This window comes from Hippopotamus amphibius, chromosome 13 (genome assembly GCF_030028045.1).
Source record: "Hippopotamus amphibius kiboko isolate mHipAmp2 chromosome 13, mHipAmp2.hap2, whole genome shotgun sequence".
Taxonomy (NCBI): domain Eukaryota; kingdom Metazoa; phylum Chordata; class Mammalia; order Artiodactyla; family Hippopotamidae; genus Hippopotamus; species Hippopotamus amphibius.
This window is the reverse complement of record NC_080198.1, coordinates 76,321,250-76,393,338: the sequence shown is the minus strand read 5'-3', so window position 1 is coordinate 76,393,338 and position 72,089 is coordinate 76,321,250.

Sequence of the window (72,089 nt, the reverse complement as noted above, 5' to 3'; positions counted from 1 at the left end):
GAAACATCATCTGCAAAAAAGGGCAGAGGTGGATGTACCCCAACGTTACAGAAGCTTCCGGATCATTCCTTTATAGGGCCCCTTCTGAATCTCTGAGTGGGTTTCTAGCAACATGGCCACATCGCTGCAATTATTTAACTGCTGACTGTTTAAGACAACGGACTCTTTACACCCAAAATTTCCTCCTCAGACGTCAGCAATATCATTGGAGTGGCTGAAGGCATTTTGGGGATTCAGCGAAGAGGACGTTCAGTTAGGAATACATTTAGTTTGGTTTAAGGGAGATATCTTTATCTGGTTCAAAGTCAATTCTTTTCATTGTGAAGTTTTTGCTCGCTGCCCTGGTGTGGGAGAGACTTATATGAATATTCCTACCACACATTCTTCAGAATCACCTAATTCCAGGATGAAAAGGGTCAGACATTGTGTTGCGAAATGATATGCCTTACATTACTTGTTACTGGAAGTGTGTGGATAGTTCAGGAGGAAAAAGCTCTTTCTGACTTGGGGAATCTGGAAAACTGTGATAAGACTTAGTTTAAAAGGAAACTATAATATATTTAAAAATTACTGGACAGCAAAACATTCTGGAAGGTATAGAAGGAGAATGCTCCTTTACTAGTCTTTGCTGAAAAAGGAAGTAACTATTTGATTCTGAAGATAAACCAAACAGAAAATGATGTACAGTATGAGTTTAAGGCCTTCACCTGATACTCTACCGTTCCCTGCCTTCCGTCCAAAAAACATTTTTTTTAAATAGAACCTCACGATGGAAGGGGACACAGTATCTAATGTTGCTAGACTCCTGAGGCACAAATGTACTGCATCCCAAGCCTCAGCATGCTAGCACACACAGACTAACATGTTGCTACCCACCCTGTGTAAGAATGATTTGCAAGAATATTCCAATGGTGGGATTCCAGTTGGAGGTAAGTCTATTTTTTCCCTGTAGATGGGAAACTGCAGTACCGTAATTGACGGTATGTAGGGAATGAAATTCTAGCCCACACCAAAGAACACTTCTATATGAACACAGATTAAGACTGGAAGAATGAAAGGTACAATAATAGGAAATACAAATGCAATGAAGGGCTTATATGATTCTCTCCTCTTGGTCATTCCCATGTTCTCAAGAACAAACTCCTATATAACTCTAGCACAGTGCTTGAAAGCCTTTTTGAGGGTTTGGAGAGTCATTGGATATGCTGGATATCTTCTGTTTGTTCCTTCAGGTCCTACTCTGTTCCTAGAAGACTGACCTATAAAGACTACATAAACAAGCTCCTCTGGAGCCAAGAATATACACTGGAGAACAGACAGTCTCTTCAATAAGTGGTGCTGGGAAAACCGGACAGTTACATGTAAAAGAATGAAATTAGAACATTCTCTAACACCACATACAAAAAATAAACTCAAAATGGACCAAAGACCTAAATGTCAGACCGGATACTATAAAACTCCTAGAGAAAAACACAGGCAGGACACTCGGACATAAATTGCAGTAATATCTTTTTGGATCTGTCTCCTAGAGTAATGGAGATAACAATAATAAACAAATGGGACCTAATTAAACTTAAAAGCTTTTGCACAGCAAAGAAAACCATAAACAAAACAAAAAGACAACCCACAGAATGAGAGAAAATATTTGCAAACAATGAGACCAACAAGAAATTAATTTCCAAAATACACAAACAGCTCATACAGCTCAATATCAAAAAAACAAACAACCCAATCAAAAAATGGGCAGAAGGCCTAAATAGAAATTTCTCCAAAGAAGACATACAGATGGCCAACAGGCACATGAAAAGATGCTCAGCATCTTTGCTAATTATTAGAGAAATGCAAATGAAAACTACAATGAGGTACCACTTCACTCCGGTCAGAATGGCCATCATCAAAAAGTCTACAAACAATAAATGCTGGAGAGAATGTGGAGAAAAAGGAACCCTCCTACACTGTTCATGGGAATGTAAATTGGTACAGTCACTATGGAGAACAGTATGGAAGTTCCTTAAAAAACTAAAAACAGAGCTACCATATGATCCTGCAATCCCACTCCTGAGCATATATCTGGAGAAAACTATAACCCAAAAAGATACATGCACCCCAATGTTCATTGCAGCACTATTTACAATAGCCAAGACATGGAAACTACCTACATGTCCATCGACAGATGAATGGATAAAGAAGATGTGGTACATATATACAATGGAATATTAGCCATAAAATAGAATGAAATAATACCATTTGAAGCAACATGGATGGACCTAGAGATGATCATACTAAGTGAAGTAAGTCAGACAAAGATGAATATATGCTATTACTTATATGTGGAATCTAAAAAAATGGTACAAAGGAATTTATTGACAAAACAGAAATAGACCCACAGACATGGAAAGCAAACTGATGGTTACCAAAGTGGAAAGGGGGGAGGGTGGGATAAATTAGGAATCTGGGATTAACATATACACACTGCTATATATAAAATAGATAACCAACAAGGACCTACTGTGTAGCACAGGGAACTATACTCAGTATTTTGTAATAACCTATAAGGGAAAAGAATCTGAAAAAAGCATATATATGTGTGTGTGTTTGTATACACATATATATATATAAAACTGAATCACTTTGCTGTACACCCGAAACTAACACAACATTGTCAATTAACTATATTTCAATTAAGAAAATAATATGAATATAAGAATGTATTGTGTTGGCCAAAAAGTTCATTTGGTTTTAAGTAAAACTAAAAGACATTTTTCATTTTCACAAAGCACTTTATTGAACAACATATTCACTAACCGAATGAATGTTTTGACCAACCCAATATTAACAAACAATAAATATATGACATGTGATTATAAAAGTATAATAATATAAATTTGTATATTTATAAATTTGTAAATTTTCTCAAATTTTTAAATTTTAGTAGGATTAAAAAAAACAAGCTCCTTTGCCCTCTGGGTATTGGTTGTCTTGGTTTATAGAGAGCATCAGCAAGAGATGGCAGGCCAGGAGGAAATGAGCTCAGAATCTTTAATAACCTGATATGCTAAACTAAACATGCTGTCAAGGGTTTTTGTGCTATTTCTCCAGTTGAAGATTTGACGAGTGCAGTCTAATTCCCCTCTCCCCTTTAATCAGAGCTGGCCTAAGTAACTTGCTTGAACAATCGCATGTAGTGGAAGTAACATTTTGAGACTTCTAAGGCTAGGACATCACAAGAAGCCTTGCAGCCCCTACTACCTAGGTCTCCTGGAGCCCTCACTCTTGGAGCTCTGAGCTGTCTTGTCAGAAGTCGACTACCCTGAGACTTCCCTGCTGGAGGAAGCCATAGGGAGAGATCATGGAGAGAGAGCGAAGCTGGCCATCCCCTAGCTGTTCCAGCCTTCCAAGGCAGATACGTGAGTGAAGACAACATCTTGGAGGACGTTGCAATCCCAGCAGATATATCATAGAGAAGAATGAAGGAACTCAGCCAACAACCGTACTGAGGCCCCAGATATATGACCCTTGTTGAGCTGTCTCAAACATCTCCAGCTGTTCAAACCACCCCAGCTGAGACTCCAGGCTTTTGTGAAGCAAAAATAATCCATTTCTGCTGTGCCCTGCCAGAGTTAGTGACCCACAATATTGTGAGTACAATACATGATTATTGTTTCACAGCAATAAATAACCAAACACCTGGTAACCTCCCAACTGGGTCAGCCCTGGTTGGCTGTGTCCCTCTGCCAAAATCTCTTCAAGACAGCCCTCTCCAGAGAACTACTCTTGCCTTACCGCCTATGGGAGGTAATGGCTCCCTGCCATTTCTAACTGTACTATCTTTTGTTATTGACTTTTAGAAATCTTGTCCACCTTTCAAAAATGTCCCTTAATTAAATTCTCCTGAATTACCCAGTTTGAGAATGTCATGTGTTTCCTGTCAGGATCTTGGCTTATATACCAGACCTGATGTACATATCTCAAGATTTATTAAAGAACAGAGGAGAAAGCTAACAGTCTATGTTAAGGACGTCCAAAATTATGCTTTAGAAAGCCAGAGACAAATTAGCACAAGCATATGTGTGTATATTCATATCAGGTAATTAGCATGTTACCCTTAACAAAATACTTTAGAATATTTTAGAAGAGACCAGGTTTTTCAGGCCATCCTTTATTTAGGTTTTCTGGATTCAGTGAGTCTTCCCATTGTTGCTTTGTGGGGAAATTGGTCATTTTCTGGCATACTGTCTTATTTTATATTCTTTTATTTATATTATATATATTATATATCTTTAATATATAATTATAGATATAATTATATCTATATATAGATACTATCAATATAATCTATAGATTAGATATATATATTAGATATATCTAATTAGATAGATATTATATAGTCTATATAGACTACGTATCTATATAATATTATATTGATAGAATCTATATATGTATGTAATCTATATATAGATATAATTATAACTATAACATATTTATATTATATAGTATATATGTTTTATATTATTTTATATTCTATAAAATATACACTTTCTATATTCCAGGCACTCTGGAACAATATACAAATAATAATTTGTTTAATCCTAATAACCTTATCAACCATGTGCTATTATTATCGCCATTTTACAGATGCAGACACTGGGGTATGTAGAGGTTATATAATTGGTTCAAGGGCTTACTGCTAGTAAGTGGCAGAGCTCATACTTGAAGGCACACAGTTCAGCTAGAGGGTGTGCACTCTTTACCACTGTGTTATGTTGTGAAGTCTTGTCAGGAAAGGCTTAGAGAACAGGAGAAATGAGCCACCCTGGTCTGCTGTGTCATTAGGGTCAGTGAGCGCTGGCGCTGCCTATTCTCACAGGTGTCAGAGATGATGGACAGTGAAAAAGAGGAAGAGGTTGGGAGCTCCTCAGAGGACAGACGCTGGAGAGGACAAGCGTAGTAGTTATCTGTTGCTGTGTAACAGGGTGCTTCGAAGTGCAGTGGCTTAAAGCAACAATAATAAGTGTTTCTGTCTCATGGTTTCTGTGGGTCAGGAATTCAGATGGGGTACAGCAGGGTCTCTAATCCACTACACCTGGAGTCCCAGGTGGAAGACGTGGAGGCCGGGGTGGGAACCACGTGAAGGCTCGTTCACTCCTATGCGGGCCTAGTGGGTCTGTAGCCTGGAATACCCTTCACAGCTCCCTATCCTCCTTCTGATTCCAGGGGTGCTTAGAGGAAATGCTACCCACAAAATGAAATGTGGTTTCACCTGTAGGAGTTCCTATTTTGGAGAACCTGGCTTGCGTCCTTATTTACTTGTTTCAGTCAGGATCTCTGAAGAAAATAGAGGGTAAACTCCAACTGATTCAAAGGATTATTTTTAAAACTGTGGGAGTGTTTAAAGAAACCAAAAATAAGGATTATGTAGAACTTCAGAACTAGCAACAGCAGAGAACCATTACCTGTTCCCGGTCTGAAGGAAAGGGAGAAGTGACCAGAACTCTGAGGGTGGCTATTTGTAGAGGGTGTCTGACAAGAGCTGTGGCATTTAGGGAGGGATGCAGGTAACCAAAGACGACCCAGTGGATTAACAGGAACCAAATAAGAGATATGCATAATTTTTTTTCCCTCTGGGTTTGTGGAATAGGCCATAGTAGATACACATGTTTGTGTTCGGTTAGAAAAAATTTTTAAAGATGTCTACCTTTCTCTTTATGTATTTTTGGGAATTTGAAACTATACCAATTTATATATTCTTTACTCTTGCCCGTCACTAAAACAAACAAATAATCTTGCAATACTATAAGATTAAAGGATTTGTATTTATACGCTTCATTTCCTTTGAAGGTTAACTTCTTTAATTGGGACACTCCAGCAACAGGCCTTTTCCAGAAGTTGCTTAACCTTTATGGAGGGCCTACTCTATGTCAAACATTGCTCCATGATTTTACACAGTTCATCGCATTTAAATCTTCCCACAATTCAGTGAGGTAGTTTTTCTTTCTTTTTTATAAATGAGGAGATAGCTTTATAAGGCTCAGGAATTTTTCCTAGCTGGTTATAAGAGATGAGTCTCTAACCACATTATTGGGTTTATAAGCATCAATTATGATCACATTTGAATCAAATGGCAAGTGAAGCAAGAATATTAGTCAGATGCTTGAATATAGCTAGTCTAGGAACATAGTCAAGATTTAATATAAATGGAAAATGTAATATAACAAGGGTTTGCATAGCTCCTATTTTGTTCTAATTAATCCCTCACTCCAAACAAATCGTTTTATCAGATAGCCCAGCATATTCGCCTTAAACTCTATCTCCTCCACCAAATTCATGAACTACATATGTGCCAATAATATATGAAAGATGTGTAAAAAGTACCTTGCGTAAGGATAGTGCTTGTTAAAGTCTGGCTGAAGAACACATTAGAAAAAAACATAATCTGAAATGAACAGTAACAAACGCGGCAGGCAAATAAAATATCTGATACTATTTCCAAAGTTATAGCCTGACTTAAAAAACAGCAGCCACAGAGTGGCCAAGCTGGTATATAATTCTTTTTTGCAAAGAGGCTGAAAACACACCATGAATTTGAAAGACAGGATTGCAAAAATCTCCTGACTGAAAAACTCTAAAGCTGCAGAATAAAAATTCTGTATATATGGAAGAGTATTGCTCCCTCAATTTTTTTATTTGCTTTTGATTTTTGGAGGGCTATATTTCATACATGATCACCAACCACTACTTGAAACAGACATTTCTGCTGCCTACAAGCATTCATTTCTCTCTTCCTTCCGATAATACCTAAACTGTACTCAAGTATCTGCCCCTTCGCCATACCTTTCATGGGCCTCAGGAGAACCTGACCTCAGTCACTCCAGGTCAGCTTTATTGGGTGGTTCTGGTGCATCTAAAGCTAACCCCATCTCTAGAGCAAGTCATGGATGCAGGAGATGCCATGTGACCCAGCTAATGTGAAAGGGGTTTTCAAGGGGCATCTGAGAAAGACATCATCACAATGAGAGAGATTCTCAGAGCAACCTTCTCTCTAGACATTGTCATGATTCTTCTGCAACTCTTTTGCTATTACCCTGAAAATGAAGCTTCTATTTAGAGTAGGAAAAAGAACTCTGGCAGGTGACAGGATTGTCACCTCTAACACCTCTCTGCCTTCTCTTTTTCTAGCTAAGTAAGCCAATAAATATGTGATTATTTAAGCTAGCTTGAGCTGGGTTTCCTGTCACTTGCTGCTGAAAGTATTCGAATCTATGCACTATCAACATTTTATTCTGGTGCTGAGTCAATAAAACAAGTAAAAAAGATAGTCCTTGCTCATGGTATCAAAATGTTAAGACTCATGCTAACTCAGAAGTCTGTACTTAGAGGCCTGCAAAATCAAATAAACACTTTCTAGAGACTACGTTAGTTTAAAACTTGCCAATTCAAATATACCCACTCATCTGAAGTCACCAAGTTTCAGTTCCCTAACATTGTACATTGCGTGTTTTGTGAAATTACAAGTTTCCTATGATAGCAAGAAGCTCAAGTAATAATTTACCTGGCAAAGAAAAGTGAAGAGTGAAGATAGGTATATAACTTGTGTATGAATTGCTGTAGAACCTTTGCATATTTTTAACACCACATGACATGATTAAAATTTTAAAAATTAACTTATTTTAAAATCCAACAAATTAAGAAAAGGCCATGAGTTACTTTTCAGGTACAGTTAAAGAGAATCGCTACAATCAGAGCCATCAGAATTTGTTTCAAGTTGTAATGGTACCTTAAAAAGAATATTTGACCTTTGAGTAGGTGACAGCGATATATGTAATTTTTAGCAAACATTCTGAATTGAAATGATCACAGAACTATTGATATGGGATTTCAAAGTGAGACTATCTCAAGCAATTAACCTAAAATAATGTGTCCATTTTGTTTAAAGGTATAGCAGAGAAGTCTAGTTGGCACTTATGAAATACCATTTCACTTACACTCAAATTTAAAACTACACTCGTGACTTGAATAATGCTCTTGAGTATAAAATAGGACTCAGATTTACTTTTAAAATTTAAATGATTTTATTTGTTAAGTGACTATTTATGGCCTACAATCAAATTATTAACTTTTTTAAAAAAGCATTTACTTTTTATGTAAAAAAGATTATTTATTAAGTTTTCTTGCTTTCCTTCCCAACTAGCATTTATGGTACATTTATTTGGTGTAAAGGGATAAAAACAATCCAGCTTTTATGTGAGCTAGAGAACTGACTTTTGGAATCCCAAAGAGATTTCTTCTTTGTATTCGACATATACTTTGTATTTATGTATTTTGGGAAAAGCAATAATTCTATTCTTTTTTTTTTTTTAGGTAGCGAGATATCTGTTCTGTTGGTCAGAATTTGTTCATGTGTAATCACACTCTTGTCCCCAACTGATCTTATAGTAACTATTTTCCAACCTTTTCTTGGACTGATGGTTTATTATGTTAAACATTTATTACTTCACGTAAAATAGGTATAATCTTTAAATCAAATTAACAAATATTTATTGAATATAACTATATGCAAAATGTTATATTTAAATATTATTATTTCCTCTGTTGGACATAAAAATTCATGTTGTTTAAGTCACATTATCACCCGATAAGGTGCAGACAGTATCCCAACTGCTTTATTTACAGAAAATAATCACTAGCTGTAAAGAAACGCTAGTTGCAAAACAAGTTAGTGAAAACATGAATAGTGATCATTATAATCATAGCCAACATTCATTGTGTTGAATTTAGAAAATAAATGTTTCCTAGTGCCTTCTGAAATCTCTATCACCTTGTCTGCTCAAGACTTTCCCCACTGTCTAATAAAAATATGACTCTATTCAGATAAATGTATCCCTTATATTATCTGTTCTACAAAAGCTAATTGACTTAGAGCTTGTAATACTTTTTTCTTTTGCTTTAGGATCCAACAGGCAATGTTCTATTGCCTATAAGGGAAGGTAACTCATGTTTTGAAGAATAATTCGACTATTCACAGGATCCAGAAAGCTCCTCAATGTTTCTTCAAAGTTTATTCATCCATTTGTGTATTCATTAAAAAGGGTTTTTCTGAATGCCTCCTATGTAAAATAAATTCTAATTATTTACAAGTGTTTTGTGAAAATACACTGTTACTGGGAAGACAGCTATTAGGGCATTTATTTTCTGTTTATTTTACAAGGAAATGTACCCCTCAGAGTTTGATTTGCACATGTATTCCTAAAGTAAATATTGCTATTGATGGCTTCCTGTTTAATGTCAGGCTAGTTAAGTGACCCTAGAAATCTTCCAGTTGTGTTAAAGTTTTCTTTACATGGATTCCAATGTACTTGCTGTCATATTACAAGTGAGTCAAAAATTATCTGCACTCCGGTTATATTAAAACTTCTGTTGCCCGCACTGTCTTATCAACGCTTTCCATTCAAGGCTACTGTCTCCCCAGTCACTGCTGTGCAGGTGTGAATGTGTTACATCCGTTCATTGGTAACTGAGGTGCGAGCAAAAATGGATGCCCCACTTGTGATCTGCACGAAAGAAGAGCAGCATGCAGTGATTCATTTTTTGTGCTCTGAGGGTGCACCCAGTGCCGTCATTTATCAAAGACTTTGTGCACTGTATGGAGAAGGTGTTTTGTCGCAAACAAGTGTATATGAATGGATAGAGAAGTTCAAGGAAGGTTGCACAAGTGTTAGCCGTCAAGAGGGAGCCGGACGCCTGTCCATGACCATGGCTGATGACAACATTGAGTGTACATGTGAAATGACTCTGTCGAATAGATGAGTGACAGTGGATTGTGTGGCAAATCGTTTGCAAATCAGCCACGGCTCTGCCTATGAAATAATCCATGACAGACTTAGGTTTCGAAAAGTTTGTGCTGAAGCCTAAACTTTGGATTAAACGCAGAGGACTACTATCCAAGGGCTTTGTGATCTGGTGTGACAATGCACATCTGCACACTTCTGCCCACACTGTTGACACTCTGCAAAAACTTCGCTTTGAGGTGTTAAAGCATCCTCCCTGTAGTTCTGATCTTGCTCCATCGGACTTTCACCTGTTTGGTCCCCTGAAAGCAGCCCTACGAGGACAAAGATTCACTTCTGATGAAGAAGTGAAGGAGGCAGCGCATTTGTGGCTCGCAGCTCAGCCTAAAACATTTTTTAATGAGGGAATACGAAAGCTCATTGACAGATGGACAAAGTGTATTGAAAAGAAGGGAGATTATGTTGAAAAATGATGTATTTGTCTTTTCTAAAAGTTAATGAAAATAAATTCTAAGGCCAGAGTGCAGATAATTTTTGACTCACTCTCATATTTGATATGTAAAACCCAGCTGCCTTCTATATTCAAACTTCTATAGCATTTTATTCTTACACTTACTAAGAGACAAATTACTTTATGAAAATAATAGTATCATTTTTAAGGAAAAATACTATGTCCCATTTGGGCCAACATTTAACATGTCACAATTTTTAGACAGAAATTAAATTAACTATCCTGGCTTCCTGGTTCTTGGGAAGTTATGTACTACCATTTTTATCTTATCTGCAAAATTAAATTCTACCAAATCTAATGAGTTTCCTACATCTGGACCCACATCCTCTGCTGTTCCTGCAGTAGCATTCTCCTACCAACTCCCTCCGCCTACCCCCAATTTGTGTTCTGGGTCCTGTTCCTCCTTAACTTCTCTGAGGCTGGGCTGATCCCATTTCTCTTCTGCATCATCCTTTCTTTCTGCACTGAATTATCCCCATCAGTTAAAAGCATGTGGAATATCTCCCATCTCATTACAAAGAATCCCTCTCTCGACTCCTCATCCCACACTAGCTCTGCCCATTTCTCTACTCCCTTTTATGCTAGAACTCCATACTTGTTTCTATTTTCTTCACCTCCTCATTCTCTGCCTGGATCTTTTATTTGAACCGACATATCTGACTCCTCCACAGCACTGTCTCTTACACCCACTGCAGTTAGGTTTTCTCCCATTTTGGCTTCATAGAAGAGCACTTGTTAAAGTCACTCATGACCTTTACCTTGCCATATCCAATATAAAATCCTCAGTCCTCATCTAACTTGACTTATAGGCAGCATTTGGAGCAATGACTACCCTTTCTCCCTTTTCTTCACTTGGTCTCCAAGACATCACTCCCACCTCCCTTTACCCCCATCTCACTGGCTGCTTGTCTCTCTTAGTTGCTGGATCTACCTCCTCTTCCTGATTAGAACTTAGTCTTCAGCCTTCTTCTCTACTCAGCAATCTCATCTCTGTGCTTAAAATTACCAAAATTATATGCTCAGCCAATGTAGAGGACTGATTTTTATTTTTCATTGTGATCTACTAACAATTAGGTAAGAAGCATCCTTCTTTCTTGATTCCATATTCAACCCTTCATCTTACTTGCTCTCCTTGGGAGCAAATATGAAGTTCACTTGTCCACTCATTTGACAAATAGTTATTGAGCAATATGTGCTGGGCTCTAAGCTCCCTTATTCAAAATCTAGGCTTCTAATGGTTTCTGGCCTTTGCCCTCTTTCCTTATTTCTATCAGTTCCTCTTGCTCAATCTTATCCTTTCCCATCAGTCCAGGAATGTTCTAATGACCCCTCAAATATGTATCTCCAACCCAGACATTCTCCCCCTTGCTGAAAATGCAAAATTCTACCAACTAGATTTCTAATTTGGAACAAACGCTTCAAATTCAACATTACAATCTAAATATAATTTTGTTAGAAATAGAAACAACATAAACAAATGTCTCCCTGCCTAAGGCAGAGATGAGTCATTCTCAATTCCTCCTCTTCCCTAAGTATGTCTGTACCTGGTTAATTTATTTCTATTTCTGCTAATACTGCTTCGTCATTTAGTTGCCTTAACCATTTACTCTCTAAGAATCTCTCGGCGACTAGTCTTGTCGTCTTCCGATGCTTGACCCCCATTGCTGCCAGCATGATCTGCTTAAAATGAAATCTGAATAATTCACTTTCTTGAGTATTATCTTTGATGGCTCTCCATCTCCTATGGAATAAAGCTCATTGTCTCATTCCTTGTTAAAAACAAAACCTTGTGAGCCTCATCAGCTCTTCTTCTGCAAAAACTCTGCAAGTTCTGGCCCAACAGAATGACTTGCAGACCCATGAAACCAACGTGCTCTTTGTATCTGCATGTGTTTCCACACCCTGTGTATCTGTGGAAGATGCACTCTTCCATAAAGACTCAGATCAATGTATACTAACTTTGAAGCTCCTTAAGCACTGATGCCGCCCAGAGATAGACCGTCTCTCCTCTGTGTTATATTACCTTGTATAGATCTCTCATTTTTTCCCATGTATTTCATGTAGTGTAATTATTTATCTGCATGTCGTCTATTCCACTGTACAGGGAAGTCTCTGTAGGCAGAGACCTTGTATAATTAATCCTATCATTGCTGTCCATTATTTTTATTTCATCTGTTCTAAAGAAGAAGGAACAGCTGATGCACATTGTCCTTTTAATGAATATTTTTAAATTGCAGAAGTTTACTTTAGATAAAACATTTTTTTTTCTAAAATACAATAACTATTTCCCTAATATTAGCTACTCACGTATATAGTTTTTAAATTGACATATAATTCACCTATCATAAAACTCACCCTTCTAAAGTATACAATTCACTGGGTTTAACTATATTCTCAAAGTTGTACAACCATCACCACTACGTGATTCCAAAACATTTCTAATCCTAGAACACATTCATTACCAAAGAAACTCTGACCCCATTCCCTGTCACTCCCCAACCCCATCCCCTCTCCAGACCAACTAATCTATTTTCCACCTCTACAGGTGCCTACTCTGACCATTCAATATAAGTGGAATTATATAAAATATGGCCTTTTCTGTCTGGGTTCTTTCAATTAGCATAATGTTTTCAAGGTTCATCCAGGTTGTAGCATGAATCATTCCTTTTTATTAGTGAATAATATTCCACTGTATGGATATACCATGTCTTGTTTACCCCTTCTTTGATAGATGGACTTTTGGATTTTTCTACTTTTAGCTATCATGAATAATGCTTCTGTGAATATTATTGTATGTTTTGTGTGGACCTATGTTTTGTGTGGACGTATGTTTTCAATTCTCTTCTGTTTAACTTTTTAAGGCACTGACAAATTGTCTTCCAAAGTGATTGCACAATTTTACATTCCCATGATCTATGCATGAGGGTTCCAATTTCCCTACATCCTCATTAATATGTATTGTTGTCCATCTTTTTTTATTACAGCCCTCTTGGTGGGTACGAAGTGGCAGCTCATTGTGGTTATAAGGGTTTGATATCATCCTCCTGCAAAAGAGTTACAAAGAGTTCCATTCTATCTAAAATCAATAAACATATATTTTGTTTTATACTACTCTGAAACAAATGTGAGGTAAGATTCTCAGAAGACAGCTATTCTTTTTCCTTATCTAAACATCTTTAACATTTCATAGCACTTAGCATATTTTAAATTATTTATTATTCCTAAAATTTGTCCAAGACTCTCTCCTGTTTCCTAAACTTGGGGGCAACATAAGGCCTCAAAATACAAAGCTCTTAATTCAGATTTGACATATATTAACTTTGAGAGAAAAGTCTTTCTATCTCTCATTTTCCTATTTATCCTATATGTAAGCATTATATGACAGTGTAGGGATAAGGATTGAGATAACACATTTAATTTGTTGTCCTTTGTGACTCTAGAATTTTTTCCTTATTAGTCCTTAATCAGTCTTTCCTGGTAATTTACTAGCTATTACCTTGTTTTTGTCTGTAATGAACCCACCTGTCTTAGTATTACTTGAAAACTTTCATAAACATACTATAAATTCCTTTCTGTTGCCTAACATGGTATTCAATATAGACAGTGGGTTTTAGAAATTGGATGATTTATTTGAACATGTGGTAGGGTGAAGTGACATTTGTTAGAGTGGCTGTTTGTACCTTTATACACACATTCCCTTGGTTGAGTCTTTCAAATGAGGTGACTGTGATTGTGGCCAGGACTCTAATATCTAGCTGAGGAGAGGATTATTTTAGTTTACACAAAAAAATGGTGACAATGATTTGCCCAGATGGATTTTCCAAGCTGATAAGATAGGGCCAAATGCTGCAAGCCATTTTCTACAGTGTTAGGGCTTTTGAGAGACTTCTGTTGACATGTCCAAATATATTCTGTTGGGGTGATTGCTCTCTTTTTCCCATGCTTATATAAATATTCATCCAATGATCCTGTGTTCATACAATCTAAGAATTTCTCAGTTTTGTTTGTAGGCTTTTAGTTCAATCATTGACTAAATGTTTCATTCATTCACAATTTATTCACCCAGGATTCATAGTGGTGTGCCTATGATTTTTATTATTATTATTATTATTATTATTATTAAAACATTATGTCCTCAAAGACCTCCCTGACCTTTCCTTCAAGCTATCATACGTTTATTCAGTTGTACAGAGGCTAATCCACACATTCTATACAACCTTACCTTAGATATCCTAGCTTAAATATTACAACTTTACCCTCATGTGAGTGCATGTTGGAACATTCAGCTTAGTGTCCCTTCATCCTTGCAAATGTGCACAACTAAATGTTAATCACCATATAACCCATCTTACCAATTACACACAATTATTTCGTTTTGTCCTAGAAATCTATACTAATAAGCATTCATGTTTCTGTGTCAATATACAGTGAGTTTTAAAAAGAAAGTAAAGCAAATTATGTACATATTTTGTGTCTTGCAATTTCTTTGTTATACTGACTCTTCCTAAGAGGGTTAATATTCTTAGTTGATTCTCAAGTTCAGATTGATATTGGCAAGAATCCAACTTCCCCAGTTCAAGTATATCTTTCTCACCAGTCAACCTTCTTGCTTTTGCTGTTTACATCTTTAACAAAATTACATTTAATTTGAGCTAGTGGGAGCTTTGATAATTAACCATATAAAATTGTTCTCTCTCCCTCCTCCCCCAAGGATATCATACTTATCTAACCAAAAATTTGAGGCATATTCTATTTCCTCAAATATATGAAAAGGAAGAATAGACAAGGCTATGTATTCTAGCAACTGGAATTAAAAGATATGATCATCAGCAGATATTCCATTTATCATGCAGTTTATATCATGAGGGGATCTGTCACTGCTGTAATTAGCATGTATACCTGTGTAATCTGGGACCTACGGTTACCTCTGTAAATGAAAGGTTGTATCCAGAGTTCTCTTTGGTACTGCATCATTTGTTTCAATTTGAATGTGCAATGAATCACATGGTCACAGTCCATAAACTTGAGTAGAATGTAGCACTGGGCTTGGATGACATGGTTTTATGGTTACAGATGTTCTCTGATCTTTCAAATTTGCTTTGTACTAAATGATCCACCAAATACCATCTTTTTAGAAAATTTTTCTCTCAGTACCAGCTGCATTCACTTTCTCTAAGGAATATTGACCCCTAAATAATAAATTCAGTGAGTTCCCCAAGTCCTATTCTACGTCCTACATCATCATATTACTTTCAACAACTTTACAAGTCAGGAATTTGACGTTCCTCGGTCTCATTTTGTTGGCTTCATTGGTCAAATTCTTATTGTTAGAAATGATTTTAGAATCCTAATTTTAGTACCAATACTCTGTAAGACTAAGACTTGATCTTGCAGAATGGATGCCGGCTCTGATCTTAGTCAACTTAGAGAGCCATATAAAGCCTCAGTTTTCCTATATATAAAATGGGTAAGAGCCAGATCAAGATGGCAGAATACAAGGACACAGAGGTCACCTCCCTCCACAAATACATCAAAAATACATCTACATGTGGAAGCGTTCTCACAGAATACCTGCTGAATGCTGGCGCAAGATATCATACAAGCAAAATTGCAAGAAAGATCACCACATAACCAGGTAGGATGAAAGAAAGGGGGGGAAAAAAGGAATCAGGACAGGACCTACACCCCTAGGAGGGAGCTGTGAAAGAGGAAAGATTCCCTCACTCTGAGAAGCCCCTTCACCAGCTGTGAGATCAGCTGGGACAGAAAGGGAGCTTCAGAAGCTCAGAGGAGAGTGCAACAGCTGGGTTGTAGCAGGCAGAACAGCGAGAAACCTGCACAGAAGGTCCTGACCATCTTGCTGCAGTCCCCAGCCTGAGGACTCATGTTGGCTGGTGGGTGCAAGGCCTAGGTGCTGAAACTCGGGCTTCAAAGGACAGACCTGGGGAGAGGACTGGAGCTGGCTGCATGGAGACAGCCTGAAGGGGCTGGAGTGTGGTCCAAGCCACAAGTGGGGATGTGAGCAAGAAGGGGCCTGGCTCTGCCATTAAAGCCCCATTGTTAAGGTGTGCGCTCAAAGGGAGGGGCAGGGACCGCCACAGCAGCCTCGTTCTTGGGGTGCAACAGTGGGCGCAGCTCCACCTCTACAAGTTCTGGGAGCACCCAAGTACCAGCAGGTTGCCCACACACAGAGGCAAGGCTGAAATCCTAGCCAATTCTCAGGGGCTGCATGACTTCATAAGCAGGGCTGAAATCCGAGTGTCTCAGCAGCTGTGCGATCTGTGGATTTATGTACCACAGGCGGCTTTGTAAACTCAGTGCCTGTGGACATCTAAGTGGATTACTGCAGGCAAGCATGCAGGGGCAGGGCTGGGATCTGGATAGACTTAGTAGCTCCCAAGGCAGGTCTAAGTGTGTCACTATGGCAGTCTTTGTGCCGGACCTCAGTGGTTCTGTTCCAGAAGATCTGTGCTAGTTGCTTTGTGAGCACAGTGCCTGGGGGACTGAATTCCCACAGTTGATGCAGGGCTGAGGGCAGTGCCATTTACAGTGTACTTTATGAGCCTGCACAATGGGTAACAGGTGGCACCACAGAGCACACTTTCTGGTGGACAGCTCCTGCAGAGGAATACTCAGTGAGGCCTGTCCCAGTAGGAGTGTTCCAGTCCTGCTTATCCCACTCTGCGGTTCAGAAATAGATCTGGGAGTGTCTACTCCAACAACCAGGGAGCAGACCTGCCCTTAACAGGGCTGTGACAGCCACAGAGAAAAGATGAGGCTCTGCACAATATCCAGTGCAGGCTCTGGTCACCACAACAGCAATCCTACCCCCTATCAAGGGGATAATGGCCAACACACACTGAGGAAAGACAAGGCAATACTCCTACATAAAAATAGCCCTTCAAGACCACAGTAGTAACTGTTTCTCCTAAACTCATAGATTCGGAGTAACATAAGTAAAATGAAGATGCAGAGGAACCACTCCCAATTAAAAGAAAGAGAGAATTCCCCTGAAAGAACAAACAATGAAACAAACATCTCTAGTCTACCAGGTCCCAAGTTCAAAAAGGACATAATGAAAATATTGAAGGAATTGAGAAAGGATATTGATAGAAATGCAGATTACTGTAAAAAGGAACTTAAGCCAATTAAAATAAGAAAGCTCATTTGCTCAGACAAACTCATTTACTGAGCTAAAAGTAATCAGGAGAAAACTGGATGATGCAGAAGAGCGAATAAGTGATCTGAAAGCGAGAATAATGGAAATCATCTAATCAGAACAGCAGACAGAAAGACAAGTGAAAAAAATGATAGCAATATACAAGACCTATGGGATAATACAAAGCACCACAATCTATACATAACAGGGATCCCAGAAGGAAAGATAGAGAAAAGGGGATCAAAAAATGTATTTTAAGAAATTATGGCTGAAAACTTCCCAAACCTAAAGGAGTAAACAGATAACCAAGTATAAGAAGCACAGAGGGTCCCAAACAAGATGAACCCAAACAGACCTTCACCAAAGACATACTATAATTTAGGTGGCAAAAATTAAACATAAGGAGGCTTCTAAAGGCAGCAAGAGAAATATAATTACAAGGGAACCCCCATAAGGCTATAAGCTGATTTCTCTACAGAAATGTTGAAGGCCAGAAGGGAGTGGCAAGATACATTCAAAGTCCTGAAAGGAAAAAACTTGCAACCTAGGATGCTCTAGCAGCAAGATTATCATTTAGAATATAAGGAGAGATAAAAAAATTTTCTAAGACAAGCAAAACCTAAAAGAACACAGCAATACTAAACTTATCCTAAAGGAAACAGGGAAAGGTCCTCTCTTAACAGAAAAGAAGTAAGAATCTATAGGAAAGAGAAAATCACAATTGGAAAGTAAATCACTTAAATAAGCCAGTACACAGATTAAAAAAAATCAAAAATTTTTTGTGAAACTGATGACAACCACAATGAACAGCAAAAGGATGAACATAAAAGATGTAAAAGAGGACGTCAAAATCATAAAATATAGGGGAGGAGAGTAAGAAAATGTAGATTTTTTTCCTCTAGAATGCATTTTAGCCTATAGGACTACAAGTCTAAGGCAAGCAGAGATAGGAAGGGGTTAACATACTTGAAAAACAGGGTAACCACAAAACAAAAACATGCAATAAATTCACAAAAACCAAAAAGAAGAGAACATAAGTATAATAGAAATGAAAATCATCAAACCACAAAAGGAAAAACAAAAAGAAAAAGAAAGGGACAAAGAAGAAATATAAAATCAATGGGAAAACAAGGCTTAAAATGGCAATAAATACGTATTTATCAATAATTACCTTAAATGGCAACGGACTAAATGGTCCAATCAAAAGGCACAGAGTGGCAGATTGGATAAGAAAATAAGAGCCTACAATATACTGCCTATAAGAGACCCACTTTAGGGCAAAGGACACAAATAGATCAAAAGTGATGGATGGAAAAGATATTTCATGCAAATGGGAATGACAAGAAAGTGGGGGTAGCAATACTCATATTAGACAAAATAGACTTTAAAAACAAAGAAGACTTTAAAATCAAGAAAGATAAAGAAGGACACTATATAATGATAAAAGGATCAATACAAGAAGAAGATATGATACTTGTTAACATATATGCACCTAATATAGGAGCACCTAAATACAGAAAACAAATATTAACAGACGTAAAGGGAGAAATTGACAAGAATGCAATAATAGTAGACTTTACCACCTCACATCAATGGACAGATCTCCTAGACAGAAAATCAATAAGGCAATAGAGATCCTAAATGATATAGTGGAACAGTTAGACTTCATTGATATTTTCAGAACATTACATCTAAAAACACCCCACAAAAAAACAGAATACACATTTTTTCAAGAGTGCAAGATATTGTCTCTAGGACTGACCACACAGTAGGACACACAAAAAACTTCAACAAATTTAAGGAGATAGAATTTATTTAAAGCATCTATTCTGACCACAATGGCATGAAACTAGAAATCAAACACAGAGAGAGAAATGAGGGAAAAAAGCTATTACATGGAGACTACACAACATGCTACAAAAAACAAACAAACCAACCAACCAATGGATCAACATTGAGATCAAAGAGGAAATTAAAAAATACCTTGAGACAAATGACAATTAAAACACAACCATACAAAATCTATGTGATGCAGCAAAAGAAGTTCTTAGAGGGAAGTTCATAGCAATACAGGCCTTCCTCAAAAAACAAGAAAAATCTCAAATAAACAACCTAAACCTCCCACTTAAAAGAATTAGAAAAAGAAGAACAAACAAAACCTAAAGTCAGCAGAAGAAGGAGATAATAAAGATCAGAGAGAAAATAAATGAAACAGAGACTTAAAAAAATTAGAACAAATCAATAACACCAAGAGCTGGTTCTTTGAAAAGGTAAACAAAATCAGCAAACCTCTGGTCAGGCTCACCAAGAAGAAAAGACAGAGCACCCAAAGAAACATAACAAGAAATGAAAGAGGAGAACTAACAACTGATACCACAGAAATACAAAAAACTGTAAGACAATACTATGAACAGTGATATGCCCACAAATTGGACAACCTAGAAGAAACAGGCAAGTTTCTAGAAACATACAGCCCACCAAAACTGAATCAAGAAGAAATTGAAAATTTAAACAGACCAATGACTAGAAGTGAAATAGAATGTGAAAAAAAAAACTAAAAACAAAAAAAACAAAAAACAAATAAACAAAAAACTCCCTGCAAACAAAAGTCTAGGCTTTACTGGAGAATTCTCCCAAACATATGAAGAAGAACCCATACTGATCCTTCTCAAACTCTTTCAAAAGATTGAAGAGGAGGGAACATTCCCCAAGTCATGCTAGAAAGCCACCATCACCCTGATACTAAAAGCAGACAAAGACAATACCAAAAAAGAAAACTACAAGCCAAATCTTTGATAAATATAGATGCAAAAGTTCTCAACAAAATATTAGCAATCAGAATCCAACAACACATAAAAAAGATCATACACCACAATCAAGTTGGATTCATCCCAGGGTCACAATGATAGTTCAACTTAGACAAATCAATCAATGTGATACAGCACATCAACAAAAGAAAAGACAAAAACCACACGATCATTTCAATAGATGTGGACAAAGCATTTGATAAAATTCAACATCCATTCATGACAAAAATTCTTACCAAAGTGGGTGTAAAGGGAAAATATCTCAACATAAGAAAAGCTATTTATGCCAAACCCACAGCTAACATAATACTCAATGGTGTAAGGCTGAAAGCCTTCCCACTAAAATCTGGAACAAGATAAGACTGCCCACTCTCACCAGTTGTATTCAATGTAGTATTGGCAATCCTAGCCATAGCAATCAGACAAGAAAAAGAAATAAAATATATCCAAATTGGAAGAAAAGAAGTAAAAGTGTCATTATACACAGATGACATGATACTACATATAGAAAACCCTCAGGATTCCACACAAAAACTACTAAAACTGATTTAAAAAATTCAGCAAGGTAGCAGGAAACAAGAGTAAGATATAGAAATTGGTTGCATTTTTTTACACTAATAATGAAATATTAAAAAGGGAAAGTAAAAAATCAATCCGTTTTAAAATTGCAACCAAAAGAAAAAAAAAATACTTAGGAATAAACCTAACCAAGGAGGTGAAAGGCCTATATGCTGAGAACTATAAAACACTGAGAAAGGAAACTGAAGCTGATTCAAAGAAATGCAAATTGGTGCAGCCACTATGGAGAACAGTATAGAAGTTCCTTAGAAAACTAATGCTCTTGGATTGGAAGAATTAATATTGTTGAAATGGTCACACCACCCAAAGAAATCTAAAGATTTAATGTGATCCCTATCAAATTACCTGTGACATTTTTCACAGAACTAGAAGAAAAAATCTTACAATTTATATGGAACATAAAAGACCCAGAATTGCCAAAGCAATCCTGAGGAAAAAGAATAAAGCTGGAGGAAAAAGAATAAAGCTGGAGGAAAAAGAATAAAGCTGGAGGGCTTCCCTAGTGGTTAAGAATCCACCTGCCAATGCAGGGGACATGGGTTCGAGCCCTGATCTGGGAAGATCCCACGGGCCATGGAGCAAGTAAGCCCATGTGCCACAACTACTGAGCCTATGAGCTGCAACTACTGAAGCCCACGAGTCTAGAGCCCATGCTCCGCAACAAGAGAAGCCTCCACAATAAGAAGCCTGTGCACTGAAATGAAGAGTAGCCCCCACTCTCTGCAACTACATAAAGCAACATGTGCAGCAATGAAGACCCAACGCAGCCAATAAATAAATTAAAACAAACAAACAAAAAAACAAAGCTGGAGGAATAACCCTCCCAGACTTCAGACAATACCAAAAGCCTACAGTAATCAAAATAGCATGGTATTGGCACAGAAACAGACATATGGACTAATGGGTCAGAAATAAACCCACACACCTAAGGTCAATTAATCTTCAATGAAGCAGGCAAGAATATACAATGGAGAAAAGACAGTCTCCTTGGCAAGTGGTATTGGGAAAGCTGGAAAGCTACATGTAAATCAATGACATTAGAACACACCCTCACACCATACACAAAAATAAACTCAAAATGGCTTAGAGACAAATATAAGACACGACACCATAAAATTCCTAGAAGAAATCATAGGCAAAACATTCTCTGACACAAATCGTGCCAATGTTTCCTTAGGTCAGTCTTCCAAGGCAACAGAAAGAAAAGCAAAAATAAACAAATGGGACCTAATCAAACTTATAAGCTTTTGCACAGCAAAGGACACCACAGACAAAACAAAAATACAACCTACAGACTGGGAGGAAATATTGGCAAATGATGCGGCTGACAAAGGCTTAATTTCCAAAATATACAAACAGCCCATACAACTCAATATTGGAAAAACAAATAACCCAACCAAAAAAATGGGCAGAAGACCTAAAGAGACATTTATCCAAAGAAGACATACAGATGGCCAATCAGCACATGAAAAGATGCTCGATATCGCTAATGATTAGAGAAATACAAATCAAAACCACAATGAGGTATCATCTCACTCTGGTCAGAATGGCTATCATCAAAATGTCTACAAATAATAAATGCTAGAGAGGGTGGGGAGAAAAGGGAAAACTCCTACACTGTTGGTGGAAATGTAAATTGGTGCAGCCACTATGGAGAACAGTTCCTTAAAAAACTAAAAAATAGAGCTACCCTCTGATCAGGCAATCTCAGTCGTGGGTATACATCTGGAAAAAATGAAAACACTAATTCAAAAAGATACATGCACCCCAATGTTCATAGAAGCACTATTTACAATAGTCCAAACATGAAAGCAACCTAGGTGTCCATTAACAGATGGATGGATAAAGAAGATGTGGTATATATACACAATGGAATATTATCCCATAGATAACAGAATGAAAATATGAAAATAATGAAATAATGCCATTTGCAGCAACATGGATGGACCTAGAGATTATCATACTAAGTGAATTAAGCCAGACAGAGAACTACAAATACCGTATGATATCACTTATGTGTGGAATCTAAAATATGATACAAATGAACTTATCTACAAAACTGAAACAGAGTCACAGACATAGAAAACAAGCTAATGGTTAGCAAAGGGAAAAGGGGATGGGAGAGGGATAAAGTAGGAGTTTGGGATTAGCAGAGACAAACTATACAAAACAGATGAACAAGATCCTACTGTAAAGTACAGGAAGCTATATTCAATATCCTGTAATTAACCGTAATGGAAAAGAATATGAAAAAGAATATGTATATATATGTATAACTGAATCACTTAGCTATACACCAGAAATTAACACAACATTGTAAATCAACTATACTTCAATTTTTTAAAAATGGATAATAATAAAATAAGAGAGACTTCTTGCCTGAGCAGGATTGATACTGAAAAGAAAAACCCACTTAAAATGAATACACTTCAAATATCATTTTACATTATTTATAGCAAATTGTATGAAGCTTGCAAATTCATCTTTAAAAATGAAAGCTAAACTATATGAAAATAAATTCATCTTAATTCATAGCTAACATTGCAAAAAAGTTATTTCTTTGCATAAATAAAGAATCAGTTATTAAGTTTTGGTATTCTTTTTTGGGATAAAATCATATCATGATAGACAATCTTTACTTTGTATTTGGCTTTTTAGCAGGATCACAATCTTTTGATAAATTCTTCTTTTATGAAGAACATAACCTGTTAACAGTTTGCTGATTTTCTCTTTTTCAGTTGTTAACTATTCTAAATTCTGCCAGGTCCGCATTTATGTCTTTGCCTGTGATCTAAATAGTGTTCCAACATGGTTTTTTTTTTTGTTTTGTTTTTTTATCAACTTCACCTTTTCCAACATCTACAATTATACTTTGTTGTTGGTTTTCACTGTGGTGCTGGATGTTTGATACAATTAACAAGAAAGTGAAGGACAAAAACTCTGGCTCTTGAACTGAACTGCCGGCATTAAGTAGAAGTGATTCTTGTTTGAGCGGGAATTCATTCTATAAGTGGTCAACTTATTAGTGAATGTTTTGTGTTATTGTGACTTTTACTTTCCTCTTACTTACTGGGACTCAGTAAATGAATACTGATATAAAATCTCCCTAACTCATTTATATTATAGAGAAAACTAAATGTGAGACTATATCCAAAATATGTGCACAGTGCCTGGCATACATGAACCAAACCATACATATTAGTGATTGTTACTAGTCTCATTATTTTATCAGCATTCTTTAACAAAGGTAGTTAAACCATACACAGTAAGTCTTTGGGGTACCCACTAACGAAATGGACTTAACCATCTAGCAATTTTCATAAACTTTTAGGTTCATAGACCACTACAGTGATCTGGGCCACCCATTTCACTTCAATTCACCAGAGTTTACGTCCACAAATCAACTAACAAAAAATACTTTTTTGGAAACTCTTTGGCCCAATCCATTCATGCTGTTTTTCTCTTCAAAGGGAGGATGTAGGAAGTATAGATAAAGAATTGAGGACTCTAAGTCAGAGATTGAAAAGGAGAATAGTTTTTGGCTGAATCAGTCTCTGAATGACAGACCAGGACAGTATGTTAGCTGCAATTTCTTTTGGAGACTTTGCCTCTTTCCTTTCCTCCATTTTATTTTCCTTCAGTTTGCCTGCAGTCCTCTTTAAGCTAAGACAGAAATCAAAAGTAAACGTAAGATCCAATCATTACAATTTTTTTTGAGACTGTGGAGAAAAGAGCCAAAAAATGGTGATAAATGGAAAGATAAACAGCCCTGGCTGAGAGCACGCAGTGCCCAGTGCCTGGGGCTTGCAGTCAGTATGACCTTGCCAGCAAGTAAACTGACCTTATACAGGATGGTTACCACTGCTTCAGCTTGACCCCACCCCCCACCCCGCCCTTTCTACCCTTGCTTCCATTCCTAGCTTTATTTTTTAAGTGTGGGTTATCAGATCAGTAGAGACTTTAATCTGCTGTCTGGCCCAGTGCTTCTCAAAATTAAAGTGCTTAAGAATCCCCTGGGGATTTTGCTAAAATGCAGGTTCTGACTCAGTAGGTCTGGGGGAGGGCCTGATAATCTGCATTTCTAGCAAGCTCCCACGCGATGTTTACGCTGCGGATCCAGGGCCAAGGCCTACACGTTGAGGAGCAAGACTTTAGTTTATTCCCAGGAATGTTGGGTAGGATGAAACGAAAGCTCTTAGTGATGATTAAAGAGTTTCCCCTTTATCAAGGAAGGGAGGGAATATGGGGATATGTGTATAAAAACAGATGATTGAACCTGGTGTACCCCCGAAAAAAATAAAATAAAATAAAAAGTAAAAAAACAAAACAAAACATTGCTATATATAAGGAAAGAAATTAAATTGGTCTTTCCAGCACTACTTGGGTTTACAAAGGCATGCTAATTACTCTATTTCTGGCCTTTCAAGGATATTTTCAAAATAATGATATTCTACCTGAGTATTAACATTAAGCTTACTAATTTTGCTTTGACCAAATTGTGAAAGTAGTCTCAGGTTTTCGAAGTTACTTCGTGACCTCTTGCTTTTTTACCCTCAATGGAGCCTCTATGTTTACTCTAATTAGAGTGTAGCTAACTGATGATGATAGTGTAAACAGACAGAAATGCAATATTAATCTCCGACTATGTGACACATGCTGTCGTAAGTGCTGGAGACACAATGATGAGTAAAACGTATATGGTATCTGCCTCCTCCCTTTAACCCAGGGAGAAGGGTATGACTTTGTGCAGATGAGAACACACAGTGAGTTAGATAACTGCAGCAGCTGGTAAGTGGCAGGACTGAAAATGTAAACCCAGTTATTTTTGTCTGCAAAACCCTTGCTAAAGCTCATGAACTCATTTTGAATAGCACGTTGCCTATCCCCTCACCACCATAAATAACTAGGGGCTTTGTATTCTTTAGCGTCCAAAAGAGGTCACTTTATTTCTCTTTCTTATCTTTTCAGAATAAAGTTTCTGACTCTATAGTGACAGCTGCCAATATACTTTATAAATAAGGATCCCATCTCCAAGCACAAGTAATCCAAACATATGCAATATTTTAAGACTGCTTTACAATTAAATTGTTTTTTTCACTTTAGGGGGATTCCCTATCATTCTATCTCTTGTCCTGGATGACTGATTAGAACAGGCATTTTTTTCAGAAAGGAAACTCCTACCACACACAGAAATCAATTCAAAGTGATGTTGAGATTTAAAGGTGAAACGTAAGACAATAAAGTTTACAGAGATAACCCAGAAGAATAACTTCATGAACTTGGGGTAGGAAAAGACTTCTTAAGCAGCATACAGAAAATACTAATCAAAAAGGAAAATACTGATAAATCATACTATATTAAAACTTACCTTGATAAAATATAATAGTAAGGAAGGCAAGCCGCAAAGCAGAGGATATTTGCAATACATAAATCGACAGAGTTAGAATAAAAAAAAAAAAATTCCAACAGATCAGTAAGAAAAAAGATAGAAAACACATTAGAAAATGCTGCAAAAGACTTACATGCGTAGACACTTGACAAAAGAATATCCAAATTGCCAGTAACATATGAAAATGTTCTCAACCTCACTTGTCATCAGGGAAATGCAAATTAAAACCATGCTAAGACATCACCCCACAACCTCCAGAATGTCTAAAATGAACAAGATTGACAATACCAATCTCAGGCAATGGTTTGGAGCAACCGGAACCTCATACACCGTTAGTGCCAATGTAAATTAATACATCAACTTCAGAAAAACTTTTCATAATAAATATTAAAACTGAACAAATGCACAGCTAATGACTCAGCAATCCCACTCGTAAGTACATATACAGCAGATACGTGAACTACAGAAAGTCAGGTACATGAATATGCATATTCTTAAGCATTCAGAATAGCCACAACGGGAACAATTCAAATATCTATAAATATAGAATGGATAAGAAAACTGCGCTTTATTCATTCAATGACATACTATATAGCAATGAACATGAACAACTGCTACATGTAACAATACGGGTGAAATCTCATAAACGAGGTGTGCAGCAAAAGAAGTCAGATAACAAAGAAGTACACGTTGTATGATTCTGTTTATATGAAGGTCAAAACCAGGCAAAACTGATCTATAGTGTTAGGAGTCAGGAGAGCTACTTTTGCAGGGCAGGGAAGGACTTTCAGAGTCCTGGAAATATATTGTTTCTTGATCTGGGTGGTGGTTATCCAGGTGTGTTCATTTTATGAAAATTCACTGAGATGTTTACTTATGTATATGTAGGCTAATGCATGCACTTTCCTATACGTATGTTATTTTTTCAATAAAATATAATATATGAAGGAGTAAAATTATGTAAATCTCTGTTTTTAATGTCATCTGTTACTAGTTTTTTTCCCCCTCTATAGCAAAGAAACACTTTCTTGATTTCATTCCTTTGCCTTGCAAAACTGAAATCTGTCTTTTAAACAAATTTTTATAAGCTTCGTAAAATATATTTCCATTACTGCTTTTTTGTCCCCAGGTTTTGTCTTTTCAACATCAAATCCATTCTGTGGTGGGTGTTTTTCCTTTTTCTTTTCTTTTTTTTTTTTTTGAGTTCTGACCCAATGCTGTTTTTTGTCACTTTTCCATTTGCCTTTTATGTTTCAGTAGAGTTCTGGTAATAATCCCATTTGACCTTAAGACAAATGCATTATCAAACATTAAACAAAGATCGGTTGCCATGGGCCTGAGGTGTGACCTCATTCCATCTAACATTTAAGGAAGTAACAGTCCTCTAAGAATGATGGGACAATTGCTTCCTGAGGATGTGAGGCTTATGACTGAATAGATGCTCTTTGGAAAAAACATAGATGATGGGAGTATAAAGGGAGTTTATCCTGTCAGAAGTGAAAAACCACCCTGTCATCATAGTTTTCCACTGCCACCAGCCAGTGTAACTCATGCCAGCACATGGTGAGGATGACTTGGAAAATACTTGAGTTCTGGGGTCATCAGATAGGGACTCAAACTCTAGATCTTACTAACAGTGTGTTCCTGCGCATGTGTTCAATCTCTCTGAACTTCAGTTGACTTCTCTATAAAAATGGGGATATAAATAACTATATCACAAAACTGTTGCAGGGGTTTCAATTACATAGACATATAAATGTCTCTAACATAATACTTAGCACATCTAGATGTTCAAAAGATGAAACTCTTTTCTATCCTTTTCCTTTTTAGGCAAAAATAGTCGCTGCAGTAGTTTGCAATCATATTTGAGTTTCTGATTCACAGCAATTTGGCTTTGGAGATGATAGGCCTTCGAGTATTTATTTCATGAATGCGTGCTGGATCCATATATCTTTTCATACAGTATTTTTTTTTAACCTTTTGAATTTCCTAGATGCAATCTTTACATGGGATAAGAAAATAACAGTGATTGTAAAATTCCTTTAATAAAAGAAGATATTTTAATACTTGATCTACTATCTTAAAGGAATAGAGGAAAACAGTGTAGATAAGAATTTATTTTGTATTTTTAATTCCTATTTTAAAGTCTCACAAATTTGTAGACCTGAACATAAGTGTGGTGTTTTTTTTAGGGAAATGCACATTTGGCTACTTTTCCCTCCCAGTTTTACTGAGAAATAATCGACAAAAACTGCTGTATAAGTTTAAGGCATACAGCATAATGGTTTGATTTACATACACTGTGAAATGGTTATCACAACAGGTTCGGCTAACATCCATCTTCCTATACAGATAAAACAAGTAAAGAAAGAAAAAAGGGGAAAATTTTCTCCTTGTGATGCAAACTCTTAGGATTTACTCTCATAACGACTTTCCTATACATGTGTACCTTGGAGATGTTGCAGGTTTGGTTCCAGACCACTGCAATAAAGCGAATATCACAATAAGGTGAGTCACTTGAATTTTTTGGTTTCCCAGTGCATATAAAAGTATATTTACACTATAATGTAGTCTATTAAATGTGCAATAGCATTATGTCTGAAAAAAAGTATAGATCTTAATTAACAATTCTTTATTACTAAAAAATGCTAACCATCATCTGACAACATGGGGTTGCCACAAACCTTCAACTTGTGATAAAACACAGTATCTTTGAAGTGCAATAAAACAAAGCACAATAATACAATATGCTTGTATATCAACTTCAGTGTTAGCCATAGTCATCATGTAGTACATCACATCCCTAGTCCTTACAGCTGGAGGTTTGTACCTTTTGACCATCTTCCTCCAATTCCCCATCCCGCACCCTTTCCCTCTGGTAACCACAGGTCTGACCTCTTTTTCTATGTTTGGTTTTTTGTTTGTTTTTTTAAGATTATAAGCGAGATCATACAGTATTTGTCTTTATCTGACTTACTTCACTTAGCACAATGCCTTCAAGATTCATCCATGCTGTCACAAAATGATAAGATTTTCTTGTTTTCCTAATGGCTGAATAATATTCCATTGCATATATACACTACATCTTCTTTATCCATTCAACCAACAATGAACACTTAGGATGTTTCCATGTCTTGGCTATTGTAAATAATGCTGCTACGAACATGGTAGGGGGGTGCAGATTTCTTTTTCGTTAGTGTTTTGTTTCCTTTGAATATATTCCCAGAATTGGAATTGCTGGGTCATGTGATAGTTCTATTTTTAATTTTTTGAGGGTCTTTCATATCGTTTTTCATAGTGGCTACACCAATTTACAATCTTACCAATAGTGCACACAGGTTCCCTTTTCTCCACATCCATGCACATTTGACTAGCCAAAAAAATGTGTTACCTAGGAAAGTTAAAATAGCCGAAGGGACCTTTAACATTGAGCATTTTATTCCTAAAAAATATATGGAGGTGAAGCAACTTGCCTAAGGTGGCCACTGAAAGTTTCCAAAAAAAAATTTAGGAGTCAATGAATCACCCCCATTCTTCTCCATGTTCCAAGTGGTAGAAAGTAGACACAAATGTTGAGAAAGAGTCCGCGTACTAAGGGCTAGTAAAGCTGAATGAGAAAATGAAGCTGAGACCCAAGGTTGAAATGGCAGTATTCTGTAGCTTCGACTCAAAACACACACCTAGAGCCCTTCTGCAGGTGGAGCTGGCTCAGCAAAGCTGACTCCACCTACACTTGCCCGCCAGTCTCATGGAGGAGTCTAGGTCTACCTGGCAAGCTCAGACACTGCAGAGTGCAGTTTAAGAGAGAAAGATGAGCCCTCATGATGTCTGTGCAATGATTCTTCTCAGATAATACTCCCCCAATAAACAATGCCTTGTAGATCAGCAGATGCTTTTGCCATGCCAGAAAATATGTATTTGAAATACTGCTTGCTCTGTAATCTTACCCAGAGTATTAATTTGTTTAGCCTGCCTCTTCAAACTACTTACGTTAGGGAAAATGACAACCTAGAACCTGTCCAAATGATCATTCATGACAGATTATTATTATTATTATTATTATTTATTATTTTTGCTATCACTTTTCTTATCATTTGGTAGATTTTCCCCTTAGCATCAAACAACTTAGTATAATATCCTATAAATAGAAGTCCTTGAAGGATTATACAGAATGTTGCTCCTCTGCTATTCAAATTGATATGGAGCTAGTCCTCCAAATTCTCAAGAAGCTCTTTTAACAGTTTCGAGATGTAAAACTGCTCCATAAAGCTGTAAGGCCTGAAGAGAAAGAAAGGAAAAAAAATCAGCCACATAAAGGCGAAGGATTATTTACCACATGGCAGTCAAGATAAAATTAGGTGAGAGAGTAGGTTTCTGGGTAAGCAGTTCGTTCCCTAAAGTCAAGAACCTCATAGTGAAATATAAGTAGGGAACTATAACGACCATTTTGTTGTCACCTCATTTAGCAAATCAGCTTGATATTCGTGCAGGAATAAAACACGGGCAGCCTGTGAGGACATATAATATTAATTTACTTCTTTATACCCCTATCATGTCACAAAAGATTTGAAGCCTCTAAACCATTATTGAGAAGAGAACAATCTTTTTTTTTTTCCAGGAATTTGGTACCTAACACAATTGCATTTAGCAGTGTGGAAATGAATGAAATATACCAAAAAAGCCCAGTGAATAATTTACATATGTAGTCTCTGCAACTTGTTAAATCCTCTGTGCATCTGGAAAACTCCAGGAACTAAAATAACTGAGTTAGGAGGGTTGACATTAAAAGGGACTGCACCATATATCTCCATGAGAAATCAACAACTCTCAAGGGAAATACACATGCTGGTTCTAACTTATTACTTTACTTAGCTTCTCACTTAATCTCCTTCCTGCTCCTTTACTCTTGCTCTCTCTCCTCCAAATAAAGTCTTTTTGTTAAGAACAGAATAAATGAACTTAAAAACCTTCAGTCTCCGTGATCTTCTATCACAGATTAAAGTGGTTAAAGATATTTCAGAGTTTTGACCATAAAACACAGGTTAAAAAGGATATTCTTTATTCTGTCGTAAAAATGGACTATGCAGCTGTATACTTAGCTTGGTGGGTGGCTACCTTACAATGGTACTTCTTTCCATTTCCATTAATGGAAAGTGTAACCTACACAGGCTGCAAAAGAGGCATTCCTTGGCCTGCCTTCCTTCACCTCTGGACTTAAATGTCTGTATTTTCTTGACTATAGAATCTAACTCCCTACTGCTGCAATTGCGATGTCTTTTGTTGACAGGAGAGGGACAGCTTGGCACCTGTATGTATATGGCTTGGTTTCTCTGGGTCTTGATTATTCTCATAACTGTTTTTATCACTATGCTACCGCATTCAATCATTCCAAAGATTTTGAAAAGCCTGCTCAGAACATAATCTATCCCTTCAAAGTCTGCTGCTCTTTAGTTTATGAATTGAAATGGATAGTTCATCTGTTTCAGCAGTTCTTAACATAGGGTGCAAGAACAGAATCACCTGCAGGGATTTTAAAAAAATATATGGGATGATTTCTGAGTGGGGCCCATATATCAAGGTGTTTTAATCTTCCCTCACCTCTTCCCAGGATGCTGCTGCTGAGCCTTCAGGATTGAGGATCACAGAGCTGTTTACACAACTGTCTTGTACTGTCTGGAGCGATAATGCAGGGTAATAGTGTAATAGACCTTGTAGCCAATCTGTCTGGCTTCAAATCCTGGCTGCTACTTTTTACCAGTGCGACTTTAGGCAAGGAATTTAGCCATTCTGATCCTCAGTTTCCTCATTTGTAAAATGTGGATGGTTGTAATAATAGAACATACATCATACATGTAAAACAACCAGAATAGTGTCTGGCACATAACATGTAGTATAAAAGTGTATTAATAAATATTGAATTCTCACTCTCAGCATTTTTTTCATTTTAAAATTTCTCTCAAATGTTAAGGGGCACCTTATTTATGTGTATGTGGTCTATCCATTTTAAGTGGTTAACAAGCTGGTGTTCCTAAGTGAAACATTAAAACATTAAAATTTTCTACTGTTTCTACTGTTTCCTTGTTTCATCCCCATAATCACCCAGCATGTGCTCAAGAAAATCCAACTAAATGATTATATTATTTAATTAAAATTTGATTATTTATACCCTCATTTTATTCCAAAAGGGTTTGGGCAGGTTCTTACAAAATACATACATAACATAACAAGCTAAAAGAACTAAGTAATGAAATCAGAGCAAAAGATAAACAACAGTAAGAAGACAAATTAGCCTTTTAAGTTTGGCTCCCAGGAAGGCACCCTATAAGGTCCTGTATTCTGTTAGTTCAAGCCCACATCATTCATTCAGGGCTAAACTCATACCAGAGGGATATTTTACACTATCTGTACAATAGCTTTCCTGGTAACACAAAAAATAGAAAGATGACTTTTACTATTGCTATTTTCATAAGCAGCAAAATTTAGGCTCTAAAAGTGAAGCAAATTATTCTAGGTGATTTTATAGGTTAGAAACATTGAAATGCCACTATTCAGATGCTATTTGTTTTACCTAAAATAGCTTCATTTATATCATAATATTAGACAAAATACAAAGCCTTTAAAAACACCTGTTAAACATTACTATCCCATAAAAGACAATGGTTTACATTCAACTGTCCAAAGAAATGAGCCTAAAACGTGTGCCAGATGTGGCACTTATTTCTATTTCTATGATCCCCTTTTATCAAAGCATGCAACTGCCCGTGGTTAGCTCTTAAGTCTATATAAGGAGACTAATGAGAAGTTGACAAGTTTGGCCTAGCAGTCACCCACAATCTCCTCTGGACATCCTTCCCCTGTGTTGTCAAACAGCTGTCACAAGTACACCCTACAGCTCGATATGCAGGGCATCCATCCTGGATGGCTGCCTGGAGGCAGATAGGTTAGTGTGTATTTCCCTCAGCAGCCAGAAAATACGCAGTGTTCTTGTGGACTAATCCACTAAGACAAGAGAAAGACAAAATAACTGCCAAGTCTAAATTTGTTAGAAAGCCACTTAGTGCTTCAACACTGTTACTGTCGGGCTTGATTACGGTAGCATTTCATTCTCTGTGTCAGAGGAGCCAGGTTTGAGATGGTGCATATTAGTCACGCATGATGTTAAACTCTTTAAGATTGTTTTGTTTGGTGAATCTATTCCAAGACTGAAAATTTCCAGGGATCTTAAAGGTTATGGTGCCTCCCAGGACTTCCCAGGAGAATTCGGGTATATTAGTGTATATGTAATGTTCCCCCTCCCACACAGCTAACACTTACCTTAATCTCGCTGAAAATAGATTGGCAGGAAAAGTGAGAATCTGAGATGAAAGTCTCCTGGTTACTCTAATTTTAGGGTTTAAAAAAAATTATTTATTTCTTTATTTGGCTGCATTGGGTCTTCGTTGCTGCACTCGGGCTTTCTCTAGTTGTGGTGAGTGGGGGCTACTCTTCGTTGTGCTGCGTGGGCTTCTCATTGCAGTGGCTTCTCTTGATGCAGGGTATGGGCTCTAGGCGTGTGGGCTCCAGTGGTTGTGGCACGTGGGCTCAGTAGTTGTGGCTCGTGCGCTTTAGAGTGCAGGCTCAGTAGTTGTGGTGCACAGGTTTAGTTGCTCTGCGGCATGTGGGATCTTCCTGCACCAGGGATCAAACCCATGTCCCCTTCATCGACAGGCAGATTCTTAACCACTGTGCCACCAGGGAAGTCCCTCTAATTTCAGTTTTGATCTTAAGTTTTAGTGTCTTATATTTCAGGCTAACAGTTTTTACTTCTCATATTCTTACCAATCCATTCTGAAGGGTGAAGGATGTTAGTGCATAGAAACTCCATCTGTGTTTTGTATTCAGCATACAGACAATTATAGCTTTTAATTTCTTTCTTTGACTTCAGGGTAACTGGTGTGTTGTACTTGATATAATTATCCCTCCTTATATGCCACTCACTCCCCTAAGATAGCTGTCATCACCAGAAGCATTCATGTACTGGTTACTTATTGACTGATTACTAGCTATTTTGGAGAATATAGAGAACAACAACAACAAAAATTAGGTGGTAATGGGGAAAACATGGATTTTCATGTCTGACCTGGGTTTGAATCTCAGCTCCACCACCAAGAATTGGTGTAGAATTCTCAATTAGTTTCCTTTAATCTGTTTGTCTGTCCTCATGCCAGTTCCACACTGTAACTAAATTGTAGCTTCGTAGTATTGAAATCCAAAGTGTGACTTTTCTAGCTTTGTTTTTTCAAGATTTTTCTTTTGCTTTTTTTCCTTTTCTTTCTTCTCTTTCTTTCTTTCTTTCTTTTTTTTGTTATTTTGGTTCCCTTGAATCTCCAAATGAATTCTAGAATCAGCATGTCAATTTCTGAAAAAAAAAGTCAACTAATAATTTTGATAGGGATTATGCTGAATCTGTAGATCAGTTTGGGGAGCACTGCCACCTTAACAACATTGAGTCTTTCCATCCATGAACAAGTCTTTCCATTTATTTAGGTCCTCAGTGGTTTCTTTTAATGATATTTTGTTGTTTTCAGTGTACTTATGTTGCACTTATTTTGTTAGATTTATCCCTAAGTATTCTTTTGATACTATTATCAATGGAATTGTTTTCTTAACTTCATTTCCTAGTTCATTACTAGTGTATAATAATATAACTGATTATTTTTGTAAACTGTTTTTGTATCTTGCAACCATGCTGAACTCATTTATTAGTTCAGATTGTGTGTGTGTGTGACATAAAAATCATGTAACCTTCAAATAGAGATGGTTTTGCTTCTTCCTTTCCAGTCTGGATGTTTCTATTTCTTTTTCTTATCTAACTTCTCTGGCTAGTATCTCCAGTTTAACGTGATGCAGAAGTGTTAGGAGTGAATATTCTTTTCTTATTCTTGACCACTGAGAGAAAACATTCAGTCTTTCGCCATTGAGTATGATGTAAGCTGTGGTTTTGTTTTTGTTTTTTGTAGATGTCCTTTGTCAGATTGAGGAAGTTTCCTTCTATTCCTCACTTGTTGACTGTTTTTATCATGAAATAATTTTGGATTTTGTCAAATGCTTTCTGTGACTCTACAGAGATGATCATGTGGCCTTTGTCTTTTATTTAGTTAATATACTGTATTATGATGACTGATTTTTATACGTTGAGCCCACCTTTCATTTCTGGGTTAAATTCCATTTGGATATTATTATTTTTGAACCATTGGTCTAGAGCAATATTTCCCCAGTATAAGCTTCAGAGCAATAATTCCATTGGATGCTAATAGTTGCTTCATGAAATAAGTTATATTAAGTAAACTTGAGAAATGCTGGATTAGAGTTAAATAGGTTTCTTTACAGCAAACTATCTTGGAGACTATAATATACGAATAGACTTTGCAAATCTCCAAGTGGGAGGAATGGCATACTAAGTTTTATAAACTTGTCTGGTAAGGGTATTTTGTGAATTAATTTTCCATCAAATATATCTTGAGAAATACTGGTGCCAAGAATTTTGATTAAACTTCTCTAGCACATAATAGTGACCTAGAAAAGCTTAAAACTGACACGACTATCAATTTTTAAATTATATATTACTGTCTAGGAAAATTCATTCAACATACAATAAATATTCATAGAGTGTCTAATATGTGTCAGGTACTCTTCTAGGCACTGGAAAGGTAGCAATGGGGAAAAAATGACAAAAGAAATCTCTGCTCTGTGGAGTGTATGTGTTGTTTTATAAACATAAAAATCATGCAAATTATAAAATATGTTAGAGAGTACTATATAGTATATAAAAAAGAAAAAATAGGTAAGCTCCTTGACACAGTCTTAAAAATGATTTCTTGGATTTGATACCAAAAGTAAAGGCAACAAAAGCAAAAAATAATCAAATGGGACTACATCAAACTAAAAGGCTTCTGCACAGCAAAGGAAACCACTGACAAAATGAAAAAGCAACTTACTGAATGACAGAAAATATTTGCAAATCATGTATTTCATAAGGAGTTAATATCCCAAATATATAATTCATACAACTCAATAGCAAAAAAGATAAACAATCTGATTTTAAAATGGGGGAGGGTCTGAACAGAAATTTTTCCAAGAAGACATACAGATGCCCAACAGGTACATGAAAAAGTGTTCAATATCACCAATTATCAGAGAAATGCAAACCAAAACCACAATGAAATATTACCTTACACCTGTTGGAAGGGCTATTACTTAAAAAGCCAAGAAATAACGTTTCTAGGTACTTTTTCCATAAGCATCTTTGCCGTAAGCATTTCTGCCACATTTTTGCTGCATGACTAATTGGCTGTAAGGCAATTTTGCCGTAAAAGATAAAATAACTGTTTGATAGTTTGGTTTGACATACAAAAAGCATGACAGATAATGGTGATTTTGCACCAAGAATTGGTTTTTTATTTTGAAGCACAGTACATGGGAGGAGAAAGAGGCCAAATCCACATTTCCCATAGAAATTTGGAATGCCTCTCAATGGACATGTGACATAATATTCCAAGAACAAACAACAGTTTGGAAGGCTTTCACAACACAATACAAAGCTCAGTTATAAATAATGCATCCTAGTATTTGGAAAGTCTATCTTAATGAAGGAAGAAATTTTAGTGAAAAAGAAAAAGTGTGATGCTGAACAAGGAGAAGGATCAACAAGCAAAAAACAAAAAAGATATAAAATACTAAGGAAAAAATACTTTAAAGACAAGTGCTTAGGTACAAACCACAACATAAAAAAGGTATTTGTGCATATTGCCATGAATGTACACACATTTTAAATGCATTAAAATATGTTGTATTGTGCAATAAAGTGCAATGAAGTCACTCCTGAATAATAAAATTACAATCACTTTATTGCAAAATACAAAACATTTCTGATGTTTCCTGTTTATGCCCCTTTTAATGTTCCTCTTTTATTTTTTGTTATTTTATCTTTTATGGCAAAGCTATCTTGTGGTTAAGTAGTTATGTGGCGAAAATGTGTGCAGCAAGAATGCTTGTGGCGAAGATGTCTATATCAAAGATGCTTGTGAAGAAACTATCAGACATGGAACTAGCAAGTGTTTGCGAGGATGTGGAGAACAGGGAACCCTCGTGCACTCTTCACGGGAAGGTAAAGTTAGTGCAGCCACTATGGAATACAGTATGGGGGGAGGGGTCCTCCAAAACTTAAAAATAGAACTACCACATGATCCAGCAATTCTACTTCTAGGTATTTACCTGAAGAAGACAAAATCACTAATTCAAAAAAATACCTGCACCCTCATGTTCACTGCAGCAGTATTTACAATAGCCAAGACGTGGAAACAAACGTTAATTGACAGATAAATGGATAAAGAAAATATGGTATTATAAATACAATGGAATATTATTCAGTCATTAAAAAATTAAATCTTTCCATTTGCCACATGGATGGACCTTGAGGGCATTATGCTAAGTAAAATAAGTCAAACAGAGAAAGACAAATACCATATGATTTTATATGTGGAATCTAAACAAAAAAAAAACAAGCTCATAAGATACAGAGAACAGATTTGCGTTTGTCAGAGGTGGGGGGTAGGGGTTGGCAACATGGGTAGAGGGGGTCAAAAGGCACAAATACAACTTTCAGTTATAAAATAAATAATCATGGGGATGTAATGTACAGCATGGTGACTGTAAGTTAAAAATAATGTACAGTAAGTTCCCTACATAAGAACAAAATTCCTTTCTGAAAGCATGTTTGTAAGTCCAATTTGTTAAGTTCAACAAAGTTAGCCTAGGTACCCAATTAACATAATCACCTATATAGTACTGTAGTGCAATAGGTTTACAATACTTTTCACACAAATAATACATAAAAAACAAACACAAAAAATAAAGAAAGCATTTGTAATCTTACAGTGTAGTACCTTGAAAAGTACAGTAATACCAGCTACATCACTGCTGCTTTTATGCTTACTTCTGGACATCCTGGGCTTGAAATAAAGATACTGTACTACTGTACTCTATAAAGTATTGTACAGTAAAGTACACAAAAGCACAACCACTTGTAGAGGATTCACGCATGTGACAATGTACGCCAGATATGTGAACTAACTTACGTGATTGTACATGCAAACGCATGTTCGCATCTTTGAAAGTCTGCAACTTGAGGGTTCTTATGTAGGGGACTTACTGTATTGAATATCTGACAGTTGCTAAGAGAGTAGATCTTAAAAGTACTCATCACAAGAAAAAAATTTTTTTGCTAGCTATGTGTAGCAATGGATGTTAAGACTTCTTGTAGTGATCATTTTGCAATATATATCAAATCATTATGGTGTGTACCTGAAACTAATATAATTTGATATGTCAATTACACCTCAATTAAAAAAGGGAAAATGAAAAATCAGTTTAAGAGGTTTTGGAAATTCTGGGTAGGAGGATGGGAAACACATCGAAATATTTATAGGACACTCAGGATAGGCCTTGTTGAGAAGGTGACATTAGAGAGAAAGGTGAGAGAATATCTAGTTTGTTCAAAAATAGCAATGAGGTCATTACAGCTAAAGTGGACAGACTGAGAGGGAAGGTGTAGGAACATTCATTGCCTCTTACCTGGATTACTGCAGTAGATCCCTAACATTTCACTGCTTCAACTTTTGTTTCTTTCCCCCACTCCATGGGTTGAGAGTTGTCTCTGTGTGTGTGTACGGGGGATGGCGGCCTAAGTCATGGGGGGTAGGCAAAAGTAAAAGCAGTGAAATTAGTTAGGGGTCTAGTTCAGTAATCCAGGTGAGAGAGGATGGAGGCTCAAACCAGCAGTGAAGATGGGGGAAGTGTTCATATTCCAGGTATTTTGAATATAGAGTCAACAGGATTTCTTGGATAAGAGAAGAGAGAAGATTGCATAAGAGGTATGAGAAAAGGAGAGAAGTCAAAAATGACTCCAAAGTTTTGATCTTGTGCAACTCTTAGGATAGAGTTGCATCAACAGAGAAGGGAAAGTATGTGGGAGGAGCAAGTTTGTGAAAGAAAGTCAAGATTTCAGTTTTGGAACATGTTGTACTTACAATTTCTACTTTTATATATGCTAACTCAGCATAGGAATTAAGACACATGGTCTCTATTGTTGACTTGATGAGGTATGTACATCTTTTTTTAATACCAGTAGAGGCACCAATCTACCACTACTTTACATTGTGAATAGCTAAAGACATGAGAATTAAAAGCCAGAATTAAACAGATGCTATTTACACTATCTATTCTTTAATTTGCATCCTCCCCACCATTTTCCAAAAAATTAACTGGCTTTTAGAATTTGCGTTTTTGTGTGTGTGTGTGGACTAAGGAGCTTGCTTAAAGTATTTTTTGATCCTGTTTTACCAAAGAAACAACCAACTCAACCCACAAAATAACAATAAAAAACAAAACAGGGCTTCCCTGGTGGCGCAGTGGTTAAGAATCTGCCTGTCAATGCAGGGCACAGGGGTTCAAGCCCTGGTCCGGGAAGATCCCACATGCCATGGGGCAACTAAGCCCGTGCGCCACAACTACTAACTGAGCATGCTGCAACTACTGAAGCCTGTGCAGCCTAGAGCCTGCGCTCTGCAACAAGAGAGGCTACCACAATGAGAAGTCTGCACACAGCAAAGAAGAGTAGCCCCCGCTCTCCACAACTAGAGAAAGCCCACACACAGCAACAAAGACCCATCACAGCCAATAAGTAAACAAATAAAATTTAAAAACAAACAAACAACAAAACTCCTCCATTTGTCTTCTTATGGAATGAGTAAACATTCTCCAGTCTTCTGCTTTTAAAATGCACACCCAGCGCTGACACATAACTGTGAATTAAATAGACTATTTTTCTCCACAATTGAAGAGCTGATGGAGGCAACTGGGAGAGCACTAGTGACTGAGGAGAGGAAACTATAGTCTGCAGGGTATAGATTATCCAGAAGAGTGTGGCACTGTTTCCTGTCGTCCTGGGCGTATCTTGGGCTATATTTCCCAACTTCCTTTGAAATGAGGTGTGGCCATGTAACTGAGTTCCAACCAGTGGAATACGAATAAAAGTGGCCTGGTTTACTTACAGGCCTGGTCCAGGAAACCTTTCCACTTGATGATATTTATTCCTTTCCCTTTTGATTGGCTGAATACTAGCCTGCCACATTGGAAACATGATGAAAATAATGGATCCAAAACTGGAAGTAGCCTGAGTCTCTGAATTCTGCTCAGAGAAGACCATCTGTCAACCAAAAATTCACATTTTGGACTTAACATGAGTGGGAAATAAATGTTTACTGTATTTGAGCTATCATACATTTGTAAGTTTATTTGTTATAGCAGCTAATGGTCTCAAAACTAATGCAAAGAGAGAAATAGGAGTTTGAAAGCACACTTACCACCCACAATTCCTTATTTAGCTCTTTAGTTTGGAGCCAATTGTTGTTGTTGTTATTATTATTATTATTTTAAAATTTACTTTCCATTTATTTTCTATGCATGCAGTTTTAAACAGTTAGGATCAATCAGGGCAAATATATTATGTCTGGAGCCAATTATTTCCTTCAACTCTCCTATAAGCATATAGTTGAGGAGCAGAATTACAAGTGCATACCTTTTAATGTAGGGCTTAAACTAAGCTCATGGAACATTCCATATACTATAATACTGACTTAAGCATGAATTAAAAAAATGTAAATCTTTGAGGCTTAAGAAATTGACAGCATTACTGAGATATTCAGTTTTCCCAGTTTGATTTGCATTGCCAGCTAAATCTGTTTACTGAGTGCATGGTGGCATTTAGAGATCTAATTCAATGCTCTATTTGAAAATTTCTGATCATGCTTTTGGATCATAGCCGTTCTCAAATATTACATCCTTTCTAGGTCAGTATTTATTACAAAAAGTTTCCTTAGAAGTTTTTTTTCCCCATGTTTAATATAGCCACTCCTAGGCTTTAGAGGCATACCAGGTAAAACCTATATTTTCAGATATCGTATACACGTCCTTCCGAGAAAAATAAATTTGTTTTCAACATGCGGGACACCTTGTGCAATGCCTCCATGTTAAATATATATTCTTTAAAATAAAGTACAAAATCACAAAAGGGTGTGGACTTTCCGACCTGTACTGAGAGGAAAAATATAAGTAAATTAACATTCTATAAAGAAACGAAAATATGTAAAGATTTCATCTACAAATTTAGATACCAAGAGTAAAAATCTTCCACCATTTAAACTCTGACTTAGTTTCTGTGATGACAGATACTACCTGGTATACTATAATAATACACAAACATTGGCAAGCTCCCCTTCCTCAAATATCTCCTCTAAGTAGGTGACACGGTCTCAAATGTATCTATGCCTTGTAATACTCCCCATAATAGCAGCAGTAAAAATAATGTTTTTTTAAGCACTGTCATGTGTCAGAGACTATCTAAAGCACTTTTTATGAATTTTTAAAAGTAATTCTCACAATGACTCCATGAAGAGGCAAATATTATTTTCTACTTTTCCAGTAGAAAGTTTACTAGTTCAAGTCAAATAATCACAATTCCTAAATCGGTAGTTTGGGAATTAATAAAACAATATCATATAGCTGAGCATGATAACTGAAAGGCATATTTGAGAGCTGTGTTGACTAGTGCAGCAGCTATTAGCTACATGTGGCTATTTAAATCTTGTTTAAATTTTTACTGAAGTATAGTTGACTTACAATTTGTGTTAGTTTCATATGTACAGCAGAGTGAATCAGTTACACAGAGTGGCTACTTAAATTTAAAATGATTAAAATGAAATACAATTAAAAATGTAGTTAGGACTTCCCTGGAGGTGCAGTGGTTAAGAATCCACCTGCCAATGCAGGGGACACGGGTTTGATCCCTGGTCCAGGAAGATCCCACATGCCGCAGAGCAACTAAGCCCGTGGGCCACAGCTACTAAGCCTGCACTCTAGAGCCTGCAAGCTCCAACTATTGAGCCTTCATGCCACAACTACTGAAGCCCGTGAGCCTAGAGCCTGTGCTCCACAACAAGAGAAGCCACCGCACTGAGAAACCCACACACCACAATGAAGAGTAACCCCCACTTGCCATAACTAGAGAAAGCCCACACGCAGCAATGAACATCCAACGCAACCAAAAATAAATAAGTAAATAAAATAATAAATCTTAAAAAATAAATAAATAAAAATGTAGTTAGTTGTGCCAGTGGTAACTGCATGGAATAGCACAGACACAGAACATTTCCATCATCACAGAAAGTTCTACCAGACAGTGCTATTCTAGAGAAAAAATGTATAATATGAATCAATTATCTTCATAGATAATTTAAAAACCTTACTTTTGCTGTGATTTCTTATTTTCCATATCTTTCTCAAAGTGTTCATCTAATAACATAACTGGCATGAACTTGAAGTCTTGCCTTCGCCTTGCTCTAGCTCTGGAGAAGGCACTAACCATGGGAAAAGCATGCCTAAAGGAAATAAGAGGGAAATCAGAAGCAAGAAGCAGGATTAATGTACAAACTGTGCCATCAGCTTCTCTGAGATCAAAAATTTGTGTATAATACACTATAGATAAGTCATTTAGTCTTACAGCTTTTGTGAGCAAAAGTTTCCTGAAAGGAGCTATAATAGAACTATGGAGCACCATGTGACTCGTCAGTTGGGTGAACAGCCTGAAACCAAATAGTACAAATAGAAAAAGAAATTAGAAACAGCAAATATAAAAGGACATAGGTAAATTCCAAACCATTCAGTAACAATGTCACCCGACTGCTGCAGACGATGCACTTTTTCCTTGAAGGCGTCCACACTCACGGGATTGGGATTCCTGCTGCTTTCTTCCTTTCAGCCATCAGACCTTGAAGGGGTCTCTTGATGTCTAGGTTTTCAAGCACAACTCTTAGCTCTTCTTTAGATACTACCCTTCTACTCTGAACTATTCAACCTGGGATTCCTTTCTCAAACCTAATCTTAAAAAATGACTGATTACATCCAAGGCAATGGCACAGTATCAGCTATTTAAATGTTCCAGAAAACTTCCTATTTCCATTACAAACAAATTCATTCCTAGCCTCCTGCTGACCCAGTTATGGTAGGTTCATTGTAATTAGATCTCTTACGGTTACCATCTTCTCTTTTTCAAGCAGCATTTTAACCTGTCTCTTTTTCAAACACAATGTAATAAATATTAGATTTCAAATATTCACAAAGACAAGCAAAAAGAAAAAGGTGTTTGCACATGAGCACGGACATAAATCACTGCAATGTTTAATCTTTATCTTTTTAAAATAAACTCTAGCTTTGGGAGGAATACTGCAGGAAACAGGAAAAGGAAACAATGCCTCACATGTTTCTAAATGTAGTTGAGTCATTTTAAATAAAATATTTAGCCATTCAATCAAAACTTTCACTTTTAATCACCAAGCAATTCTGATAATATGAATTGTTCATACATTGCATTGTGTAAGATGCATCAATTTCATTTTGAGTAGAATGAATGGAGAATATTACAGGAGTATTTTTGGAAGTCCTGTTTTGGTGTCTTCTTTTGAACCAAGCAAAAATAATTAAAAATTACAACTTCTAATTGTACCTTCTTAGGCTGCTGTTTATAGTCACCTGCTAGTCATCCACCTGGCATAAGACATATGTAAGCCACACTGGGCCTAAGACATATGTAAGCCACACTGGGCCTACTCCAAAGAAGAACTTTGAGCTTTCTGGAGTTAGTTTCTGGCACAACTTTCTTTAATAGCAGGAGAGCTACAATATATTCTACAGGGAAGACTTACTGAGGTGTTAAGCTTGGGAGTATGGTAATTTTTCCAGAAAGTCAAAAAGTTATAGACTTGACTCAGAACTAGTACATGCTTCAATATTTTTACTAAAGTGGAGGAATGGATGAGATAATAAAATGACTGGAAGTCCACTTTTGAGCTATGCTTACTGCCAGAGTTCAGATATTTGCAGGAACACGTCTATAGATTGTTTGAAGTCTCTCTGAATGAAGAATTTAGAAATCTCCATAGAAAGACATTATCTTAAAGGAAAGAGAAATTTGGGTATGACACAATTATCCCTATAACAAAATCTTCACTATTGGAGTTTAAGTTTTGAATACAACCATGCTGGTCTGGCTCCAATTTAATTCCTGGGAGAGAATGAGGGACATGTTTTCTGCACCTCCAGTGTGCATTTTTTTAAGCAATAAAAGTCTTTTCAGGGTTGCTGCTCCCTCAATTGAGGTCCAAAGAGTCAGTGTTGTACACTGTCAAAGGAGCAGACAGACTGACATTTAAGTGTAGATAATCTTCCAATTCCTTCTTTTTCATCCTTCAATCAAATCAGACACCATTCAAAGCCCTTGATCTGTTACAGAGAGCACAACAGACATAGTCTCTTCCTTGAGAACTGTTATGGTCTTGGAGGAGGCAGATCTCAAAAACAAGTACAACAGTAATTGCATAATTACAAGAAGGTGAGAGTTTATGACAGGGGATCTAATCTAACAAAGGACAGGTAAGGAAATCCTCTTAGAGTGAGATTTAAGTTGATAGCTGCAAGATGAGTCCCATTAATCAGGTCAAAGGCGTATGGAGAAAGCATTACAAGTACAAAGAAGAGCACATGCAAAGACTCTGGGGGCAAGAATGAATCTACTATGGTTGAAGAACAGAAAGAAGCTAGCGTAGCTGTTGCAAATAGATTGAAGAGGAGAACAGAAGGAGATGAGGCTGCAGAGGTAGGCAGGGACCAAATAATAGAGGGCTCTGCCATTCATGATAGGGGTTTCCATTTAATCCTAAGAGTAATGGGAAGTCATAAGAGGGTTTGAGTAGGAAGTGACATGATTAGATTGCCTTATTACAAGTCCACTTTGGCTGTCTGTTGATAAATGGATTACAAGGTAGCCAGGATGGATGTGGGAGCCTATTGCAATAATCAAACCAAGAGACACCTCTGACTTTAGACTAGAGTGGTAGTTCTCAAAGTGTTGTCCATGGACCCCCAGCAGGCCCAGAGATGCTTTTATGAGGCCTACGAGGTAAAAATTATTTTCATAATAAAACTAAGATATTATTAGCCCTTTAAATGGTTTTGACATTTGCACTGATGGTACAAAAGCAACAGTGGAGAAGCTTCTGGAAATTTAGCCCTAATTAAGGCTTATAGTCATTGAATTCTTCATCTTAACATATTCTCATTGAAAATTGCAAGTTTTATTTACAAATTCCCTTGATGAAGCAGAAATATTTACTAATTTTATTAAATCTCATCCCCTGGTACACGTTTTTTTAATATTGTGTGACAAAATGGTGAAACATATTGCAGAAGTAGCTCAAAGTTACTGCCAGCCTCCCATAGCAGAAGCTGTTTTTCTCTTTGTGGTAGCAGAGGTCAGTTGCTCTGTGTAGCAGAGGGCTAAAGAAAGACAGCATCTGAGATTGAATGCTCTAAAAGAAGAGAAAGACAAGGTAGGCATATATAAATATATCTATGGGCATTTATGAGTCACTCTGCAAAGCTATTTAACCTCCCAGTCCTGCCTCTTATGTAGTCATAGATAGGCTCTCAGAGCGACCCCGGAGAGTCACTGTTGAGTACTAACAATGTTGTGCTAGAGTGGGCTCACAACGGATCAGGAGGATGGATTATGTTTGTCTCTTCCTAACTCCACATTCAGTGATGTCAGATTGGTAGACTGAAATCAAACATGGTGGTGGTACTTACATCACATTAATTAACAAACACTACAAATGGGGCCTCCTTTTTTTTTTAAACCCTGGAGAGCCACTTGTTAAACATTTACCAGCACACCTCTGGTCTAGCCAGGTCTCTAAATTCTTTCTCCCTCTCATGTTCCCAAGACAAATAAATCATCTGCTCTCTCCATTAATCGCCATTTATTTAACAATCTTTGTTTTAAAAGAGAATTGGAGATAATAGTTGGCATTGTGAAATGGAAATACTTGGCATACAATATGTGCTCAACAAATATTTGTTGAATGCTGATAATTGAATAAAATGTGGGTCAAAAAAGGCTAAAAATATGTCTTAATTGCTACTGATATAACTTATTTTCTGTCTTCCATAGAGCATATTTTGAATATAGCACTTACATCATATTCGAGTTATTTGTTTAAATATAAATGCCAAAAATCTAGCCATTGAGACAAGCAATAAAGTCCCTGAGTTCTTTTATTTCCAATTCACTTTCATGAAAATATATTTAGAGAAGAAACTAAAATCTTAATTTCTTTTCTCAATGTTATATGACATATATTTCTAGTGTTAACATCCATTTAGGGAAAAAATAGGGACTTGAGCCTTTGAGAGAGCCTCTGTTCAATCATGACTTATGATGCTCTGCAAAGCCAGCCTTCTCTAGTCAATAATTGAAACCAAAAAAATGAGCTCACTAATAATCAATTCCCAGTCACTCAAGGATTAATGGGATAGTTTGTGGGGTTGTTTGTTATCTCCATCTTTGCTTTTCTTTATTCTCTTTTTGGCTTCATGCCACTGAGTTTTTGCATTATTCATTAGAACCCATACTAGTGCATGGCTGGGGAAATAAAAGACTCTGATATGCAAATCTTTCTTTTACTGTCTGTTAGCAGTTCTTCAAAAAGTGTTGCAGGAAGAGGCGGTCAAAACAATTAAATGAAACGTGTTTGTATTTATACGTTTCAAATAATCCATTTAAAATAAAGGTGGATCTGCTTAAATTTATATAATAAAGAGGGGCTGGAAATGCTACTTAAAATTAAGTTGTTGAAAATCTCGAAGCATCTTGTATTTTGTCCACTCATACAAGGGCTCAAAAATCTGAAAAAGTTAGATAATAACCCATCTTCCTCAAAAAAAGTCTTCATGTCTCACAATTGAAAAATGTATTTCCACAGCAGGTACTTTGTCATGATGAGTGCATTTGAGCATGTTCCTTGGAAGATAAACAGTTGAAGATAAACAAATGTTGGGCTTCAGTTACAGTAGAGCTTTCCAAAAGAAATAAAGTGACTAGTTAATCCTCAGAGTACTGGAATTTGCTGGACTGTTAGCCAAATGAATATTTAGGAGATTGCCATGTGTTTCTGCATACATATGCTCATATCTTGACACTCTAGTCTGAGGAAAGAGCAGAAGGAAGACAAATGTGGGATCACTCACCTCCAAGCAGAAGGTGTTAAATAAGGATTGTAGAGAAATAGTTCCTGTTCATGAATATGTGTGGGTATACGGGTGGGGGTGGTGGCAGGTGAAGGTGAGGCATCGAGGGGGACAGCTAACTTTGATTAACATCACTGTCCCTGCTGACGCTTGGAGCTACGTAGCCAAAGCCTCCAGGAGACTTTTCCTGACTGTCTCCAAGGCTGCCATGATGAAGATCTCTGGCCTGGGTGAGGTTTCTGGCAGTCTGACGGTGAAGAGTATTTTTAATTGATGGTGATGCCATTTCTCTAGTTTGAAGATTAAGCTAAGCTTTACTACAGCTCAGTTGGTCTTTCTGCCTCTCCATTAAGTGTGTGTGGGTATATGTGTGTGTGTATTTTTCAGCAGTCTTTCAGGATATTGGAAAACACCTGGCCACATACAAATAAACACACAGTTACCATTAAATTTCCATTAAATTTACCATGCAGCATCTAAGAATGCAAAAATATATTGTTCTGGGCACAGAAGAGAAATCTGTCTCCCCAAATCCTCTCACAAGTCCAGTCTTGATTATTACACTTTAACTGAATCAACATCACCATGTTCCCCAATCTCTTACTTCTACAGCAGCCATTCTGGGGCTGCACTGGGACTAAGAAAAAAGTCTCTCCGCTTGCACAGGTTTGGAGGGCATAGAAAAACAGGAGCTGAAAGAAGCAAACCAAGACACCATTGATGCAGTTATTAAGAGACATAAATGCTATAGGATTTCCTGGAGAACTGTTTTCTGCCCTGGTCAGGTCAACTTTTGGGGGTGATGTGTGATTTCTTTTCCTGAATTACTAAATAGTGAAGGTCAACCTCCTACTGTGGGGTAGGGGTCAGGAGAAGAGAAGAAATGGATTTTCTACACTGGTATTAGTTGCAGGCATTTTAATTTCATTTTTAATTTATATACTTTTCTCTGAATAAAATGCTATTTCAAATATTTAATTCAAGGCACACATTAGTGCCAAAATGCAGTAAGGTGCAACTTTCGATGTTTTATTTAGGCCCTTAGATGTTGTTATTCCTTATTCCTGAAATTTCCCTTGAGTCCTTGGCATATTTCTGTTCCTTTGCCTGTTCTTTAGTTTCTTTTCTTACCAGTGGTTCCAGAGTTTGATTTTGTGAATCACACAAATTCACACTGAGTCAATGGAGTCAAGCATTTTGAAAACATCTTTGAGCTGCTATTGCACCATGTTATTTTTCCTGCATCAACCAACATCCTCTAATGGAGACTTCTTTCCCTTAACCTCATAAGACACAAAAATGTCTCAGAACATTTTTCAGAAAAATGTATGTATTAGAGATCAAAACTAACATAAGGCCGAAACAGCCTCTGTGAAAACAAAAGGGGGAACAATTAAGTACAGGTTTTAGTCAAAAAAAGACCTTATATGTATAACTAAAATCAGAATTCAGAATCCTGCAAAGGCTTTGCTGGAATTATATAAAAACATAGATGAAAAGGAACACAAAACAAAAATGATATTGAACTGCAGTATTTATTTTCACTTACTAAAAGGGCTAGGATAAGACTATTAAAGGAGTTACCCTAAATTGCAACAACGAAATAATTCGTGCTCAATCAACAAATAATTTTTTGTATCTATCATGTCAGTCAATGTGCTGGGCCTAAAGCTTTTATGAAATTCTTCTTATTGATCAGGACAGAGGATTTAAGTTTCATCCTCTTCAAAATGACCTGTAAGTAATTTTATTTGGAATTTAGTAGATATTTAATAATCATTTTAATTTCTCTAATTACAAATGTTAATTACAGAAAGTGATTCCTAAAAATTCCGTTTGAATAATATTCCAAATTAGTAAGAGGTCAACAATTGCATCACTATTCCTACTGTTTCATAATCACATAGTTAACGCTAACAAAACGATCTATTTTATCTGTCTTCCCTAACATGCACCTTTAAGTAAGTTCCACCTCGTGTACCTGACCCGTGAGGGCATACGATTCACACTCAGTAATCCCAGGACTTTGTTTTTGTTTTTAAACAAAAGACTTACAGTTTTAATTTTCACAGAAAATTATTTCTGTCACTTAAGGTATACATGCCAGCAAAGACAATTTTTTGTGGCTATGGTAGAACAAATTATTTGATATCAATTTTTAGTAATAAAATGTGCTTCTCTGTCAGATATACTTGTATCCCATATTGCACTGTATTTGTTTTATATATTTGTTAGTGACCTTTTTTTTGATCTTTATTAGCGTATAATAGCTTTACACTCTTGTGCCAGTTTTTGAGGTACACCAAAGTGAATCAGCTGTATTTATACATATATCCCCATATTTCCTCCCTCTTGAGCCTCCCTCCCACCCTCCTTATCCCACCCCTCTAGGTCATCACCCATCATCGAGTTCATCTCCCTGTGTTAGGCAGTTGCTCCCCACTAGCTATCTGTTTTACATTTGGTAGTGTATAAACGTCAATGCTACTCTCTCACTTTGTTTCAGCAACTCCTTTCCTACCACCCCGTGTCCTCAAGTCTGTTCTCTACCTCTACATCTTTATTCTTCCTCTACCACCGAGTTCATCAATACCACTTTTTTAGATTCCGTATATATGTGTCAGCATAAGGTATTTGTTTTTCTCTTTCTGGCTTACTTTGCTCTGTATGACAGACTCTAGGTCCATCCACCTCACTAAAAATAACTCAATTTCATTCCTTTTTATGGCTGAGTAATATTCCATTGTATATATGTGCCACATCTTCTTTATCCATTCATCTGTCGATGGACATTTAGCTTGCTTCCAAGTCCTGGCTATTGTAAATAGTGCTGCAAGGAACACTGTGGTACATGTATTTTTTTGAACTATGGTTTTCTCCGGGTATATGCCCAGTAGTGGGACTGCTGGGTCATATGGTAGTTCTATTTTTGGTTTTTTAAGGAACCTCCATACTGTTTTCCATAGTGGCTGTACCAATTTACATTCCCACCAACAGTGCAGGAGAGTTCCCTTTTCTCCACAGCCTCTCCAGCATTTACTGTTCCTAGATTTTTTGATGATGGCCAATCTGATTGGTGTGAGGTGATACCTCATTGTGGTTTTGATTTGCATTTCTCTAATGATTAGTAATACTGAGCATCTTTTCATGTGTTTGTTGGCCATCTGTATGTCTTCTTTGGAGAAATGTCTGTTTAGGTCTTCTGCCCATTTGTGGATTGAATCCCAGGACTTTGGATCCTGTTCCACTCCACTTGGATCTATTTGCTGCCCCCTTGGATCAGCTTCTCATGGTCAGCCCTGCTCTAGGCTGTAGTTCTATTACACATTCTTGGTTTCCCCAGCTATGACTCCTGTGCTTCTTCAGAACAATGATTTGCACCCTCCATTTCCTTTCTGGACTTTGGCTCCCTCTTGTTGAATTCCTAGCTGAGCATTAATACGTCAGGCTCTAGTCCCTAAGCTTCGTGATGTCTGGCCACTGCCCTTGCTGAACCCATTCAAGTTATAATGTAGTTATATATTCAAAAGAGTAAACTCAAGAGGATTGATAGTAGTTACAGTATATGCATTTTTATAGTTAAATGAAAAATCATTTTTCTGACATATTTGTTCATAACCTCCAGTTATTTCTTCCGGTTAAATGCTCTATTTTCTTATCAGTAGAGTACTAATAAAAGATACTTGAGATATAAATTTAGTTTTTTTCCCTACATTGTGACTAATCCAAAAAAATTTACTGAAGTCTGTAACTATTTGTGATTAAATGATAAATGTTAATGTATGTAAAAGCACTTTAAATAGTGCACTTTAACAAGTGTTCTACAGGTGCTTATGGTTATATTTTCATTACACCTGATACTCTCAAGGTAAGCCAATGTCTCAGCTTATCACTAAATCTGTAGTTGAGTCAGATTTCTGTAATAAGTAGCTTTTTCACTAAATGAAGTTTCATATATGAATATCTCACTTAGGAAACAATTTTATAAATGAATATCTCACTTAGGAAATAATTTTATAAATGAATATCTCACTTAGGAAATAATTTTATAAATGTTCTACAGAGAATAGTATCAAAATGAATTATAAGAATAAATGTCGTAAGTCAGAAAGAGAAGGACAAATATTGTATGCTAACTCACATATACGGAATCTAAAAATGGTACTGATGAACTCAGTGACAAGAACAAGGAAGCAGATACAGAGAATGGACTGGAGAACTCGAGGTATGGGAGGGGGCGGGGGGTGAAGGGGAAACTGAGAAGAAGCGAGAGAGTAGCACAGAGATACATATACTACCAACTGTAAAATAGTCAGTGGGAAGTTGTTGTATAACAAAGGGAGTCCAACTCGAGGATGGAAGATGCCTTAGAGGACTGGGGCAGGGAGGGTGGGGGGGACTCGAGGGGGGGGCGTCAAGGAAGGGAGGGAATATGGGGATATGTGTATAAAAACAGTTGATTGAACCTGGTGTACCCCCCCAAAAAAAAAAAAAAAAAAAAAAGAATAAATGTCACTTTCAAATATGCTTACCTTGCTTTCAGTTTTGCTAATGTGCTGAAAAAACCTGATTAAATATTAAGGATTTGGATGAGGATTTTTGTACTTTCAGAATCCCCTTCCCCATACCTCATATAAAAACAATTTCTTTTCAAATAATATTGTATCTTGGTGAGTTCACAAGGTTAGCCAACTAAAGCAGTCACATGACAATTATCTGGAAGAATGACATGTAATTTACTCAGCAAAAGGAAGCTGAGTTTTTCTACATTTAAAAAAAGTTAGGAAAGGCTATGACTTCAAACTATACTACAAGGCCACAGTGATCAAGACAGTATGGTACTGGCACAAAAACAGAAAGAAAGATCAATGGAACAGAATAGAGAACTCAGAGGTAAACCCAAGCACATATGGGCACCTTTTCCTTGACAAAGGAGGCAAGAATATACAATGGAAAAAAGACAGCCTCTTCAATAGGTAGTACTGGGAAAATTGGACAGCAACATGTACAAGAATGAAATTAGAACACTTCCTAACACCATACACAAAAATAAACTCCAAATGGATTAAAGACCTACATGTAAGGTCAGACATTATAAAACTCCTCGAGGAAAACATAGGCAGAACATTCTATGACATAAATCAAAGCAACATCCTTTTTGACCCACCTCCTAGAATCATGGAAATAAAATCAAGAATAAACAAATGGGACCTCATGAAACTTCAAAGCTTTTGCACAGCAAAAGAAACCATAAACAAGACAAGAAGACAACCCTCAGAATGGGAGAAAATACTTGCCAATGAAGCAACGGACAAAGGATTAATCTCCAAAATATACAAGCAGCTCATGCAGCTTAATACCAAAAAAGCAAATAACCCAATCCACAAATGGGCAGAAGACCTAAATAGACATTTCTCCAAAGAAGACATACAGATGGCCAACAAACACATGAAAAGATGCTCAACATCACTAATCATTAGAGAAATACAAGTCAAATCCACAATGAGGTATCACCTCACACCAATCAGAATGGCCATCATCACAAAATCTAGAAACAATAAATGTTGGAGAGGCTGTGGAGAAAAGGGAACTCTCCTGCACTGTTGGTGGGAATGTAAGTTGGTACAGCCACTATGGAAAACAGTATGGAGGTTCCTTAAAAAACCAAAAATAGAACTACCATATGACCCAGCAGTCCCACTACTGGGCATATACCCAGAGAAAACCATAATCCAAAAAGAAACATGTATCACAATGTTCACTGCAGCACTATTTACAATAGCCAGGACATGGAAGCAACCTAAATGCCCACCAATAGACGAATGCATAAAGAAGATGTGGCACATATATACAATGGAATATTACTCAGCCATAAAAAGGAATGAAATGGAGCTTTATGTAATGAGGTGGATAGACCTAGAGTCTATCATACAGAGTGAAGTAAGCCAGAAAGAGAAAAACAAATACTGTATGTTAACTCATATATACGGAATCTAAAAAAAAAAAAAAAATGGTACTGATGAACCCAGTGACAGGGCAAGAATAAGGATGCAGATGCAAAGAATGGACTGGAAGACACAGGGTTGGGGAGGGTGGGGGGCGAAGGGGAAGCTGGGATGAAGTGAGAGAGTAGCACAGACATATGTACACTACCAACTGTAAAATAGAGAGCTAGTGGGAAGTTGCTGTATAACAAAGGGAGATCAACTCGATGATGGGTGATGCCTTAGAGGGCCAGGACAGGGAGAGTGGGAGGGAGTCACAGGAGGGAGGGGATATGGAGATATATGCATAGATATAGCTGATTCACTTTGGTGTACCTCAGAAGCTGGTACAAGAGTGTAAAGCAATTATGTTCCAATAAAGAGCTTTAAAAAAAGTTAGGTAAGTCTAACACAACATTTTATAGCAATCATACTCCAATAAAAATTAATAAAAAGTAAAGATAAAAATAAAAAGGTAAATGTGGGTTTGTGTGTGATTCATATTATTCCATAGGGAGAAATCTGAATGCTTTTCAAAATATGAGTTGAGTTCACTAAACATTTTGAAAATTATATAACTTCCTGACTTGCTTAAGATGTAAGGATCATGTCACTGTCTACAGAATTTAATTTATAACCCAAGTGGGAATGTAGTCAGTAAATTTAGTTTTTGTTCTAAATAGTATACTCTTAAAAGAAAATAGCTCTCATTGGAAAAAGAAATTGTTCATAGCTATGTAGTTTCTAAACATAAGTGGACAAACATGATGAAATCAAAGTAACATCAGAGAAGCTGACCCAAAATAATTTGCTAGAGGGAAGTTCATGTATACTCAGAACTCATGGAACTCTAGCTCTGGCTGAAGACTTTGTAAATAAATCTTGTACAGCCTAGTGGACTGGAGGTTAGAGGCTATTTAGTATAAATAAGCAAAAACAGAGCTTGTATTTGACATACCCTATTACAGAAGACTTTCCCCCAAGGTTTTCAAGTATTGGAATTCATAATAGAAAGCCAAATATGTCTTTGGAAGTCTAATGGATGTCATCAATTATATGACATTTTTAAACATGTACATTGGGACCACGAGCTACCAACTATTTGAAAAATCCTTATGATGCTAGTCCTAGGGATTTGTGTGCAGTTTTAATTTCCAAATTTGGGATATCATTGAGCTTTATTAAGGGAAAAGATAACTGCCTACTCTGTGCCAAGCAGAGTATAAGGTTTTTCATTTCTAACTCTCAGTTTCTTATAACAACCAACAAGGTAGGCATTCTACCCACAATTTGCAGATGAAGACTCTGAGATTCAAGCTGTAAGAACCAACTTTCTGGGGAGTTCTCGAACTTCATTCATTCATTTATTTATTTATCTTAAGCAAATAAACTCATGCTTCATTCATTGAGAGAGATATGTTTATCTATTGCAGACTGAAAAGGAAATGGTGTGATTCCCAGGTCTGCGGAAATTCCAGGAATGACTGAGTATGTGATGGGTCATTGATCCAAGGGGTCCCTTTCAAGAACAGGATGAGGAAGCAGGAGTTTAGAATCTGGAGAAGACAATCAGGGAAAGAGTAGAACATAGACACGCATTTGCAAGAAGCTACTGCATACATACATATAGATGTATGTTTCACATCTCCATTTTGAAATTCAAAGTGCTGAGAAACACCATTTTCCTTCTGTATTCTGTATTCTTCATTTTTATCCATCTTCCTTGCCCAGTAGTTACTCCACACTTAGGAGCCAACCCATTCACCAGCTATCATATACATACAGGTTCAGAAGGCATGAAATAGTTCTAGGAGTCAGAGGAAATACTATAAATTTCCCACTCCCTGGTGTCTTGACCCTCAGATTCCTGTGGAGGAGAACCTGGGGTGGGGGTGGGGGTGAAATTCAATTCAGTTCAATTAAATTATAAAGTACAATCTTTTTCAGAAAACCATCTGTTATGCCTCTCTCTAATTGTTCCTTTCTCCTTTCTTCAGGGTTAACTTGAAAAACGTGACCCATCACTTCCACTTTTGGAGACTTGTCTTCCCTAACCCCTGCCCATCTGAGACAAAGATAAGATGAGTGGTGCTTATACTAAATCTCCTATTTCCGTTTAAGGCTTGACTCATTTGAAGCTCTGACTCTTTTTCTTTTGACTCCCTAGCCTGAGCAATCCTTCAGGAACCTATGACCCAGCAGAAAAAAGATGACAGAGCTGGGGCTGGCAAAGTGTGATATGTAGACAAGGGTGATTTTATCATCTTTGATGTAGCCTAATATGAATCATATCTGTGTCCATCTGGTTCAGTATTTTATTACCGATAGAAAATCTCAGGAATATGGCATGAAATTTAAAGTGTAGGTGCATCCCAGCTTCTTTCAGTAACATACAGTCATAGAAGTTTAGAGCTAAAAAGGACTTTTGTTTTTCCATTTAGTCCAATGCCCTCAATTACCTTAGAAAAAATAATAATAACTTCTGACACATGCCGAGTAAAGTATCAGGCTTTTTATATGCACATTCTCTATACATATATTTTATATTCTTTCAAATTATTATAATAACCATCAGTGTAGAAATCATTATCTCCAATTTATAGTTGAAGACTCTGACATTTAAAGGATTTAGGGAGATTTTAAGATTTTTAATAGGGAGGGAAGCAGACATTTAGAGAAATTACTTCAAGTGTACCACATAAAAATTTTCAGGGTACAGAAGTGCACTTGAGGAAATCAGTTGTGGCTTACTGCATTAGTCTCATGATGTCAAGTCTGCACTAGAGATGGTGGGGATAGAGAAAAAGAGACAACAGGATCAACAGAAGAAATTCAGACTAAAGAACTAATGGGACTTGTGATAGATTTGTTTTGGAAGGTGAGAGGAAGAAGAAGGAAGAGCCAGATTTGACAACTAGTTTTTAGCTTGAACAATTGGCTGGATGGTGGAGAGACTTGCAAAGATGAAAAACCCTGACAAGAAGATTTGGGAATTAGGGGTGAATCAGGGAGCAGAGAAGGGGTGCAGGGGGCAAGGAGATCAGGAACTGATGACATGATACAGGCAATTTTTCATTTTCTGTTTTTTTTAATACTTTTTTCTGTTTCTGTAATTTATTATTTTTTTTATTGAAGTATAGTTGATTTACAATATTTCAAGTGTGCAGCAAAGTGATACACACACACATATTCTTTTTCAGATTCTGTTCCATTATAGGATATTACACGATATTGAATATAGTTCCCTGTGCTATATAGTAGGTCCTTGTTATCTCTTTTATATATAGTATTATCTGTTAATCCCAAATCTCCAATTTATCCCTCTCTCTTTTCGCCTTTGGTAACCATAAGTTTGTTTTCTATGTCCGCGAGTCTATTTCTGTTTTGTAGATAAGGTCATTTGCATCATTTTTTTAAAACTTTTTTCCATTAGTTTTTAAGATTGGAGACCTGAGAATACATTTTCTACCCAATGCTCTCTCAATCTTTTCCCCTCCCCTTATCCATGGGGCAGTCCAAAAGACACTTGGTCCTTGGGTTTGAAAATGCAGATGTTAATTGCATTTTTCTGGGAAACCACAGAGGTTTATCAACGCACCTGATCTAAGACCTTGTGATCCCCTTGGACTTAGCTAGAGTTTAGGTAAATTGAGAGAAAGGGTATATTGTCATAGAAGAATTACTAGTGCAACAGGGATCTCATCTCAACCTAAATTGGGATTTGGAATTTTGGTATGTGTTTGATGAAAAGGTGCAGCTAAAAGTTCAAAGAGGCTATTTTGGCGAAGTTGTGTACATAGAAGGAAAGTGTCTTCAAAGAGGAGTGTGTCTGGAGATAGAAATGGAAAGGGATACGAGTGCACAGGAGGCTGTCTCTTCTATTAATGGATCCCATGGTGTTAGTCGGAACCCTAATGAAGACATGGGCTGCAAGATGAATCTGTTTCCACTGGCACCGAGGCACCTATCATGTGGCTTAGGGGCCAAGGTGATGAAACAGGATAGAGGTTAGGGAAGAACATCATTTTCTCTCAACACTGTAAATATTTTCCTCCATTCTCTTCATACTTGAGTGGCCTCTGAGAAGTCGGCTGTGATTCTTATCTTTGTTCCTCTATAGATAAGGTGTTTTACTCCCCCTCTGGCTTTTTTCAGGGATATTTTCTTCATCTATGGTTTTCCGTAATTTGCAAATGATATGCCAAGGTGTAGGATTTTTGTTTTGTTTTGGTTTTTTGGCATTTATCCTGCTTAGTGTCCTCTGAGCTTCCCAGATCTGTGGCTTGGCATATTACATTAATTTAGGGGGATGTCCAGTCATTATTATTTCAACCATTTCTTCTGTTCCTTTCTTTTTTCTCCTTCTGGTATTCCCATTATGCATATGTTTCACTTTTTGTAGTTGTCCTAAGTCCTTGGCTATTCTGCTCTGTTTCGTTCCATCTGTGTTCTCTTTGCTTTGGTTTCTGAGGGTTGCTCATCTGTCCTTGCATGCTGTCTGCTTTATTCATGATAGCCCTTAACACAGTACTCATAGGTGTTTTAAATTTCCGGTCTGATAATTCCAACATCCCCGCCACATCTGGTTCTGATGCTTGTTCTATCTCTTCAAACTTTGTTTTTTGCCATTTGGTATGCTTTGTCATTTTTCTTGCTTGGTGAACATGGATTTACTGGTAAGAGAAACTGCTATAAATAGACCTTTTTAATATGGTGGTGAGGTTTGTGCGGAGGGGAAGAGTTCTCTCGTTCTGTGATTAGGGCTCAGTCTTTCAGTGAGCTGGTGCCTCTGGACTGTGTAGGAGCATCCTTTTACCACCTCTAGGCATAACACAGCCTTGTTCTGAGATAACAAAGGCTGTTTGGGCTTGAGGGGTTTTACTTTGCGAGAACCAGAATAGGAGTCAGCACTCTAAGTAGGAAGCCAGTGTTAAGTACCACTCTCAAGTGGCTCTGCTAGCCAGGACGTCAGCAAGGGATGACAGGCAGAAAAATCTTGGGGTGGTGCTCTCCAACCCTCTGCTATGCATTTGGGGACTATGCAACTAGGTGGATGAGACCCTCAATTACATGTGGAGGGCCATGAGAGTTGTTATTGTGGTTTTGTTTGTAAACACACAGTGGTGAGGCCTGGGGGAAATGTGGACTACGTGAGAAATGTAGCTCTTAAGCTGAAGTGTGCTTCAGAGAAACTGGTGGAAACTTATTGAAAAAGATCTCTGCCCACGTCCTACTTGCAGGGTTTCTGCTTTAGAAAGCCTAGGGTGGGGACTTCACTGGTGGCGCAGTGGTTAAGACTCTGTGCTCCCAACGCAGGGGGCCCAGGTTCGATCTCTGGTCAGAGAACTAGATCCCACATGCATGCCACAACTAAGAGTTTGCATGCCACAACGAAGGTGCTCGTGTGCCGCAACTAAGACCTGGTGCAACCAAATAAGTAAATAAATACATTTTTTAAAAGAAAAGATGGAGTCCTTCAGTATTTGAAAAAGAAAAGAAAAGAAGAGAAAACCTAGGGTGGTATCTTGGCAACTGCGTTATGAAAAAGCGCTGTGAGTAATTCTGATGCTTATGCTGGATTAAAAACTACTGCCTTAAATTTATTAGAGTTGAGTCACTTGATGCTAGTCAAATAGCTAGCAAAAGAGAAAGAATTTAGATTTGGGGGCATATTTCCCCTTTAGACTTTATTGATTTACATTCTTATCCCCTTCCCCCCAGCTTTCCACATTCCCACTGAAATAGCTTCCCTTCCCTAATATTGGTTTTCTTAATTCCTTACTGAAGGCTTCTCTGAAGGAGAATTATTGGGAGGTCCAGCCAGCTTTAGACTCTTAGATTCTCCATACTTGGACTCAGATAAAAAGAAAAATTAAGAATGTAAACATCCTTTTTTCTTCCTTAGAAGAAAATGGCTTACAAGTTTATTTTGTTTGATCAGTTCCATGTTAAACAATTGCGTGAATATTTTTCTTGAAACATCCACTTTCTTCCACTGCTATTTCCACAGCTCACTCTACTGTTATTTTTGCTTAAGAGTTATCAGTGGAATTTAGACATCAAAGCGCCTTCACTTCATTTCTCCATCCTGGCTCCAGAGTTGTGAGCCACAGAAATGATCCCTCACCATACATAATTTCATTCATTACTGTGTAAGCTGGTGGAGAATGTTTTTCTTTTGTAGAATCTATACTATTTAAAATAAACTAGGTTCGTGACTTAATTCCTGGTTAACGAATCCTTTATTCCCCAATTCTACCCATAACTTTCAACCCAACAGAAGTCTAGTCTTCCTGAAATAAAGCTAAAATAACTGTGTAACAATTCTTCTCAGTGTAAAAATTTCAAATGTCCATTCTATTAAATGGAGGTCAAAGTTTCATCAGGAATTAAAGATATTTTTTCCATTTACTCCCCAGGAATTAAAGAAGGAAAAATAGATCAAGCTCCAGTTTGAAAGAGACATAATTCAGCAGACTTTCTGGATTACTTCTCAGAGGAAGAAGCCTGAGTTTCTAAAGAGAGAAATGATGCATTAAGTGGTGGAGGGAAAAAAAGGAGGGTCTTCAGTCTTGGAAATGTAATAACCTGTGGTCAACGGAGGCAGACTGACCCAACCAGCTGCTGGGAAAGTAACATCACTGCTCTGCTATAGGGAGAGACACATTCTACTAAAAACATAGTCCACCATGCAGGGAGCTTTTGGTATCATGAGAAAAAGAAGTGCTGTTCCTGTCAACTGAGAAACTGTAGAATGTCTCACCCATCTTCCTTACTTTTTAAAAATGTTCTCTCCTCTTTTTTATTAACTTTGTAATAAAATTTTAATTAAAAAGTTGATTATACAAATTAGAAGTGCTTAATAATCATGTGCTATTTAACACTGGTAGATGATGTTTCTCTCTCCATTTAAAAAATTTTAAAGAAAATATATCTAAATTAGAATTTTAATGCTTATTGCATATAAGATGAAATGGAAACTGAAACTCTTTACTGCATTTTTAAAAATTTCTTAACTTATTCAATTCATTTGGATTTACTATTAATAAGGTGAAAAGAAACTTCTTTTCCTTAAAACTTCTGTCCTTTGAGTGACTTCAGACAATTGATTTGCCCTATCCAAACCTCAGTATTTTACTTGAACGTTAGGAAAAATGTGAATACCTACACATTACTATCATAGAATGGATTTTTCAAGTTAAAAAAGCTTTTTTAATTACTCAAATATATTCCTTGGAACTATTTAATCATAAAAACTAAAATAATATATGATTAAATTAATATTGCTGTTTGAATTAACTCACTTGACAACAGTTATAAGATGCAATTTAAAGACTTTTATTGGCCAAAGTTAAGGCTAGGCATACATTTTCTACCCTGAAATCTCTGGTATCCTCGTATTACCCAGCATATGCAGCAGGGTCAATGGATGTGTCTTTGAAAAAAATAGAAAAAAGAAAGAAAAGAAATGCCTTCTATTTCTCAATGCTTATAAACCTAAAATTCAAATTTTCTTTACATTTTTCAGTGGAGGGATCATGTGGTTTAACATGTAAAGTAGCATATGATAGTGGCTATGCCCCCCCAAAAGGCTTGGGGGACCATCTTTTAGTGCCTTAACCCTCCCTCCAGTTACCGCCACAAATTTATTAATATGTTTACCAGCTAAACAACTGCCATTCTCTTAATCGCATGAAAATCATCTTTTGAAAAAGTATTTATTTTCATTGATTTGTGATTTGTAATTTAGATAAAAACAAATGAGACAAGTCTCCTAATTCCCCCCCCCAACTTCCTACCACCCCTCAATCCCCCCATGTGCACACGCTGATCCCAGCAGATATGTGAGTGAATATGGAAACATTGAGTGTTCACTATCCTAGAATAGTGCCAGTATTCCATAAAGGCCCACACTGTCATGCAAATAAGTCCTTACTAAAGGAAAAGAAACAAAGATGGTTTTCTGGAGAACAGAAAGACTCAAATTAAATGGCTATATAGCATATGTTCCATGGATGACTCGGATGAAGTCGTATCATTTAAACAGCTTTTATTGTATCATTTTTATATAGGCATGTTTATACTGAGAAATAAAGAAACGATAGGGATTGTCTGTGGATTTCTTTTTTTTTAATTCTTAAATTGACATGGGCTTAATTTTTGAGGGTTTCCATCCACAGCCTACTTCTACACATCTACATCCCACACACAGGAACTGGAGGAAAAGAGGAGTGCATTTTATAATTTTGGAGACTGGAGAATAGGAATAATTAAGTAGATATTTGCCTGGAGAAATATTTACTATAATGTTTAACATGTTCTTTTAGAATTATTTGACAAGAACCGCACATTCTTCTGTTTCTCAGAACTCAAAGGAAGGTAAGGACTGTAGCTGATTTTGAGACTGACGTATGTGTAAAATAAGGACACAACTGAAATACCAGTCTGAGATTTCCCCTGAGGTATTGCTTTAGTTTCTGTTTCATCAAAAGCATATCAAGAAGTCACTATGTGTAAAACACTGTAGTTTGGGGACAGATAGAAACAGGAATTAGACATGGCCCTTGCTTTCAGAGGAGATTTTAATCTGGTGAGGGTGACAGACTGAAGAGCATAGACAAAAAGGATTTAGGGCGTGAACAAAATGGAAGTTGTGGGGAAAATGCTGAAGGGGAGCTGAGAAGAAAAGTCTACAGCCTTGTGTGTTGTTGGGGATGTCTTTTAATCCCCATCTCACTGAGTCAACAATGTTACACTACCTAGGTGAGAAGGGGGACTTGTAAATATATCTCACTTGAATCTGGAATCTGATCACAATCGTTAATCCTACCCATCATACCTACTATTTTAATAACATCTATAATCTCAGTAGTTCTTATACTTTGGAACAGTTTGTGTGCTTTAGAAAACATGAATGAGTTATGATTCTTTCCCATGGGAGGTGAGGGAGGAGGAAGCACATGATAAATTTCAGGGACTTCTTTCTAAAGTCTTGGGCAATCATTTCACCTCTCCCTGTCTCAGTTTCTCAGTCTGTAAAAAGGGAATGACAAGACCTACTACATAAAGTACTTGAGAAAATTAAATAAGATAATTATATACCATGGATCTATGGTCAACTAATTTATGACAAAGGAGGTGAGAGTATACAATGGAGAAAAAGTCTCTTCAATAAGTGGGGCTAGGAAAAAATGACAGCCACATATAAAAGAAAGAAATTAGAACATTCTCTAACACCATACACAAAAATAAACTCAATATGGATGAAAGATCTAAATGTAAAACTAGATGCTATAAAACTCCTAGAGGAAAACATAGGCAGAACACTCTTTGACATAAATTGCAGCAGTAGCTTTTTGGATCTGTCTCCTAGGGTAATGGAAATAAAACCCAAAAATACATGGGACCTAATTAAACTTAAAAGCTTTTGCACAGCAAAGGAAACCATAAACAAAATGAAAAGACAACCTACAGACAGGAAGAAAATATTTGCAAATGATAAGACTGACAAGGATTAATCTTCAAAATATACAAACAGCTCATACAGCTCAAAATCAAAAGAAACAAATAATCCAATCAAAAAGTGGGAAAAAGATCTAAATAGACATTTCTCCAAAGAAGACATACAGATGGCCAACAAGCACATGAAAAGATGCTCAACATCACTAATTATTACAGAAATGCAAATCAAAACTAAAATGAGGTATCACCTCACACCAGTCAGAATGCCATCATCAAAAAGTCTACAAATAACAAATGCTGGAGAAGGTGTGGAGAAAAAGGAACTCTCCTACACTGCTGGTGGGACTGTAAATTGGCATAGCCCCTATGAAGAACAGTATGGAGTTTCCTTAAAAATACTAAAAACAGAGATAGCATACAATCCTGCAATTCCACTCCTGGGCATATATCGGGAGAAAACTATAATCCAAAAAATTACATGCATCCAAGGTTCATTGCAGCACTACTGACAATAGCCAAGACATGGAAGCAACCTAAACGTCCATCGACAGATAAATGGATAAAGATGTGGTATATATACACAATGGAATATTACTCAGCCATAAAAAAGAAAGAAATAATGTCATTTACAGCAACATGGATGGACCTAGGACTTCCTAGGTGGTGCAGTGGTTAAGAATCCACCTGCCAATGCAGGGCACACGGGTTCGATCCCTGTTCCAAGAAGATCCCACATGCCGCAGGGCAACTAAGCCCCTGAGCCACAACTATTGAGCTCATATGCCACAACTACTGAAGCTCACGAACCTAGAGCCTGTGCTCTGCAACAAGAGAAGCCACTGAAATGAGGAGTCCCTGCACCACGATGAAGAGTAACCCCCGCTCGTCGCAACTAGAGAAAGCCCACGTGCAACAACGAAGACCCAATGCAGCCAATAAATAAATAAATAAGTTCATTAAAAAAAGAAACCAAAAAACCCTCCCCAAAACAAACATGGATGGACCTAGAAATTATCACACTAAGTGAAGTAAGTCAGAGACAGACAAATATCATGTGATATCACTTACATGTATAATCTTAAAAAAAAATACAAAGAAAGTTATATACAAAACAGAAACAGACCCACAAACACAGAAAATAAACTTACAGTTACCAAAGGGGAAAGGAGGGGAGGGAGGATAAATTAGGAGTTTGGGATTGACATATATACACTACCATATATAAAACAGATAACCAACAAGGACCTACTGTATAGCACATACTCAATATTTTGTAATAACCTATAAGGGAAAAGAATCTGAAAAAGAATACACACACACACACACACACACACACACACACACATATAGAGAGAACTCAATTACTTTGCTGTACACCTGAAACTAACATAACCTTGTAAGTCAACTATTCTTCAATAAAAAAAATAATTATATAATGTACTTAGCACTGATCCCAGAGCAAATACTCAATAAATGACAGGCATTATTTTATTCTTTCTTTCTTTTTCTAGGAGGCCGTGTTCTTTCCTTCACTGTGACTTGACGAGACAGTGACATGACTGGGGAATCAAATAAGGGACTGTTCACCAAGGAAGGTGGCGGAGATAAAGGGGATAGATGAGCCTCATGCCCAGGCACAAAGTAGGATAGAATAAGGAAATCTAGGAACTTTGCAGGAAGTTATCTGTGAGGCTGTCTAGGAGAATGCTGTAAAGGAACTATGAAGATGCTGCTCTAGGTGTACATACTTTGTGGATTTACTGTAATAGTAATACCAACAATACTAACAATGACAAAGGCATGCTTACAGAGAACTTACTATGCGCCAGGCCTTGTGCTTAACTTAGCTTACAACACCTCATTTAATCCTCACAACAATATGAAACAATACAGTCCATAATATATCATTGGAAGTTCTAAAATAAAAATCCCTGAAAACTAAAAATTTGAAATAATTGATTCTACAGCAAAATTTAACCTAAACTGACATGAGGATACTTTGTTTTCATTTATCCCACTAAAAGTAAATATTGGTGCATTTTGCTATTGAAGCCTTAATGTTTGCTCAAGAGGTGTTTCTCAGACCCTACTAGGGTAATGTTTCATACTGCCATTCTAAAAAATGTCTCCAAATTCCAAAATTTGCCTGGCCTCCAGGATTTCAGATAAGGTAGGGTGGGCCTTTGAAAAGAGCTAACATTTATTGAAAACTTGCTATGTCCCACGTTTGGTCCAAGTCTCTACTTACCTCATAGTAATCCTCAGAGGCAGATACATTTACCATCCTTCCTGCTTTATAGTGGAGGCAAGTAAAATACAGAGAGCTCAAGGAACCCAAGGGGACCAGCTAGTAACTCAGAGACACAGGATCTGAACCCAGGCAGTCTGGATCTGGGAAGCTTTTGCTTAATTGCTACACATACTGCCTTATTTATATTATTACAACTATTATCCTCATTCTACAGATGAAAATCCTGAAAATGAAAGGTTAAGTGATTTTATCCAAGATATCGTGTCTATGTGCTCTTAGGCAAGTTACTTTACCTCTCTGTGCCTCAGCTTCCCTTTCTGCAAAATAGAGGTAATGATAATGCATACCACATAGGATTGTTATGGGGATTAAGTGAAATTAAAACACTTAGAGCAGTGCCTGACATACCACATGCAATCAATACATTTTAGCTCTTACTATCATTACAACTAGGCCCTGTGGGTGCTAGAAGGGAGGAGAAGGATATGATGAAAGCTGATCCTCATGCAAAGATTTACTATAAAGAAGGTAAAAGGGATAGTATTTTTTCGCGTATTAAATCAGTGTTTTCTTTATTTTTTGTTAACTAGTCCCTGGGTGTTTAATGGCTGCCCTACCTGTTGAATCAATGGCATGTATTGCTTCAGAGAGTAGGTACAGAACAAAGAAGTCTTTTATTCCTCTTTGAGTCTACGAGCTCACATTTTTTAATCCACTGCAAAACTTTAGTCATGAAGTCATCCTTTGTTAAAGAACAAGAGTGTTTTATAAATCCCCAAAGCTTCTCTTTACAAGTAAAAGTCTGGGCTTGGTCCCTTCAATTCCTGTTGTATTTATAAGAAGCCACAGCATGGAGAGAACAAGGACTATGCTGCAAGGAAAGTTCCCCTATAACAGGATGGGGAGTTCCTTTTCACTAAGAACAGGATTTGAAAACTAGAGAAAGAGAAGTGGGACAGTATAGATATGAGTGACACACTCATCTACTAGGGTGCTAATGCCCTGGGGAGTAGGCAGAGGAGATGCTGTAAGCTCTATAGCAAACCATGCATTCTGCCTTGTGTTGGTGCTATATAGTCTCTGGGAAGAAGAGCAATGTCTGAGGCAATGTTTGAAGGCTGCCTCAAAGAATTCTGCATATTGTGGAATGGTGAGGAAAATCTGCTGATGGCTCTTGGGTCTCCCACAAAGGTCACAGATTTGAGACAATCAGTAAAACAGAAAAGAATCACCATAGGCACCTTAGGATAAGGGAATGTGATAAGATGGAGAGGCATCAATGGAAGATGAATCCATGGACAAAGATCAGACCGGTCATACAATAGCAGGCACTGGTGTGGGCTATTCAGTGATAAGGGAGGAAAGGAAAGATTGCAGAAGACAGCATGTAGACCAAAGATCTTTCCCTATACTACCATGTTGGCCTGGACCCACAAGCCAGCTGTAGAGGAAAGATATTTAGAGAAGACTCTGTCAGAGGGGAAAAACTGTTGTGACTAACCTTAACTGACTTATTTTTTTCCCCCAAATATTTTACAATGAAAAGAAGCTGAGTTGATTTTATTTGTCCAATTTTATTTTGGTTTTTTTCTGCTTCTAGAAGGAATTAGACTCCAGAGGATGTATGAAATTAAATAATAAAGGTAGCTACCTTTTCTTTTTTTATAGCCAAATGTACGTTTTAATTCTCTTTCAAAGGTACTAAATCTCAGAATTTTCTACAACCAAACCCCATTCTAAGTTATGTCAGAATTTGCCCATGAGAGAGAACAAGGATATATAATTACCCTCCATTAAAAAACAACTCGAAAACTGGACAAATTTTAGTAAATAACTATTTTAAGATACTTGATGGTAGGCAACACAGGACAGTAATCCTGGATGAAAGAGAAACAAATGAGTTAGGTGAGCCCTACATTTGCCCAGGCTTTCTGCCTGGAAGTAATGTCCAGTGAAGTACAGAAAGTTGGGGGGAGGATACAAACAAAACTTGGTTGTCAATGAATTGAGGAGACAGAAGTTATGACTTGGGGAAGCCAAGGCAACTAGAATTTGTGGAACACACTGCCCAAGGGGAAGGAGCTATGCAAAAGTGCTCCAGATATCTTCAGAGGTGTCCCATTGAATCTTTGACTGAATATCAATCCACAGATATATCACTGGACATGAATGATATCAGAGGACAGAACAATTATGAGGGAGCTGTAAGCTGTAAAAATTTCTGGAGTTCATAAAGGTCTGAGAATCATTCAAGTTTCCATAATCTAAAGGAAAGAGAACTCGTGAATATATGATGCATTTAGTAGAGACCTAAGAAGAGCCTCACCTTAAAAGTGGGGCTAAATAAGCACTATAGGTAATCCAGATTCACCCTAAAAGATATAACAAAATGCAGCACTCAAAAACATAAAACCATGATGTCCAGCCTCCAAACAAAATTACCGCATATTTGAAGAAGCAGAAAAATGTGACCCATAACTTGGAGAAAAGTCAGTCAATAAAGCAGATCTCAAATGAAAAAGATAGTAAAATTAATTAACAGACAAGAACTTTAAAACAGCACAAATCCAACATACATATTGAATAGTGGTAGAAAGTATTCATAACGAAGCACAGAGTAAAAGAGACTAAATAAAGTTAGTTCTCACTGACCTGTGAGACAATAACAAATGATTTAACATATTTACAATTGGATTTCCAGAAAAGAAAGAAAGGAAGAGAAAAATATTTGAAGAAACAATGGCCAAAAGTTTTACAAATTTGATTAAAAAAAAACTATAAACCCTCAGATTCAAAAGGCAAAATGAAGCCCAAGTAAAATAAACATAAATAAAATCTCTCCAGTTTCACTATAATCAAATTGCTGAAAAGGTGTTAAAGAGGGAGTCTTGAAAGCATCAAGAAAGGAAAGACACACTGCATCCAGAGAAACAAAGATAACAATAACAGCAGACTTCTTGTCATAAATTATGCAATTCCAGAGACAATGGACTTACCTCTCTAAAATGCTGACAGAAAAAAGGATCAACTTAAAATTCTATACCCAGTAAATACATCTTTCATAAATGAGCATAAGTAGAAATTGACAAGTTTATTGTATAATTTGAGGGAAATTCAAGGCATCTAGAATTTCCATATGATTTTTTAAAATACAGTTGACCCTCTGTATCCATGGGTTCTACATCCACAGATTCAACCAATTGTGGATCAAAAAAAACCCTGCCTCCTGCCCACCAAACGAATTTGACACGCACCAGCAACTACTTACATAGCATTTACAACCACTTACATAGCATTATATTGTATTAGGTATTATAATTAACCTAGATATGATGTAAAGTATACCAGAGGACTGTGAAGGTTATATGCAAATGCTATGCCATTTTATATAAGCACCTTGAGCACGCATGGATTTTAGTATCTGTGGGTGCAGGGGTCATGGAACCAATTCCTTATGGATACCTAGGGACAACTGTAACAAAATTGGAGGATTTATATCATCTGATTTCAAGGTTTATAAAGCTACTGCAATCAAGGCAATATAATAATGGTGAAGAACAGACATGGATCAACGGAACAGAAATGATAATGCAGAAATAGATCAACACATATAATCAATTGATTTTCAACAGAGGTATCAAAAAATCAGAGGGAAGGGATAGTTTTTTCAGGAAACTGTGCTAGTATAACTGGATATCAGTATGGGAAAAAATGAATCTCAGCTCTTTCATTATACCATATATACACACACACAAATAATTCAAAATAGGTCATATATATAAATATAGGCGCTAAATCCATCTTTTAGAGGAAAACATAGGAGAAAACCTTTATGATCTTGGGTTTGGCAAAGATTTCTTAGATAAGACAATCATAAGCAATACATGAAAAATCTGATAAACTGGACTTCATCAAAATCAAAACTTTCACTTGTCAAAAGACTGTTCATGAAAAGGCAAGCTGCAAAATGGGAGAATATATTTGCAGAACATAAATCTGACAAAGGGTTTATACACACACATATACACAAAATATATAAAGAACTCTCATAACTCAATAATAAGACTGTCCCAATAAAGAAATGGAGAAAAGAAAAAGATCTGGACACTTCATGGCCTACAAACTCAAGAAAAAATACCCAATATCATTAATCATTTCGAAAATGCAAGTTTAAATCATCATTAAATACCATGATACACCCATTGAAATGGCTTGAAAATGCTAACAATTCCAAGTGTTGGCAGAGACGTAGAGAAACTGGAGCCTTCATATATTGCTGAATGTAAAATGTCACACTCATTTTGGATAAAAATAACAGGTCGGCAGTTTCTTAAAAAGTTACATATAAACTTACCATGGGAGCCACTGTGTCTGAAGAAACAATTAGTGATATATTGAAGAAATAAACTGCATTAAAATTATGGCACAAAAATTCAGAGAGAAAAATGGAAGTTCTTAAAATTCATATATTATATGGAATTCGTGTAATACTGTTTGAAAGAAGACTGCGATAATTTTAAAAGTATTGCTTCTAGGTACCTGGGAAAAGAGGAAAGTATCCCAGGGTCTTTCCTCTCCAGTTCCACAAATAATTTCCTTTCTTGGATCTGCAGAAAAAGCTCTTCTCGTGTTACTGCCCCAGCCTCCTCCCTATACCTCTGTCCCTAAGCAGCAAGCCCAGCTGTTGCTGGCATCACTATCATCTTCCTCTCCCCCAGCCCGCTGGGCCAGACCGCGTGGAATGTTTCCTCACCTCTGTTCTCCTAGGGGATGGGACGTCGTGGGTACCAAGTTCTCTAGCCTTTTCTTCCTGTTCTCCCAAGGAGAGATTCCCATTCCTCCTGGGCCCTCGTCCCTAGCTGCGTTTCCGTGGACCACTGGATACAGGGACTGAGCGTTAGGTATGAGGAAGAATCTTGGCAGGGAGGGACGCACACAGGTAGTGCGAAAACCGTTCCCTCAGCTGGGCCCCATTGACTATGTGAATAAATGTGATGTTTACAGTATTGGCCTCCACACGCACACACATCCAAATATATACATATAAAAAGGTTCCAGTCTCTCTACATCCCAGGTAAGGCAAGAAGGGGTCCGGCTCAAGCTATCCCCCCAGCTGCGCTGGTCAATGGATAGAAGGGGTTTAGGGGGTGGGGTGTAGCTCCTGTATGAGGCTCACCTGTGCGGAGCCAGACTCTGGTCCAATAGGTTCTGACAGGATCTGACTGGTACAGGCCGGTTCTGGGAGGCAGCCTGCACATGCGCAACAGAGACTCTCAGCAGCCGGGCGCCCCTGTGCGGCGGGTGGGTAGAGAGCGCAGCAGGCTCTGAGGTGCGCCTGCCAGGGAGCAAGGTCTCAGCAGCAGGAAGGCCACCGTTCCTTCCCAGTATCAGAAACTTAGGGGCTCGGGGGCAGGAGGCCACCGGGATGGAGCCTGTCTGAACGTCGTCGGCGCTGTCTGCTTTTACAGCCCTCCCGCCCCTGACCCAGGCCGCTGCTCTCAGCCTCCTCCTCCTTGTGCTGCTTACCCGAGGCGGGCTCCCTCCAAACACCACCCGCTCTTGTGCTCTCAGAAACCACTGTCCCTGCTACACTCACCTGGGACCAAAGTAAGTCTAGTGTCCTAGCTCTGCCTGCCGCGGGGCGGGGATGGGGGGGGGGGGTTACAGATATGGGAAGAGTCTTTGGAGCAACAAGAGAGGGTTGTAATAAACTTGGTGATGGAATGTTCCAGAGAAGGAGGGAAGGTGGGTAAGTTTGATGATCGGAATGTTTTTTTGCAAGAGACTTTTAAAAGTTCAGGCTGTAAGCATGAATTGAGATAGAAAGTGCATACATTTTTAGAAGGAGTAAGTTTACCTCGGAAGTCCGTCACGTGTTTAGGAAAATAGAAGGGAAAACTGAACTTCTGGCGGAGCACCAGTTGGCCCTTCCTGCTCGATTCTGGCAAACAGCAGTGCATTCTACAGCATCCTCCTGCCTTTCAGGGCCCTCAGATACAGCCACAGGCACGGGGGTGCTGCAGCACTGTCTGTAATGGTTCCACACTCGATCGGAATTGGATCACTTTCAGGACTTTTCCTTCCGTGGTTGTTTAAGTCACTCGTGAAGAGGGAATGGCGGGGTCGGGGGAGCGGGGTGGTGGTGGTTCAGATTCCTGTGGTCAAATACAAAGAAAATTCACAGAGACCAGGAGGATAAAGCAAAGAAAAACAAACAACAAACAAAACAACAACAAAACCTGGGACTCAGAGGTCCTTCAAAAGAGCAAAAATAAAGAAATCGGAGGAGATTCAGGACTTGAAAGATGACTTGGTGAGGGAGGAATGGGGGGTCGTTAAAGGAACAGGCTCACTCTGGTCAACTAGGAGGGTCGCAGAAGGAGCAGAAGCCATGCCTGGCAAAGCCAGTGAGAAGACCACCTGGGTCATTAGACACCTGCGATCCTGGTTCAGCTCAATATCAGTTACATACCATGTTGTGACAGAGAACAAAGAAAGGGAAATAAATGTTACTAAGGCAGAGTGAAATTTAGAAGTAATTGTAAGCGAGGTAAGAGAAGGGGATATTTTAACAATGAATTTAACCAAATTAGGACTTTTATGGACTAACTCTCATTTGGTCCATAAACCAACTGTTTATAAACAAATTATCACTTCCTGTTATGCTTTCCATTCTTAGCTTTTAGAAATCTTACCAACAAATAAGTCGGGGTATGTTCTTCCTATTGCTTTAATGATGACTGTGTTTGTGCTTTTTTCCCCATCCATTGGGCTTAAAGTACCAGAACTAGGTCGAATGGAAATAATTTCCGAAGTGTGTGTGAAGTGAGAGAGTATGTGTTGCTTTGTGTTTCACAATCTAGGTATTTGTTGTTATTGTTTGTTCTATCACGTGTTGATATTTGGAATTATAAAAATAATACAGATTCTTTTGTTTTCTGTATTCTGGAACTCCACATGCTTGGCTTATAGTGTTGGTGAAATG